At 42.8% G+C, this 64,886-nt stretch overlaps 3 protein-coding genes across 4 annotated transcripts in view; 2 read left to right on the top strand and 1 right to left on the bottom strand.

Annotated features, from left to right (window-relative positions):
* The window catches only part of LOC143291409 (D(2) dopamine receptor-like), a 55,946-nt gene extending 51,057 nt beyond the window's left edge, over positions 1–4,889 (top strand). The window contains exon 5 of the mRNA XM_076601249.1: positions 3,423–4,889. Coding sequence (XP_076457364.1) covers positions 3,423–3,664 — 242 coding nt within the window. The 3' untranslated portion in view covers positions 3,665–4,889. The remainder of the gene's footprint in view (positions 1–3,422) is intronic.
* A 22,066-nt stretch (positions 4,890–26,955) lies between these two features.
* On the bottom strand, positions 26,956–45,207 carry LOC143291489 (uncharacterized). Of its 2 annotated transcripts, none has more exons than XM_076601370.1 (9): positions 45,085–45,207; positions 42,076–42,768; positions 40,223–40,317; positions 38,590–39,229; positions 35,462–36,243; positions 32,987–33,038; positions 30,613–30,696; positions 28,828–29,535; positions 26,956–27,498 (listed from the first exon to the last, which is right to left on the bottom strand). In XM_076601370.1, the coding sequence occupies exons 2-9, from the start codon at positions 42,239–42,241 to the stop codon at positions 27,455–27,457; spliced, it is 2,571 nt and encodes an 856-aa protein (XP_076457485.1). In that variant the 5' UTR covers positions 42,242–42,768; positions 45,085–45,207; the 3' UTR covers positions 26,956–27,454. The 2 variants fall into 2 exon arrangements, with proteins under 2 accessions (XP_076457485.1, XP_076457484.1); XM_076601369.1 differs by having other exon boundaries at positions 40,223–40,320.
* Positions 45,208–45,471: 264 nt separating this feature from the next.
* On the top strand, positions 45,472–55,352 carry LOC143291410 (TLC domain-containing protein 5-like). Its single transcript, XM_076601250.1, has 4 exons — positions 45,472–45,524; positions 51,305–51,534; positions 52,237–52,332; positions 54,580–55,352. Exons 2-4 carry the CDS (start codon positions 51,318–51,320, stop codon positions 55,350–55,352), a joined length of 1,086 nt encoding a protein of 361 aa, XP_076457365.1. The 5' UTR covers positions 45,472–45,524; positions 51,305–51,317.
* Positions 55,353–64,886: the final 9,534 nt, after the last annotated feature.

Here is a 64,886-nt window from a genome sequence, read left to right on the forward strand (position 1 = left end):
TTACGATCCAATCTGTCCTCATCTATGGTCAGTGGTGGTAGTGTTTGGTGTAGGTGTTGGGTATCATGTTCCACGTCCACGCAGTTCAACTGGCTACGCGTTATAATAATCATAATTATAATCATGATTGTTGTGTCGTTATCAGAAGTAGTAGGAGCAGCAGCAGCAGCAGCAGCAGAATAATGCTTGCAGAGACAAGTCAAAGCACTTTTATTCCGGCCATTCACACACATATATCACAGACAATTTAAATATAATTATGCTGTCAATGCGCTGTCCAGCATTTCTGATGTGGCATTTAACTACTCAGAGTGGACAATGTACAGCTCGCTGACTAGATATATGGGTGAGAAGTTATGTAGGTTGTTATGCAGATTGGAGGCAGATAGATAGACAGATAGATAGATAAGTTGGTCGCTAGGTAGGTAAGAAGTTTGGAAGGCAAATGGATGGATGGATTGACAGATTAAAAAGATAGAAACGGTAACTGAACTATGGATGTATAGATATAAAGACAGGTAGGTAGGCAGGTAGATAGGTATATAAGCAGATATGTATGTACACAGATAGATTGGTCGGTTTACTGGCGTAAGCTGACTGATCGGTTTTCTTGTTTCAGTCACAAAGGACCGTACTGACGGGGTTTTGCCCACACATAAGTTAACGCAACGTGCATATGTCAATGCGCTCATTTCTGTCCTGTCACGAAAAAAGAAAGTTTTGAAATGTCGATATTCGTGGGTTTTCTGCATGCTGTCAGATATATATATATATATATAGAGAGAGAGAGAGAGAGAGAGAGAGAGAGAGAGAGAGAGAGAGAGAGAGAGAGACGTACTTTGGTCAGCAAAAACATCGCCTGTAACAAAAGAATGCATAAACATTTACAGACTGACATCCGGTGGTTGTTGTTGTTTTTTGTGATGCTGCTGTTTTAAGTTGGCTGTTATTTTTCCCACTGGACGTGTTCAGTTGACGTCATTAGACAGACGCACTGCAGACGATCTGGTGTCTTTGGCAGCAAGCAGCGTCCACGACACGATGGAGGAAGCCTTCAGTTCCTGTTATGGAACATTTTCTGTTCTTGTTGATCGACATGCGGCTGTAAATAAACTTGTCAGCCCCAACGTCACCGCCGGAACACGTCGATGTCTCGCTGTGTTTGTCTCTCCAACTTCAGATTTTTTTTTTCCCCTTCTTTGTGTCTTTCTTTCTTTTTTGGTTTTAGGTTACGCTCCCACGCGCTCTCATAAACAGAATTAAAAAAATATTCAAAAGAAATAAATTTCAAAAACCCGTCGCTGCTCACGACAGACTACGTACATTGTTTTCACCTGTCGTCTGCGATCACACAGACTCTTAGCACATTCAGTCTACCACTCTAAAACGCTCCCACGCGCTCTCATAAACAGAATAAAAAATATTCAAAAGAAATGAATTTCAAAAACCCGTCGCTGCTCACGACAGACTGCGTACATTGTTTTCACCTGTCGTCTGCGATCACACAGACTCTTAGCACATTCAGTCTACCACTCTAAAACGCTCACACGCGCTCTCATAAACAGAATAAAAAATATTCAAAAGAAATAAATTTCAAAAACCCGTCGCTGCTCTCGACAGACTACGTACATTGTTTTCACCTGTCGTCTGCGATAACACAGACTCTTAGCACATTCAGTCTACCACTCTAAAACGCTCCCACGCGCTCTCATAAACAGAATAAAAAATATTCAAAAGAAATAAATTTCAAAAACCCGTCGCTGCTCACGACAGACTACGTACATTGTTTTCACCTGTCGTCTGCGATCACACAGACTCTTAGCACATTCAGTCTACCACTCTAAAACGCTCCCACGCGCTCTCATAAACAGAATAAAAAATATTCAAAAGAAATAAATTTCAAAAACCCGTCGCTGTTCACGACAGACTGCGTACATTGTTTTCACCTGTCGTCTGCGATCACACAGACTCTTAGCACATTCAGTCTACCACTCTAAAACGCTCACACGCGCTCTCATAAACAGAATAAAAAATATTCAAAAGAAATAAATTTCAAAAACCCGTCGCTGCTCTCGACAGACTACGTACATTGTTTTCACCTGTCGTCTGCGATAACACAGACTCTTAGCACATTTAGTCTACCACTCTAAAACGCTCACACGCGCTCTCATAAACAGAATAAAAAATATTCAAAAGAAATAAATTTCAAAAACCCGTCGCTGCTCACGACAGACTGCGTACATTGTTTTCACCTGTCATCTGCTATCACACAGACTCTTAGCACATTCAGTCTACCACTCCAAACCAGGGCATTAATAAGCTTATATGAATCGAGAAAACAAGATATCCAACAGAAAGGGATCTTGGGACATTGCGACATACCAACAGATGCTTTTAACCGTCATGCCATAAACATGGTCTCCATTGATGATGAAGCGCTTTCATTCCCCGATATTCTCTCTTAACACACAAATATACTATTCAGTGTCCGTGACTTTAAACAGATTGTATAACAATACATCTGTGTAATCCCGCCATTTAAAATGAGTTCTTTTCACGTGCTGTGATTACACACATTTCAGGGATTTTAGAATATGAGTACACCCCGATTATATTATCATTTTAAACTCAGATCTAAGTGGTAAATTTTTCATTTCAAACTAAGACGTAGTTGGTAAATATATATTTTGTAAACAATTTTGAAATCCGCAATGTAAGTAATCTTGATGTCAATGTGATCATTCAATGAGATTGAATGCTTTGCCTCATGCGTCCACTTTGCAAGTTCTCATGTTTAAGTTCGTATGGCCTTTTCTGACGTGTATGTATCGCCATTTTACCAGTATCTTACATTTGAAAAATATGTGTTCAGGGTAAAAGTATAACGATGTTGAAGACAGACCAATAACAACGATGCGGCCCCGTCAGCTCAGTTTGTTTTGTCATTTGTTGCTGAAAAAGTTTTTTTTCTAAAGTGATTTGGTTGCAGACAATGGCCATTGACTATATAACTGCATATTGACAAGCACTGTGTTTATCTGTCTGTTTCTTTTATTGTTCTCTTTGATATGAATAGAAGTCTTTTAAGGACAGTTTCCGATGTTCGTTTTTTTGTTTTGTTTTTCTTTTCTTTCTTTTTTTTTAATTTTGGTTTTGAGATGTGTATGTGTGAGTGTTTTTGTTGTTTTTAGTGTGTGTGTCTTTGTGTGTGTGGTTTATTTTTCTTATCTATACTCTTATATGTATGCAAAAAGTGAATTAAAACGTTCATTTTCACACACACACACACACACACACACACACACACACACACACACACACACACACACACACACACACACACACACACACACACACACAGATAATGATGAGGATGCTGTTGGTAATTGTTGTTGGCCGTCTGGTGGTGACGATGATTGCAGGCGCCTTCCTGCTGTGCTGGGTGCCTTTCTTCACCATCAACATGATCACCGCCATCTGCATCCGCTACGAGATCAAAGACAGCCCGGCCTGCAACCTGGACAAGATGTTCTTCTCCTTCTCCGTCTGGCTGGGCTACATCAACTCCTTCCTCAACCCCGTCATCTACACCATCTTCAACCCAGAGTTCCGCAAAGCCTTCAAGAAGATCCTCACCGACCCCTGCACCAACAACCGCAGATGAGAGAGTTTCCTTCCTTCCCACCATTCTAACCCAGCCAGAGAGACGCACGTGTGTGTGTATGAGGGGGCGTGGGGGTGTGTGTAGGGAGGATGGGAGGAGGTGTGGTGTGCCTCATAACAACCCCAGGGGTCCCATCCAGACCCCCAAACACCACCATCCTCACCCCTATCCCCCAACCAGCCACAGACATCCACACTCTTCCAGGACCGCACTCCGCGCGGGCTGTGTATGCAGATAGACAAACGTCACAGCTACCTGCCGTGGAGATTTTTGTTTTCCTGAAAGCCGGGGAGCAGACAAGAGGAGTAAGAATAACTGCGTGCGGGCAGAAGAATTAAGGCTAACTACTGCGTTCAGACAGGAGAATAAATGAGAACTGTGTACAGAGAGATTAGCTGCGTGCAGACAGGATAAAAAGTTAACTGCGCGCAGACAGGTCATCTGCGTGCAGACAGATCTCCTGTGTGCAGACAGAATAAAGATAACTGCACGCAGACAGGATAATAAGGCAACAGCCTGCTACGTTGTTTCCTGACGCGATTTCCTTGAGTGTTAAAGATGTGTGGGATTTGGGAGAAAAGGGGGTTGTGATCGAGATGGTGTATATACTGTGTGCGTCCCACGACTCGCGTGAGATCAGTGGAAGGAGGGAAGGTGGTGAAAACGAGCAGTGTAGTGATGTGTTCTTCACCCCAGGAAAAAAAAAATGATGGATTGGTAATGACAAAAGTCAGCGCCACACTCCTTGCTTCAGGCGTTTCTCCAAGCGTCACTCTTGTGTGTGACAAGACAAAGGGCCCGTGGAGTGGACCATCCATCCACTGAGACATTGTCTCCTAGAGAATGGAAAAAATCAAGAACCTTGAGAAGGAAAGAGCAGTGCTACTGTGGAGGGGGTGGGGGGATAACTACCCTGTCGGCCTCAGCCCCAGACCCAGGTTACAGTTGAGAGGCAGCCATCAACAACAATAACAAAACAACAAGAGATTTTCAAGGGAGTTATGCGGAAGTCACGCCCATACCTGGTCCTACGAACAGTCCAACTCACTGCTGTTTTGCCCATGACGGAAAAAAAAAAAAAAACAGGGAAGAGAGAATTCCTGACGTGTAAACACACCAGCTTTTGTGGTGTCCACAGAAACAGAATGGAAGAGAATCTCATTGGTGTAAACATACCAGCTGCTGTGGCGTCTACAGACAGACAAAGTGAGTGAATCCGTCACGAGTAAACAACCCAGCTACCGTGTGGTGTCCAGACAGAGAGAATGGGAGAGAATCCCTTACGAGTAAACACACCAGCTGGTGTGTTGTCCACAGAGAGAGAGAGAGAATCCTTTACGAGTAAACACACCAGCTGGTGTGTTGTCCACAGAGAGAGAGAGAATCCTTTACGAGTAAACACATCAGCTGGTGTGTTGTCCACAGAGAGAGAGAGAATCCTTTACGAGTAAACACACCAGCTGGTGTGTTGTCCACAGAGAGAGAGAGAATCCTTTACGAGTAAACACATCAGCTGGTGTGTTGTCCACAAAGAGAGAGAATCCTTTACGAGTAAACACACCAGCTGGCGTGTTGTCCACAGAGAGAGAATCCTTTACGAGTAAACACACCAGCTTGTGTGTTGTCCACAGAGAGAGAGAGAATCCCTTACGAGTAAACACACCAGCTGGTGTGTTGTCCACAGAGAGAGAGAGAATCCTTTACGAGTAAACACACCAGCTGGTGTGTTGTCCACAGAGAGAGAGAGAATCCTTTACGAGTAAACACACCAGCTGGCGTGTTGTCCACAGAGAGAGAGAGAATCCTTTACGAGTAAACACACCAGCTGGTGTGTTGTCCACAAAGAGAGAGAGAGAATCTCTAACGAGTAAACACACCAGCTTTCCGTTTGGTGTCCAGTGCCAGGCCTGTGTGGTTGTGAAGGCTGTGCGACGTGGTGGTGGTGGTGGAGGTGGTGGTGGTGGCGGGTAATGTCCCCCTTAACACACAGGATGTCACAGCCGCCTGCACCATTCACCGGGCCCTGTGAAAACCACCGTGAGAACGTTAGCCTGGTCAAAAGGGCTGGCCTGGCTGATGGCGTGCTGTTCCCCCCAGTCTCACGTGCCCGTGTCACCACCACGGGTAAAGCTGGATGGCTGGTTGGCTGGTTTGCACATCAAAGGAGTTCACGGATGGTTGCCCCGCTGATCACGCAGCGCCCTCCGTGAAAAACCACAGGGACAGCAGCTTGTCGGAAACTAAGCTCCACAACCACCTCCACCCTCTGCCCTACCCACCCACCTATCCTCCCCCACCTCCTCTTTCTGCATCTCCTTGTCAAAGAGCTCCGCCTCTCAATCCCCCACCCCCACCCCCGTCCCGCCCCCCCACCCCCGGAATTCCCCACCCCCCATCAACCATCCCCGTGAAATTAGTCTTGACTTCAAAGTGACAGCATTGAGGCTTTTTTTTTCTTTCTCTCCAAGACACAATCAGACTCGGAGTTGTTGGCTGTCTGATCAACATTCTCTCATTTCAAGTCAGAGGAATGATGTTTTCTGTTGTTACGACTGCAAAACACTGTCATTACGTAGGTTTTTGTAAGCTACTGTAAGAAAGTGAATATTGATATAAAAAAAATTAAAAATTAAAAAATTAAAAAAAACCCGTGGGTGCTGATTAAGATCAATGTTGTCAATATTTGATCAACAATAAATAGAATAATGATCACTGTTCACCAATAATTATTTTCGCAAGACGTGTGTGGATGAATAAATCGTTTGAAATTTTCGCACGTGGCCGAGCCACTGTTCTGGGAAAAGAAACCAGCCCCCCAGACTGACAGTGAGGCAGCGCTGACATGACTGTTCCCTTCCACAGGAACTGTACCCATCAACGTGTTCTGCTTCCCTTTCGTCTCACAGCCTAGTCAACACTCAGCACGGGCAACCACAGGCTCACATTATCATCCTAACACACAGGTCACCCACCTACCGCGTATTGAAAACTTAAGACTTAAAACTGAAACATCTCATCCGGAGGACAACGCTTCGGTCAACTTCAAAGATCCTAATTGAAGATCGGCACCATTCTCTGTCCTTAAGGTGTGGGGTTTTTTTCTGGTCAGCGTTCAGCATGGTATTACTGCGCATGAAGCAGGATTGTATAGATAACAAAACTTGATCTGTCGATCTGTATGGTTTGCGAATGTCTTCAGAACGTGTAAAAGGTTGAGAAAATAATTGTAATACAAATATCCCTTTGCATGCTGATGAAATCATTATTTTGTGTTCTTCATTACCAATTAATTTATGAAACAGAAGCAGATCCAGGCCTGGCATTAAGTTTTTTTTAAAGGGCAATAATTCGACACCAGCGTTTTGTGCTTTGATGTGACAGCAGTTCTCATTAGAAGCACAGAATAACTGCCAGCCAGTCACAAAAACTTCCAATATCAGGCATAGTCCTTAGCTACGATGTGCTGCTTTCAATCTTGGGGGGGGGGGGGGAAGCTTGGCAAGAGGAAAAAATAATTACTTCTCTTGCGCAGGTCTGAAAGTCTAGTTTACTTGTGAATATCAAAGTTACCCTGTCCTGACGTAGAACCCCAGTCCTAACCCTAAAAGCAGTTATTGCTCCACACCGACGAAGAAAGCAAGAGGTAGAAAAAATACATTAATGATTTTACAGGAACACGTCGTATTAACTTTACTGACCTTGGTGAATGAAGGTGTACTTTTTGTTCTTTATGTTTTAACAATTTAGTGCTCTGTTTTTTGTTCTCCTTTAAGCTTTAATCTTTCTTTTCGCAAAACAACAACTGCACTAGAAATTGCGCACGTCACACTTCCTATGTTTAAACGTGTTCACAGATTTTTTTATATACTTGTCTATGTATGATAGCATGATTTGTGATAAGTATCAGTGGTTTAGTATATTATTCCATCGTTACCCACTCCTGGTTTTTAGAGGCATTGATTATCCCCGAAGAACTGTCTCCCTCAGGGGTATGAGAAGACGGGTCTTTCATGATCTGATGATGCCAAAGTGAATACCCTGGCTTCTACATTGCGTGTGAACATGTCCGTTTTCAAAATAACCATGTACGTACAGACAGATGAAATACGTATTTTAAATTCCCCCTTTTTTCTCTTTTTTTTAACACACAAAAAATGAATAAAATGAAGTAAATAAATAAAATACTGCACAGGAAAGGCGTCAAGACATATAGTGTTTAAGATACTGCAAAAGCAGCCTTCTCTGTCAGTGTCCAGGACTACTGCACGTCAGTTTCAGCAGACCAACTTCCATACGTTCCCTTCGTGTGTGTGTTTTTTTGTTGTTGTTTTTGTTTTGCTTTTTTGTTTGTTTGTTTTGTTTTGTTTTTGTTTTTTGTTTTGTTTTGTTTTTGTTTGTTTGTTGTTGTTGTTGTTGTTTTTTTGGGGGGTTGTTGTTTTCAATGTGTTCTGTACAATTCCTTTACAGTTCTAACACCCTATCACTTAACTGTTTTCCATAGACAAAAATGATTATTAATTGGGTGATGTTTTTTTGTTTGTTTGTTTCTTTGTTTTGTTTTGTTTTGTGTTTTTTTTTTGTTTGTGTTTTTTCAATGACTCGTTCCTGAGCCTCACTGAGTTCCTCAAAGCTGGCGATCGTCGATGGAGAAGTCTGTGTGGTGGAGAAGAGGACCTCAAAGTCTGCTCCAAGTAGGACAGTGAGCCACAGCTGCCAGGAGAGGCAGGTTCGGATCTGACTGTGAGAGTCTCCAGGGAGCACAGTGAGGGAGGAGGGGGAGGGAGAAATCTAAAAACCGTAGTGTTGGTGGACATTCTGGAAAATACCCCATGGTTGAAATGTATAGGGGTGGAAATTGTGGACACGTCAGGCATCTTTCTTACAATGCACCGCTTGACATACAGCGAATTATACGACTAAAATGTGCAGGCCACGTATTAATATCAGAACTCACTCAGCCACATTTTTTTTAATATTAACCCCTCGATACACTGTGGACTGACCTGACAAAGCTTTCTGTCGTTGTTCACAATGGCAACGTGTGACGTGAGAACAAGCAGGGTAGGTAGGTGTCATCTCCGCAACTTGCACCTACCTACCTACCTGCCTTCACCTCCAGACTATGTAGACGCTCCTGTGCTCCGAGTCCAAAACACAGCTGTTTCAAAGTGGCAGATTCTCCGGGACAGGGTGCACCGTCCTTGTGTATTCTAAACACATACCCGGGATGGTTGGGGAAAATGAATTTTCTGAATGAATGGAACGTTGTATTTTGGACTTTTCAGGGTCTGACAATCAGAACTGAACAAAGCACAGCTGTGAAGTACGTTTCTTGTTTCAATGAGCATCACTGTTGAGAGCGCTTTAGCTCACGTGTTGTTCCTGTTGTTTGTGGACGACTGAAATCACTGCACTGGACAGTTGGACAGCAGTGTTTCTGGGCTCTACCCGGAAAACTTGCTAGCTGGAACTTCAGACTGGGTCTGGTGGAGTGTGTGACATTGTTGGAGGAGATAACTGTGATGGGTGACTGGGCCGCAAGGAGCGTTGTCAATGCACTGGACTGGGAGAGAGGGAAGTGTTCAAAAACGTTCCCGTTAGATGCGAGTCCTCTGGAGACTAAGTATACGAGCTGAAAGATGACAAGTTGTACACATGGAAACAAGGCTGCAGCTTAGGGTTATTTACAGAGGCACGTGGATACTCAGAGCCTTTGAACTACGGAAATAACAATGTTAAACGTTTAGTTTTCCTTACTTGATGATAACGATTTGTTGTTTAATTACCATTGCTTAGAGTGACTGGCTCCCGTGTATTTCAACGCTAGGTATACATCACATTCAGGTAGCGGGGCACAAACTCTTTCGAAGCCTAGTATTTGGAGGTGGCCAATGCTCGTCATCAGCAGGACCACGAACTTTATTGAGATCAGTGAGCAGAACGACAACCCTCACTGCAACACAGAAACATGGTCATTATATAGTGTCTTGTGTGCAACCAGAACGACAACCTAGCATTAGTATCTTTTGTGGACAATGTACACAGACAGGACCAATATAAAAGTTTAGTGGGGGTGTTGTTTGTTTGTTTGTTGTTGTTGGTTTGTTGTTGTTGTTTTCTGTCAGACTCTTAACAATTTGTTATCAGGACAATATTCAACTTGACACGGGACGCGTGTGTGCGTGCTCGCCGTGCGTGAGCTTATACGTGTGTGTGTGTGTGTGTGTGTGTGTGTGTGTGTGTGTGTGTGTGTGTGCCCACTCTAACCACCAAACAGAAATACAATGGAGATGTCAACAAAAACGTATATATTTGAACTCAGGGGATATTAGCTGCACCATAGTAAATTAGCAAAAGTTACGCGTAACTTTATCGTACATTACTGTTTTGGCAAGTATATTCTTCATTTCCTGTTGAGCGATATATCCGAGATTCCTTCGTTTTTTGTTGTTGTTGTTGTTTTTGTTGTTGTTGTTTTTTCTCCTCTGATTTAGTTTTGTTGAAACTTTTGTTTCCGTAAGGTTCGCTTTTTTAATGGGGAGAGGAAGGGTGCTGGTGCAGGGGGAGCGGGGGGGGGGGGGGGGGGGGGGGCGTTGGGGGGCGGTACAGTCCATTTCTTGCTGCTGTTGTTGAAATCTGAAGGACTTCAGCAGGAGTGTTCGCAATGAGTAATTCCCCTTCTCTAGACCACTCCAAGAACACTTCTCCAAGTTCGTCATAGAGGAGGTTGTCTACATACATATATAAATTACTGAACTGGGCTCGGGAGAGATTGCCCAAAGCAGCTGTTTTCATTTAGTCCACGGGGGGGAGATCGTGTACGTTGGCCAGTTATCGCCGTTAATTCAGTCTTGCCGGAGAGATCGCCCTAAGTAATTGTCTGGGATCTAGTCCCAGGGTGACCGAGAATTGCATCAGCCTAGAAAGACTAGATCAGATTTATCCCACGCGGGGTTGACTCGAGTAGGTTCTGTGCAAGAAGCACTCCACGAAGGATTGCCCCCCCCCCCCCTCCCATCCCCCCCTAGTTACCAAGTGCCACAAATTCATTCTGCCCAGTAGTTACCAAGTGCCACAAATTCATTCTGCCTGGGAATTGCCTTAATAGTTATGGTGTCCATTTTCACGCCAAGAGATCAACCCTGTCCATTGTAAGTCCCGAGTGCAGTAAGTAAATTCACACTGAGAGATGACAGCCCTGTAACTTGAGGGAAGATCACTCAAAAGTAGCCCCGGTCCCAGATTCGTGGGAAAGAAAGCGTTTGGCCTAAGGTAACGAACGCACTCCAGACTGATAGAGAGCTATCAAACTCAGAGGACGATCTGGACGTGCCGTATATATATATATATATATATATATATATATGGGGGGGGGGGAGGTCATAGTGGTATGTGGGAGAGGCAAGGATGCTGTTGCCAGGGCTGCTGGCCTAGGGTCTCCGGTAGCTCTGGTGGGGAAGGAGGGAGGGAGGGAAGGAGTGGGTGACTGGGGGCAACACGAAAGCGAGCCTTTAATAAATCATCAGCAACAGCAATAACCGTGTGTGTTATCACATATATTTATATATATGTTATGTATGACGGTACGACATGATGATTAAATATTACAATGAAAGATGCAACGTACATTACAGATGCTGGTTGTGTTCACCAAAATCGATAACATTAGCAAAGATGTTTAATAAGTCCTGGGATACATCAACACAACAGCGAGTTTACACATCCCCCCCACCCTCCCCCCACCACCCTCCCCCAAAAGATCTCATGCACATTTTTTCTGTACAAAGAATGGCGCGTATTTAAACAGAATGGCTAATTTTGGTGGATTTTTGGTACTCGTTGGCTTCGAACGTGCTGAAAAGTGTGTGATAAATTATGTCATGTGCAATAGTTTTCAAAACATATTGTTGACACCCAGGATCCTCGCGAGGGGACGTGATGGACTACAAAGCGGTATGCTGTGAAAATGCGACAGCGTTGGGCAAAGGTGCGTACACGTAATGTTGACGACATGAAAACCACGGGGAGTTCTACCACATTTTTACAAAGGACTACACTTGCGCTGAAGTCTGAACTTTTGTTTACGATGTTTTCGGGGTCTTACACATTTTACACGGGGACTGAATTTCATTTTGAAACTGAAACCACAGAAAGAGTGTTGACAAGACAGCCATTAACCTTGGTGCGGGCTGCAAATCCCACGAATCGCCCGCAAGACCTCCATCGAGCTGACTACATGAGACTGGCTGGTGGCTACTGGTCTGCCTGTTGTGTTGATACGTTGACAACATTGTGATAGTGAAGGCTACGTTAGTTATACACACACGTTTGTGATACTAAGCGATGCGTTTGTGAAGTATACTGTGCGTGGAAACGGTGAAAATCGCGATGACGTATTGTTTTGTGAAACAAGTGTGGCAGGGAGGGTTTTCCGGCCACCACTATAATTATATTAGCCTAGTGTGTTTGGTGAGCGGACCAGACATCACCAACGTTCTGTTCTAGGGAGCTGAATGGGCAATAATCATTATGAACCAATGCATAGCTGCATGTGTGTGTAGAGACAAGTGGGTGAAATTATCGTCGTGTTGTGTTGTTTGGAGAAAAATCGCCATACAACATCAGCGTTGAGAATTTCTTACACAAAATCCTTATTAATCTGTGTTGATTCCTGGTGTGTGTATTCGGGTTGCCATTTTTTGTCTGTGAACTATTTGAGCTCTGATGTAGATTTCCAGGACTCCCCGCAGTTTGATACACGATTGTATGATAGCAACCAATTATTGCGCGCGCGCGCGGGTGTGTGTGTGTGTGTAAGAGATATATCTGTGTATACTAAATGATCTCCACAAAGATGTGGAACAGTGCTTTGCGTACTAACATGACTTGACGATGTGCTGAAAATGCAATATGTTGATGTTCCATGATGCTGTGGAATGATCCATCCATTTTCCCCATTGCACGTCGTTCATTTGTTCTTAAAGTGACCGAAACAAAATACTGTTATCGTGCATGACAGGCAAAACACAGTTTGTTGTTGTTGTTCAGAAGTTCGCCAATGATACTTTACAAGACGACGACGTGCTTTCATTTGAATGTCGACTTCTAGATGTTGGTATTCAGAATGATGTGAAATAATGTACATAAGGGTACGGACTTTGGTAACTCGTAACACAAATAAAATCAGTAATGGATGAAAAATAATGCACGAAAGGTAACGATACAGGTTTCTTGTCCGAATAAAATCATTGATGGTCTGTAATAATGCACGATGAAGCGCATAATTATTAAACTGCGTGACGGAAATCTGCAAATGTATTTAGTTACGAAAGAAAAACAAAAAAACGTAACGCACGTAATTAATTGTATATGCGTCTTGATTTCACAGAAAGGCTCACAGACATCAATTTTGCATTTTCTGGGATCACCACCCAACTCTACTGCTTCCTGACCGAATCCAAACGACCATACGTGTTGTTTATTTTCTATTATTACCTAATAAGTGGAACTTCCGATGTCTTATTCATAAGCAGCGACATAAACCAGACAAAGTCGGCAAATGAGAGCTCCAATGATAATGATGACCGTCATGAAAAATCCCTATCCCAGAATAACTGTTGAAATGTTACTGGTTATATAGGTCGTTGCGCTTATCACGCGGAAAGAAAACTCGGTCTTGCTGTGAGAATTCTGTGGGGTGAAGCCCCAGGGTCTAAGCTTCTGGTTTGTACGCACCTCGGTTCCAGTGTCCGGCACTGCTTCGCGAACAAGAACTGTTTGGCAATGATGGGAGTGGCCGCGCTCAGAAGGGGGTTAATTTCATGTCATCACAGAATGGGTTCAGTTACCGGTATTTCCAGCTTTGTTTTCAAAAGAAGCGTTTCGTTTGTTTTCTTTGTACGTGTGAAATACATTTCTGATCAGACTGCCATTGAAATGGTAATCCCTTGCTTGAGCGTACTCACAGAAACATACGTAGTCTCTGTGTGTGTGTGTGTGTGTGTCCGTCCGTAAGAGAGAGAGAGAGAGAGAGAGAGAGATCAATGATGTTGATATTCAATAGAGTATTCAATGTCAAACGGGCAGTGTACGAATTAGCTTCGATTTAACCGTATTCCAAGTGTCCTGGGGGAGCTGAACAGTCTTGAACACAAGTCATTTCTGGCCATGCCATAGTAATGAACAGTCGGTGGTGGCTCATGATGTCTATCCTCTACCATGAACCTTTTTTTGCCCCAATTCAAAACGCTGTATGATCAGTTCTGCCAATGCCTCTGCCGGCATTTTTTTCCCCCTTGTGGATGACTTCCTCTAGTACGTTGTTGAAAATGCAACAAGAGAAGCAGCCTTTTGTCCTTTTGTTGCAAACACGTTAGCTTGCCATGACCATGTTTATGTTTGCAATCGTCATCAATCATCAATGTTGCCATTATTATCACGTTAAACCCGTGTCCATTCCGGGGACATTCGTTTGTGTAGACCCCGTTGGTGGACATCATGAAAACTTGATTGTGACTCACGCGACCAGTCCCCTATCTGCAAGGAGACAAAACCGATGAATTGTGTTGATAGATTGCTGATAGTATACATGGATAGAGTGAGCCAAGATCGCCCCGCGTTTCGTTTCTGGACTTCAACTGTCTGTTCATGAGAATCTTGACTGGTGCTTGTCCTAGCTGTGATGATAACGGTAATCGTCCTTGGTCGTGATGTTTTTAGTTCTGGCTCATCCTTTCGGACCCCCAGCTTTTCCCTCTCCCCTTTTGTCCACAGACCTGTTGCAATTCATGTTATGTATGACGGCCATGTTCACTGGTTACTGCATGTAGTCCTGTCCACCGTATTCATGGCTTTGTTGTTGTTGTCGTTTCTGTTGTTGACCATGCTGTTGAACTAATATAAACTTCAGATCTCAGGTACTGACTGTGACAGGAACAACAGACTGCACCGGCAAACCTGATCAACTGAACGTACGCTGTCTTTTGTGATGCCACCACCGTTCTTGACTGTGGCGCCGTTGTGCTCACAACTACTACTTACATGGAGCAGAGTGAGACGACTGGGGCGTGCTTGTGTCGCCATTGATAACCACAGTGACATTCATTTGTGTATTTATTTGATTGTAAACTTGTCTGAGCAGTCTGTTAAAGTTCTACATGATCTGTAGCGTTCGTTTCCGACTCCATCCCTACCCCCATCCCCCTACCTCTCGCACTGGAAGACGAAAACGGGCAGAATTTCAGACTGGGCGACAGTAGGGGGTGGTACTGTTGCCGATGTGGACACGACTGGTTGACATGATTGACAGATGGGTTGGTGGTGGAGTGAGGGGTTTGGGGGGACGGGGCGGGGAGGGATTCATGCTGATGTAGACACTGGCAAAATTGATGGACGGAAGACGAAGTGTGGGAAGTGGAGGGGGGTGGGCGTAAGGGGGGCACTTTTCCAACACAAATGTACAACTGCAAATTACTGAAGCCTCGGTATCCGGTCTGCGAGTCTTTCAGTGACAGGAAGCATTTTTATGATTGACCGATACATCCTACCTGAACGCTTGCGCTGTCGAGAGGGCCAGGCCTTTTTAAAGAGATGCACAATGTATTTCTCGCCACAGCTCTTGTCATTGTCGCATTCCGCTGCTGTGCCTCGTCTTTTGTAACAAATAATTTCCTATTACGAGATTTTTTGTGCAAGGTGGTAAGAGAAGTGGCTTGGGGGTGCAGGGAGTTAACCCATTCTGGACAGCAATGATCATCACAGCATTCGCCTCGTACACAGAACAGAGGCCTGACCTCAGCGACGAGGGGGTAATGATGACTGTTGACTACATGGCAGAACGTAATACAGAACACGAAAAGCACGCGGCTTTGAGACCTAATGTACGTTATACCCTATCCCGCTCCCTTGAATGGTGGTGTGCGTTCTTTATGTTTTCAAAGACAGGTGACTAGTGCCATAGGGCCGCGATGTCCTGAGCAATGCAACCTTCATGACACACTGGGGCAACCCCATACAGGATTAACTATATCTTGAAAATCAGGTTACACACCGGTTTTGTATTGGATCTCGCGTGTCCGACTTGCGCGGATTTTTGTCCTCGCCCTGTTTGAAAGACGTTCATTTTTTATTCGTTTACGAGATAACCAGATGAATTCCTATCATGTCCCCTTTTTTTCACTGATTTATTATGAAGTGAAACTCGCGTGCAAACTGTTTATCACAAAGCGAATCTGATGAGCCCAGCGAGTCTCTGGTTTACAGTATGGATTTCGTCAGCCAGTCATGCCCCTTGTTCACACAATGTATGTCAGCCAATTATCTCAAGACAGTCTGTGTAAGGTAAATCCTTCACAAGTTACAGTTTCTTCCCAAGTAGCCATGGGCTGCACTTGTTTTCTGTGTCTGCATTCACCTCCCGAGACGTTCTCACTGACATTTGATTCATTCGCGTCTGACCCAAGTTTAATCTGTGGAGTATGAATAACGAAATATAACGAAACTGCGACTGTTGATGAGCCACAAACGAAAAGCAATGTTTGTTTTTGGTCAGGAGGCTACCAAAATTCGCCACGTATGAACGTAATACGGCGGGTTACCAGCATATAACGAAACGCAGGACAACGTAGTAACAATACTTAATACAAATTTTTAAAATATTAAATTAAAAAAGGTTATAAAAAAAAAACCCGCCGTACTTTGTTTATATATGGGTAAAAGAAAAGAATGACGTCTTGAAGTAGTCTCGACCATTTTCAGCGTGGCTTTCAAAAACAAATTTAGGGAACATCTCAGGACACTATGAAATCCCACTGACGGCTACGCTCAATGTCATTTTTTTCTTCTTTTTTCGTGTGTGTGCTGTTGGTGTTTTTCACTCTGGTAGTATTTGGTGGTGGTCTATTCGTTAGTTCATTTTATCTATTTAGCAAATAGTATATCCAGCTGGAATGGACTTGTTTACAGCATCGTGGGCTTTATTTTATATGTGCTGGGTGGGAAAGTAAGGGGGGCATTGCTCATCTTGGGGACGCACTATCTGTTCTGACGTAACGTTTATCCGATACACCCGTGGTGTTTTATGGGTGGGCATGGCATAACAATATTCATGGCAAGTTTTCTTTTAAAAATCTCAGCAGCAAGCAACAGTGCACGTGTTTGAAACACAGCGTAGTGATTCGACTAAGCATCGGTAAAAATTTACAATGGGCGTTTTCAGTTAATTTGAATATATTGTTATTGAATGAGAAAGGTGTTTTTTGGTTTTGTTTTTAAATATATACATTTTCGCTTATTATGCTTTTTGTTCAAAAACAAAACCTCAATGTTGTTGGAAGCTCATTCGTTTCTTTTTTGTAGCGCGATTTTGTTTAACAATTCCAAATAAGGGTGTGTGTGTTTTTTTCTTTTGATGCAAATACTTGAAATATTTTCAGCTTTATTTGCCTCGATCACAGGACAGCCCCCATGTACAGAATAAATATATAAAACTATAGAGTCCCAGAACGTTTCTCGTCTACCAGCGTTTCCTTCATTACAGCGATCAGTGCCATGATGTCGCTCGCTTCGAACACAATATCTGGGTTGATTTTCACCATGTGTCCAACAAATATATGCGTTTCAGAAACTGTAAACACAGAGTAGTAATATGAAATGCACAGCCGTAGTTTTCGTTTTATAACGTGTAAAGCTATGTTCAGCAAAACAGCGTGCGTCTGTGCAAAGTGCGTTGACACGTTTGTGTGTGTGGTGTGTGTGTGTGTTCTTACGCACCCACCAAAGCAACGACTTCTTGATTCTTTTGGAAATGTAGGGTAGGGGAGTGTCCACCATCTCCTCTTCCTTGCCTAAACTAGAGATACCTGAAAGGTTGGTTTTTGTTTGTTTTTTTCGTGTATTAATTCTTTCACTCCTCGTCTTTATGAAATGCCTGTGAGAGAGAAAAAAATCTGCCCGCGTTGACTCTGTGATGTCTGATACCGGAGTCAACAAAACAGTGTGTGTGACACAGCGGTCCAGATGCTGATATGATGTCGCTATAATTAACGCCACACTGTAGCGTGCTGCGCGGGGGGGCAGGGCCCACTGCAGCACCGTGCCACATTCGGTCGCAAAAGTTCAAACCTGCTGTCTTACAGTCAAACCCAACTCTTTAAGGCAATCAATGTTCCTTGGGGTAGTAAACATGAGATGGGCATGGGTCGGGGGTAACTGGTGGGTGTTCCAAAACGGGGAAAGTCACGCAGTGAGTCTGCATCCATGTACATAACGAAACGAGCCTCTCGATCTCTTCACTGGGAAGCGGGGTGGGGCAGGGGGGGGGGGGGGGGGTTGCGGACTGGTGTACGGTTCGTAAACGGACAATAACTACATAGGTGCATGAAACCAGTGTATAAAGAGCTATACCCGTGCTTAGCTTGCGGTGGTTTGTCCTCGATGTGGTCGTCGTGTGGAGTTTTTTGTTTTGTTCTTTTTCTTTTCTATGTTGTTTCCGAAAACGCTTCATTTTACTTTTTTTTTTTTTTTTTTTGTCGTTGTTGTTTTTTCTCTGATAACTGTCTTCATCGTGTGTGCATTGAGAGTAATTTAAATCATGTTATTTTGTCTGAGAAAAAAAAAAAAAAAACACCAGCACGAGTCAGAAGGATTTCTCCTCCGCTACCTTTGTCATGTTCGTTTATTTATTTATTTATTTATTTAAATTCTCATGGACATCAGGTCCTGATCTGCTTTCTGCTTATGAATGAATTGGGACTGTGAAAACTGTATTTCCTCTCCACCCCACCCTAGTGCTGTCCAGAGTTGCAGGTCATCCTGGATGCTCTGATCACGATTCCAGCTGATTTCTCTCACGTTTTCTTCTCTGTGTGTTTTAAGGCACATACATAATGATAATAAAATGTGAACTTTTTTTAAAAACTAATATTTGAGTAATATGTGAAACAGCTATGAATATCATGCAACACCTACCCACTCCCCAGCCCCCCCAAGAAAAAAAAAACCACAATAAAACGTTCTATCACCACTGTGCTGTTGATTAAGATTTTTTTTTTTCAAGGCCTGACTAAGCGCGTTGGGTTACGCTGCTGGTCAGGCATCTGCTTGGCAGATGTGGTGTAGCGTATATGGATTTGTCCGAACGCAGTGACGCCTCCTTGAGCTACTGATACCGATACTGATAAGATCAAAAGTATGAGACGCTGGAAATATACACATTGCGATATATGGTGCGCCACTGCACCCTCCAAGAGACTGATTGATTATAATTATACTCTGTGTGTGTGTGTGTGTGTGTGTGTGTGTGTGTCTTCGTCTTTACTTTCCAGAGAACGTCTTTCGTAAAAATCCAACAATCGTCTTTACTTATTTTAAAAATAAACACATTTCTTTTATTCTTTTTTTTACGTTATATATACCCTTTCCATATAAAGATCACACACACAAGCACACACACTAATCTCATTCAGAGTGGCATACTATGTAAACAAGCCTTTAAAAAAAATATAAGAAAATCAAAGATAGTCAAGAGCTGAATTAAAAGTATAGCTTCCCTCTTTCATACATCTCTGTATAAATGTTACGCTGGTGCATCTCGTGCAGTTGTGTTCTTCCTGCGCTCTATAAATTATATGCTATTGTTCACATAGCTGCTTCGTGTTGTCTTTAATGCATGTCAATTCATGTATCATGCCGAGTGTCAAGAAAAAAAAAACGATCATTGAAAAAAAAAAAGTCTGGCAGTAAACAAACATTAAGTCTTAAGTTTGCCTTTTTTTTTTTTTTTTCCTCTTTAAATTCTGGTGGTTGCTTAGTAAGTGGCATGCTAATAACGCACGCTCAACTTCTGTCTCAAAATCATGACAGTTAAGTTTTTATTTGTGTGAACGCACCGTCAAGGTGTCCTGTCTTTTTTTTTTTCTTTTTTTTTTTCGGTGCAAACGACACAAGTAGCTACCAGTTCTTGTCCAAGCGGGGCCTAGGCCTTACAACGGTGTGTAGCAGTTTGGTGTATTTATTTTCAATCATGGACACTTGGGTGGGGACAAACCCCCCACAAGTCTGTTTTGGAGTAATACGGGTCAGTAGGAAACTTTTCGGTTTTTTTTTCAAAGTCTAGCCAACCTCGATTTTTTCCAGTCATCCTGTAGATTGCTTGTTGGTGTTGTAACGGTGTGTAGAAGTCATTCTTTAATTAACACGTGTGTAGCAATGACAAGAAATTCTGTGCATATCAAACGTGCAGGGGTAGTTTTGTCTGTGTCTGTGGTAAGGGGAAGGGGAGGGGGTCGGGGTGGGTGTCTTCTTGTACCACTACCACCAATCTACTGTTTGTGAATTTGACGATTTAAAGAAGAGAACTAGGGAGTAGACGGACATGCTGTGTGGCTGACAAGTCACCTATCCTCGGGTCGGTCTGTAAGGAATATTACTACAGTAATTTATGATAAAATTTATTAACAATAAAAAATAAAATGTAAAAACCAGAGAGAAAAATCCCCCTATAATGTAGACCGACCTTTGTCATAGACAATAACTATCATGGACTGTTCTGATTTTAAAAAAAAAAAAAAAGGGGGGGGCAAAAAGAACTCCCACCAAACTAGACTGACTTGATCACGCAAAATAATGGACTCTTCAAGTGAAAAAGACAGAGGGAAAATCACCCCCATTAATTTTTGACCAACCTGACCGGTCACACACAGTGATGAACTCTTCAAGTGAAGAAGGCAGACGGAGGGAAAATCCCCCCCCCCCCCCCTCCTCTCAATGAAGTAGACTGACCTGGCCAGGCAGTGATGGGCTCTTCCAGTAGAGAAGGCAGAGTAAAAATCCTCCCCCCTCTATGAAGTAGTCTAACCCTGGTCACACGCAGTGATGGACTCTTCCAGTGAAGAAGGCAGAAAGAACCCCAATCACCCCCCATTCCATAAAGTAGGCTGACCAAGTCACACACGGCGATGGACTTCTTTTCCAGTGAAGGTGGCACGGACATGGAATTCTTCCGATTTCTGTGCAGATGCCTGCGAAAATCACAGAACATTAGTTCAGTATGAAAAGAATCAGTCGATTCTTACACAAAAATAAAAATCCTCTCACCATTACACAATTAACATTGAAAACTGATGAACCATTTACTATCTCAACAGCGGAAAGAGCTTACTTTCTGGTCATCTTCACCAGCAATTACAGCAGAAAAAATGCTGTAACTGCCACACACACAAATTCCACGAGCACATGACCAACTGAAGATCGAAGGCTGGGTTCTGATAACCACAGGATTTCAGTATTGTACCTTAACGTTTCTTGGCGAACCCCGACATCCAAACCATCTGACGTCTCATAGAATGGAGTGGTGGTGGCCCCATGGTTAAGCGTCTTGACCAGGAAGCGTGAGAGTCCGCGGGTTCAATCATATACAAACTTTTGTTTGTTTTTTTCTTCTTCCCCCCTCCACTAGACTTTGAGTGGTGGTCTGGGTACTAGTCATTCAGATGAGACGACAAACCTAGATCCAGTGTGCAGCATACACGAAACAAACGTGAAAGGACCCTTGTCAAAATTCTGTTGAAAATTCCACGTTGATAATTAAACGAATACACTTGCAGGCTGAACAAAAAGGGTGGCGCCACACTGTGGCAACGCGTTGTCCCAGAGGAGAACGACCCGAATTCCACACAGAAATATGTTGTGGCACAAAAACAATACAATACAATGCGCAAAGGCATACCAGACACATACGAACCTCAAGAGATTTTTTTTCTTCAAAACGTCCTCTCCAGGGGCAGATCTGCCACCATGTTTTTTGGGGTTTTTTTTACCAGCTATGTCCGAGTCCAGAGTTCTTAACACCTCTGTATTATTTTCTAAATATATATGTATGCTGTTCTTGACATAAGACGATGTGATTTTTTTTTAATGCAGTGAACATACAGGAAGTTTTGCTGCAATTCAATATATTCACTTGCTTTTACGCAGCTAGCTATCTGTTACAACTTATGGAACCGAGACAAAATTGCTGTTGCTTGAATGTAAACGATGTACTATAATACCTGAGAAATAAAGTATGCAAAGCAGTGTTTCTTAAAATGAACTGATACATTTGAATGACTAGAATGAAAATGTATCTTCGGAATAGAGACTTGTTGGGGCGTGACCATGTGTACTTTAAGCTGCGAAGTCGTACTGCCTGAAGCGGATGTGTCCGAGAAATCACCACCTAGAGTGCTAACATTCAGCGAGTCAATAAAACATCAATAAAGTGTGTGTTCGGATTGCTTTTCCGAGTGCAACGGTGTTAACAGTTAACCCCACCGTGGGAAGTCCAAACTATGCTATTTTATCAATCGTCTACCAATGCGTCTGAGAGAGACAGCGTGCATATAGGCCCTTCCCTTTTCAGTCTGACAAACTGCACGGAGTCAACCAGAACCTTACTGGCTGCCCCCTCAAGCTGTGGGTTCCAAAAGGAAAGCGTGGCCATGTTCATACCCCTCCACCCCCTCTGCCCCCCCCCATACACACACCCCTTTCACGCTCCACCTCCATCAACAATGACCTGTGGGCAGTCAAGCGACAAAACCCTTATCGAGTCCTGCCCGCCTCTCACCCCCTCTTCGCCAACCTCATGACATCATGTCACTTCACACAGGGGGTTTCCCACACAGGCGGGGCACCTGACAATGGGAAGGAGGAGGGTATGGGGGTGGGGGGTTGGGAGGGATCGTTACTCCTGTCCCTGACAGTGCTATGCCCACCCCCAACCCCACGCCCCCAAAGCCGATACTGCTGTCCTCCAACAACCCCGCTCCCTCTTTCCCTTCCTCCTGACATAGTGCCACTGTGGGCTGGTCGGGCTCCCTCGCCGCTCCATCGATTCCCCTTCAGTCAGGAAACTCTTCAGTCACATACTGTTAAAAGCTTATCGACAGGGCGGATCCGAAGTAACATACGTTTAAAGGCTTATTGATAAACAGCAGTGGGTTGGCAAAACTTAGCGGTTTTATTTGTGTGTGTGTGTGTGTGTGTGTGTGTGTGTGTGTGTGTGTGTGTTGCTTGTACAACGTGTCGACTTGTCTGTACAAGAGCCGTGTTGTGCTTGTGTGTGCTTTTGCCATGCATGTTCAGTCTGTGCACTCCGCTGCTGTGAATTAGTTTGCTTTTTTCGGTACTTACACTGACACTTTTAATGTGAACTGTAATAAAACAATAATGATAATTATACGCCTCAGACTTACGTCATAATTATGAAGATACTTTTTTTTTTCTTTTCTTCTTTTTTTTTTTTTTAATTTTGTTGTTGCTGTAATTATATTCTTTGCTCATTCGAACACTACAATCGGCTGGTAACGTTTTCAGCATGGATATCTATACAAGCGCACTTGAGAGAACTAAGGGGAAAATTCTGCTACGTGGCTGACGGTCCTTTCTAGGGTCACACTATAGCAAAATGGTTCCCAGGTTTACCCAACAAAACTTCACCTATAAACACCATGAGCCAAGTATATCCAGAAGAAAATGTATCGTTTGTGTAGGTGTCTGGTATTGTTTGATTTTGTCCTTTGGTGATGGTATGTAGGTAGATGAGTAGATAGCGGTGGGTCTATTCTTAAGCAGAAAAAAACGTCGTTTGACACCACCAATGATGTTTTCTCACTTTTGTAAACACTTCTGTTTGTTGCCATACATTTTTTGCTGTTGCTGTATGTATACATGTATGTACGTACGGATGGCCTGTACACTAAACGAATTTTTTGCCGGGTGTCCATCTGGGACGCTTTCAAGTCTTGCGTTAATGAATGTTTGGGAATCCAACCTGGGATGTCTTAAGCATTGTTGGAATACTATGCGGGAATCCATCCACCTTGTGGAAATGTGACTGTCAGGAGACTGAATGTTTAAAAGCTGTCAGAATCGTCATGCCATGTCAAATGTTGAAAACGAATGTTTGTCTGAAGTTGTTTTCAAACCTTTGAAAGGGGTCATCATCCCTCCCGCCTCATCCATAGCATGCAGTGGAATTGAAACCTTTCCAGTACAAAGTGTTCCCATCCACGGTATTGGGCGGTACTGTACATGTTCCACATAACACATCCTCCATCAGTGGTTAGCTCCCACGTATGTGTACAGGACCTGGACCAACATCTCTCTATCTTACCTGTGTTATCATCAATTAATATGCACGTTTGTGGTCAGTGACGAGCCAGCCGTCAAAAGTGTAGTGTTTTCTTCGAGGTGTCCTGGCGCGACAGCAGTGACATCACTGAAACAAAAAACAAAAACAAACAAAAAAAAAAAAAACCGACGTCACCTGGCCCCTGCCCCTGGTTGCAGGGACAGAGGGACTGGTTCCGCCCCGTGGTGGTGTTCCACCCGGCCACAACAGAGTGGACTCCCTTCTTGCCCCCCACCCCCACCCCCCTTCCCTCCTAACCCCTGCCCCCCACCCCCCACCCCCACCCACCCTGCTGCAGGAGGCTCCGGTCCCGCCACAGTGGTCGTCAACAAAAGTGGAATAATATATCTATCTGTGGTATGGTCTCACGTTTGTCAATAAACGCTCACTGTACAAGTGCTCTTCTTGTTCGTGTGTGTGTGTGGGGGGGGGGGAGTGCCAGTCTTTGAGTGTGTGCGTATGTCAGTGTGTGTGTGTGTGTGTGTGTGTGTGTGTGTGTTCATCCGTCTCTGTGTGTATGTTAAATATCTCTTCGGAACTGAATATTAAATTGGCATCTCTAAGTCTCTGGAAATATATTATTATATGAGGTACAAAATCAAACGGCCTCCTCATCATTCTTTAAAACAAAGAATCCCGCCTCCCACCCCACCACCTTTCACCCTGTTTCACACTGCACGCAAACTTAAATAAGATAAATATAAAATACGTAAATCACACACACACACACACACACACACACACACACACTTTCATGTTTCAAACGACAAAATAACCAAACGACCAAAATCTTCACATACCTTCAGTACTGAAGCAGTCTTGCCTTGAATGATTCCAGTCTGGCCAAGCGATCCAACTTTTTTTTTTCCCCGGCTGTGTCAGCTTCGCCACACATGTATCCAGTCCATCAAGCCTTACTTCTGCCACCTACCGACTGTTCTCATTCTCCAAAAATCCTATGTTTCACCCTTCAATGTAATCCATATCCTGTCAACCACACTAAACACTGTAGTCGAGTTTTGCTGGTCTGCAAAAATGTGCCCTGAACAAACATTTCGTTGACCAATACTCTCATCACAGTATGATGATGAAATCATTGTTGCTTATTGTCCAGTTGACCATACACGGCTATTTTATGAGAGCTAACAACACCGTCAGTATCAATCCAAAAAAAACCTAAAAAGATAGACCTGGAAGATAGTCGTGCACAGAAACCTACATCATGCCTCCGGTGCCATTTCTTTGGTCTTTCGCCTTGAGGAACTCGGACACAAAAATATCATATATAAATGACAATACACAAAATCATGAATAAAACCAGGCATGACAAACAAATATCACTAAAGGGCAACTTCACGGTGTCAAAATCACGCAATAAAAATATGAAGTTATGCGCAGAAAACGAAAAAATCCTGGAAAAGTACACAAGGCAGAAAATAAGAAAGACAGACGAAAAGAAATGGGAAAAAAGGTACCAAAACAGAAAAATTTTCTGGCACTGATTTTTTTTTTTAAAGAACCCCTGGCATCCTCACAGAAGGTGAAGGGACGGGGGAGGGAGGGTGTGCGGAGGGCGGGGCGAGGGTAAGGGGCGGGGGGGGGGGGGGGGGGGTCGATAACAATTCATCATATTGTCAGATCGGCACAATAGCAAAATCGTTTGAGCAACTTGCTATCAGCCTAGAAGATCTAGGTTTTACAGCCCCTAGTAGTGAAGGGTGGACTGGAGATTGTTCCAATTTCCAACATCGACAAACGTGCAGGCCTCCTGTAGTTCCCCGATCCCCATCCCGATGATGCATTGTATATGAGCGATCAAACTGCAAGTTGACCGGCCACATACATTGAATTAATTATCGTACAACACATGTCTGAGTTCAGAGGGTTATGACACGTTGAAACAGATTACCCAGCACCCATCACGAGATAGTCACGGACATCAGCAAAGTGATGGAATTGATGTCAGACGGGTTCAACGAAGAGGATGACGTTGTATTGATTAACTGTATCCACCACTGGAAAAAAAAAAACATATCTTTGTCTGGCAAGGGAGGAGGAGTCCGTTGGAGGCGGAGGGGGGGAAGTGGTGGGGGAAACTAGGAAGGGAAGCAGACGTCCACCATAACGGCGAGGAGACGGGGGGGAGGGGGGGAGGTGGTGAATGCTCTTCGCAATGACCGAGCGGTGGTGGTGTGCAGGTGAGAACAGGGCCACTGTGTCACTGTCGACTCTATGTCAGTTTTCAGAATCAGTTTCAATTTCAAGAAAGTGTCAGTGCATGCGGGCAGATCTACATATCCGTTACACCACATCTGCTGGAAAGAAAAAAAAAAAAAAGAGGTGCAGATGCCTGATCTTGACATAACCCAAAGAGTTGATCATGTCTTTAGAAAATAATTATAAATAAACAAATCAATTAAGAATAACACTAATGTAAATACGTTAAAATATAGTACATGGAAAGATAAGTAGAAGGCGAAAGGTGTCAGTATCGTGGCGCTGCCTTACCACTGTGACGGTTGTCACTTCAAGTTTCTCCGACGGGGGGTGTAAGCCCAAGATTTCCCGCAATCCCACTATTTCTCTCACTTTGATTTGCATTGGGAAAAGACAAGAACCCAACTCCGCTGACAAAGAAAACCTTTTTGATTAAAATAAGGGGGACTTCCCATGATTTCTCACACATTGTGAGAAATCGTGGGGGGCGCCCCCCACAATCTCTCGCAAGTGAGAGAAAACATGGAAGGGAAACAACCACGATTTCTCGCAATCCCACGATTTCTCTCAAAGTGAAGTGAGAGAAATCGTGGGATTGCGAGAAATCGTGAGCTTAAAGGGGGTGTCTCGTTTCCTTTCAACTGGCTTTCCACATGCACACCTTTCCTTCTCTTTTTACCATGTGCACCATCAGTTGACTAACATGTGGATGCTCATGTCTCTGTCAACAGGCCACTGCACAGCTGCATTAGATCTGTGGCAGCACAGCTGTTGTTTTTGTTGTTTGTTTGTGTTTTTGTTTTATGGTTGTTTTTGTTTTGTTTGTTGTTGTTTTTTTTAATAATAGATGTCCATTTACTGCTCATGACATAAGAAACACATTCTGATTCACCAAGTGTTGCATTATTTCTATTTTTATTACTGATATCATCATTACTAGTTTTATTATTAATATTATTATGATTATAGTCATAATTATTATTGTTACGGCAGTTATTGTTATTATGAAAGCTGTTATCGACCCAAGTGAAGTGTATGCCCTATTTTAAAGCTACAAAGACAATTTATAAACGCATGCCACTACCTGCTCTGTTTGTGTGCGGTACTGCACACTGAAACAGACCGCCATCAGTATGATTTAACCAGTGAGATATCTATGGAGAAACGAAACGGGCACAATTTCCTTGAATAATCCTTAAAAAGCATTCTGATTCCACTTTTTGCCCCAACTCTTCATCTTTCCCTTCACCTTTTCGTGTGGCGGTAACAGCCAAAACTAATGTCACATCACAGGTCATTGGCTGAACTGATTGCAGACTGTGATTTACTACATTGCTCTGATTTTATGGCAATAATCCACCGTGAAGAAGTGGTCTTGATAGACAAGAGATCGGAAGTTTAGGTCAGTAGTCACGGAGGATTGCCAGAGATCGGCACACGGGCAAATCTGAAACAAAACAGACAGCACCGAAACGGTTCACACATACGTCAGGGCCCTTACCAAACTTTCTTCACACAAGCAAGAAAGCAGAAAATACGCAAGCGAGCACACACACACACGCACATACATACAAACACATACGCATGCATATGCATACACACACACACATTCTCTCTCTCTCTCTCTCTCTCTCTCTTTGTGCATGATTTGCCATCTGTTTTTCATCAGCCCCAACCTCCTTACACCTGAAGTAAAATTCAGGTCTTTCCCAATCTGACAAGCTATATTTCTTTTCTCACTCAAAGTCTGCCCTGTCCGAGATACATCATGGTCATTTGGTGGCCATGAACAATATCAAAACGCCATCTTGTGGGAAAGAACCAAGCAGATTCCCATCTCCAAGGAGACCAAAAGTAGGAAATGAGCGGGATTAGCCCACACCCCGCACAAATCTAAAAAAAACAACAAAAAAAACATAGGACAGACAAAGAAGGCTGGTGGAGGACGAGATGAAGGCAGCTGGATGGACATGGGCCCAACTGATGAGGACAAGTCTGAACTCAGTTTACTGGAAGAGTGCTGCTGTGGTGCGATGCTCCCCAAGGAACGTACATGAGTAAGACCATAAAGTCAGGTCAACCTGCTCACACAGATCGAGGTGGGGGAAAAAAATTGTAGTTTTCCATCTTGCTGATGCAAGTTTTGAAAAAAAAAGGCGTCCATCTTATGCAAATACACTGTGTCTAACTAAGTCTTTGACACTGCAAGTTTCAAACTGAACAGGACTGCAAAAACAAACATGATCAGAACATTTGGAGTGTTGGCTTACAGTCAATGTGTCCACCTTTAGAAGCAGAGAATCCAAGTGCGCTGGTTCAGTTACCATACTCAGTATTTTCTCCCCGTGCACTAGACCTTAACGGTGGTCTGGATGCTAGTCATTCAGATGAGATGATACACATGAGGTCCTGTGTGCAGCATGCACTTTGAGCACATAAATTCTGTAGAAAAATCCACTTTGATAGGAAAACAAATACACTTGCTGGCAGGAAAAAAAGGGTGGTGCTCTCATTGTAGTGGTTCACCTTCATTGGGGACAGCAGCTCAAATTTCATGCTGAGAAATCTAAGTGACAAAAGAGTAACGCAGTACAATACAACATATTAAGCCAAATGAAAGCTGCTTCCGTCTTTACACAAGACAATAAACCACAAGAACAACGCTGGTAGGCCACTTGAAATCGCCAATTCATATAACAAAGTTAAATTAAAGAAAAAGGAAGGAGAAGAAGCAACGACGGACACACAAACCGACACCTCACCATATCCAACCTACCTTCATCACTGCAGTCCTCCCTGGCCACCCCTGACCCAGTTGTCCACGCCACAATGCGGGTCACCCCTTCCTGCTCTGGCGCTGCTTGCTCTGGCCTGGACTGCCCCACTGCCCCCACTGACGTCCCTCCTGCCCTACCCCCGCCCGCCGTCTGTGTCTGGGCCGCCTGTCGGCGAGTGCTGGCCGACCTCTGGTCCCCGCTGCCCTGTCCGCTGCAGGTGCAGGGGAAGGGTTGGCGCTGCGAGCCGCGATGTTGAGCCACCATCTGCGACAGCTTGTCCACCTCCACCAGCTTCTCCACGCCGCACACCATCTCCGACGTCTGCAGGTCCAGCCACTGCTGGTGCAGCTGCCTCACCTGCTTCAGGTACTTCATCAGGTGCTGCTTCACGTCGCTCACAGCTTCCTCCATGTTGAACGTAGACTGGACATGGACATTGACGTCCACCACCGTAGGGGCAGAGGAGGGCTGAGGGGTGGGGCTGACACTGCGGGCACGGATATCATCCCGGAGTTGTGGTGACTTCACGGTGGTGTCGGTGGTGGTGGTAGTGTTGGTAGTCGGCTCCTCTTCCCCTCTGGACTTGGGTCCCTCATTGCCGCGATACCGACGTTCGGATTCATTCTCCACAAACTGACAGACTTTTTCAGATTTCTGCTCTCTTTTGGCAGCTTCCTCACCCTCCCTTACACCACGACAATTATAACCTGAAACGTCAACCAATGGCACCCAAACAAGCCGTTACTTACTGTCATGGTGAACTCAAAAACTACTACATCATTTGCAGATTGATGCAATATTTTTTCACATACAACATTCACAGCACTGTGTGTGTCGGGGGGTGGGGAGGAGGGCTTTTCCACAATTCGATGTATGTATGGAAGTGACGGAGGAGGGAGAATAACTGAAAGCACAAGGCTATGGGATGGGGGGGGGGGGAGGAGGAACTGCCAGATTTAGGTATCTTAAAAGAGAGAAAGGGTACAGAAAGAAAAAAGAACTCTCAGCAACATCTGTTGCAAAAGTTCTGGCACAAAGATGACTATTCATAATACCTTTCTAGTGTACTTCTGTAGCAATGTGGTTAAGGTGTCTGTGGACTGGATCTATAGATTAACCAGTTAACTAACTTTGCACACTGCTATATTCTAACTAATCATCCAACTATGTGCATCAATACATACAATGATTGATTCGGGCTTCTGGCTGATCATGGGATAAAAAAAAAAGATCAAGAAAAAGAGAGGAATGGGAGGGATGAGAGACAGAGAAAGAGAATAGGGGAGAGAGACAGACAGACAGACAGACAGACAGATAGACAGACAGACAAGACAGAAAACGAAACAAAGATAATATGGGGGTGGCTTTTTCAAATCCAAGCATCACATAAGTGTTTTGGCACCCTGAATCTTTCAATGCACTGATTGACTGAAGCACCTAACCAACACCTGTATCTGTAAAAGCACAAGTTGCCTTGAAACACATTTCATTCTTTCCTTTAGTCATTCATTCGTTTCTTTATCTATTTTATTTATTCATTTATTGATTTATTTTGTTCATTTATTTATTTTGTTCATTTATTGATTTATTTTGTTCATTTATTGATTTATTCATCTATTTATTTACCATGTATTATTTGATTCATCTTTGTTGCTAGCAGACCAACCGATCACAAAGGGTCACATCAGGGCAGAAAAACTTCAAATATCAATCTCTTTTCAGCTGCACAAACTACAAAATTACAAAACTGCTCACCATCATCACCAAACCCATCATAGTCCTACCTGCAGTGACGACATTTATCGTCTGGTCCATGGACAAGCCGGCACCACTGATGCAGGCGTTACACATTCTGCACACATCCTTATCTGAGACACACACACACACACACACACACACACACACACACACACACACAAAACACAAGGCTATGAATGGCGGACAGATAGGAAAGCCACTGAGCAGGCACAGCTGATGAGGTATGCCCCCATCTCTGCTTATAGCCCAGTTGACCAAATAGGTCCATATCAGAGCTGAAAACACAGACAATATATAATTATCCTATACAACCTATAACAACAACAAAAAACTTAGAAAAAAAAAGAAAAAAAGTCATATCCATGCACATAAACCTGGAACATGCCTCTGGCATTGAGAATTATGTCACTGTTTCACTTGAGGATTATAAAAAAAAAGTAACATGAACATAGTTATATATCCATGAACAATACACAACATTATGTATTGAATTGTGCATTCAAAACAAAAAACATGTCAGCAGACAACTCACATGTCCTGTATACAACAAAGAATACAGCATGTAAAGAATGTCCAGTTATCAAATCCACAAAAAGACTAAAAATATCCAAACCTTTCTAGAAAAAAAAACCAACAGCAACAAAACAGCTGAAAGGACCAGCAAAGCAGAATATGAGGCACATCTGGTCATGGGCACATTGGTATGCTCCTAAAACATAGGGTCCGAATAAATGACCTGTCCAAGAAAATAACAACTCCAAAGCTTCCTACCCTGCTTAGGCTCCAGACCTCCCCCAACGTTGACCTTCAATCAATACTCCTCTGTCGACCCAACAGCTAAAAACCTTCAACCATGGCAGCCCAGACAATCAGTGACCACTCTGTCCGTCAAACTGGTCTGGGTGGGGACAGAGATGTGAAAATAAAAGGCTCTCCCCTCCTTTGTCATTCCTTCAGACTGAACCCCTCTCCCCTCCTTAAAACTTATCCCAAAATGCTTATCCCAAAAGCATCACTGCTGTCATCACCAACCCCAAATAACCCAATCTTTTTTTCTCTCTTTTTTTTTTTTTTTTTTTTTTTTTTTTTTAATAAAGACAGCATTATTTATATGCTCAGGTTTCACACAGACACTCACCGCAGACATCCCAGAAACCAAGGACAAAAACTCCTTTCTCTATCACTACAAAGCTACCACCTCTGAAAGTGGAAGAAAGTCTGTCGCTAAAGCACTTGAGCAAGACAGGTGTGTCTGGAAAGAAAACGAAAAGTGGAAACCTGATCTTCGAGAAAAGTCAACTGACTTCTGCCGAGCAGTTCTAGTGTGTACATCTGCGCGCACATATGTGTGTGTGTGTGTGTGTGTGTTTGTGTGTGTGTGCGTGCGTGTGTGTCGTGCGTGCGTGCGTATGTGTGTATGTGTGTGTGTGTGTGTGAGAGAGAGAGACATGTGAATTTAAAAAAAACACAGCAATTTAGTAATTTACCATTTTCCCCATTTTCGCAATGTTCTCCCATGCAGCCGCCACAAGATCTCTGTCGGCATGTCTTTTGTCACTCCTGCTGTAAATAAATGTTCTGAGCCTCACAGCACTGATCAACTTCTCTTCGTCCATGTTTGCAAGGGAGATAAGTCGTTGAAAAATTAGGAACGGAGTTCTTCCCCTTTCCCTTTTCCTTTCCGTCGACCCGGCAAACGGACGTTTTGCACGAAAGTCGAAACGACGGGTTGAAAATGCCGGGCCGGGCCTGCTCCACTATGGCCACCCACATCCGTCATCGGTGACGCCACAGAGCAATTAAACCAGGCAGGTTCTTTTACCCGGGCCGGCAAAAAAGACGGCGGTAAAAAACCGGGTTTACTATGGCCGCAGCCTAAATCACAGTGAATCTAATCATCTTCATGCCTCAACCAATCAGAATGTAATGTAGATTATGTAACAAACTGGCGTGGTGCTTGTGGATACTGAATGGAAGAAAATCTCAACCATGGTAAAAACTTTGGCATTAAGTATGCATTCAACTCAGAATGGGCTCACCACCACCACCACCCATCCACCCCCAGACCCCCAATACCACCCTTCCATCCCCACACAAACACACAAAATCAATTACAGTACCTGCCTCTGCCCCGAAAGGCAAATATACGTTATGTTCAGTGTAATTCAATGTAGACTCAAAAGAATGATTGAAGTTAGAGGTAAGACACTCAGGGTACACACACATACACACACAAAAAGGGAAGGAAGGAGGGGGAATGGCCAAAAGAAAGACACTGTGATTGTGCTTAAAGCAGACAAATGACACCAAAGACAGACACACATCACACACACAGAGACACACATCACACACTTACAGACACAAAATCACACACTCTCTCTCTCTCTCTCTCTCTCTCACCTGTGACAGCCTGTCTGCAGGGATATGTCACTGGACCTGTGGTGTTGGTTTTCTGTACACCCAGTAAGCACAGTGCACTTAGCATAGTCAGCAATCCACAACACTGTCTTCATTCTATTGGTTTATTGCATCGTCAGCTGTCTACAACATTTGTATTCATTCAGTATTGTATTGTACTGCACTGTACTGTACTGTACTGTACTGTACTGTACTGTACTGTACTGTACTGTGTTACTCTTTGTCATTACAGATTTCTTTATGTGAAAGTTTGGCTGCTCTCACACAGTGCAGCACCACCTTTTTCCAGCCTGCAAGTGTATCTTTTATGTGGTTTTTTATGTGTACTAAGTGCATGCAAAACAAAGGACCTCAGTTTATCATCTTATTCAGATGACTAGCGTCCAGACTACCACTCAAGGTGTAGCGGAGGAGCAGACTATATTGCTGAGTGTGGAATTTGATCCCAAGCACTCAGATTCTCTGCCTAGATGGATGCAGGACCACTGGGCCATCACTTCATACCTGTCATAATTCTGTTGGTACATAGAATCATCAGCTGTCCACAACACTATCTACATACCTGTCATAATTCTGTTTGTTTATAGGACTGTCAGCTGTCCACAACACTGTCTACATACCTGTCACAATTCTGTTGGTTCATGGAACTGTTAGCTGTCCACAACACTGTCTACATACCTGTCATAATTCTGTTGGCTCACAGCATCATCAGCTGTCAAAATCAGTCTTCATAACTGTCATAATTCTGTTGGTTCATACCATTATCTGCTGTCTAAAACAGTCTTCATACCTGTCATAATTCTTTTGGCTCATAGCACCATCAGCTGTCCACAACACTGTCTTCCTACCTGTCATAATTCTGTTGGTTCATAGCATCATCAGCTGTCCACAACACAGTCTCTATACCTGTCATAATTCTGTTGGTTCATAGCATCATCAGCTGTCCACAACACAGTCTCTATACCTGTCATAATTCTGTTGGTTCATAGCATCATCAGCTGTCCACAACACAGTCTCTATACCTGTCATAATTCTGTTGGTTCATAGCATCATCAGTTGTCTACAACACTGTCTTCATTCCTGTCAATTTTCTGTTTGTTCACAGAATCATCAGCTGTCAAAAACAGTCTTCATACTTGTCACAATTCTGTTGGTTCATACCATTGTCTGCTGTCTAAAACAGTCTTCATACTTGTCATAATTATTTTGGCTCAGTCATAGCATCATCAGCTGTCTAATACAGTCTTCATACTTGTCATAATTATTTTGGCTCAGAGTCATAGCATCATCAGCTGTCTAATACAGTCTTCACACCTGTCATAATTCTGTTGGTTAATACCATCATCAGCTGTCTAAAACAGTCTTCATACTTATAATTCTGTTGGTTCATAGCAATAACAGTCTTCATACCTGTCAAAATTATGTAAGTTCATAGCATATCAGCAGTCTAAAACAGTCTTCATACCTGCCATAATTCTGTTGGTTAATACCATCATCAGAGGTCTAAAACAGTCTTCATACCTGTCACAACTATGTTGGTTCATATCATCGTCAGCTGTCCAGAACATTATTGTAAGCTGTCAACAACATTTTCTTCTGTCATAATAAGTTCATATCATACTCATAGTCATCTCAAGTTTGTTTCTTCATAGTCATAGCGTAGGTAGCTGCAAACATGTCCACATACTTATCATAATTCTGTTTCCCCATAGCATCATCAGCTGTCTACAAAATGTCTACATACCTGTTGAAATTCTGTTCTCTAATAACATGTCAGCTATGCACTGGTCTTCATACTGGTCACGATTCTGTGTGCTTTGTTGAAATGGTATGGATAACTGTATTTTTATCAATTTTAGATATGTGGTAAGAAATTCTGATTGCTCTACCCCACACTGCCAACCCCTCCCCACCAGCCCAAGGACGGTGTGTCAAACTGTTGCTCTATGCCCCTTCTCCCTCCCTCTCTCCCCAGTTCCTGTTCTTAAGTACATCAACAAGATTATAACAGGGTCTGTAATGGTCTGCCTGAGAAAGATTTACTATACTGAATTACAGGAAGCAAAGTTTCAAAATTCTACTGAATAATTGCTTTGAGTTTGACATTTAACTTTGTGAACAACAAATGAAAGTGACAGTGACCATTTAATTTTGACCTTTTCTTTTTGATTTTGCTGTAACTGTAATTTACATACAGCACACCAACTAAATACTTCCATTGTGATCAATCACAACAAATTCTGTGTATCCCACATGCAGTACTCTTTCTTTTGATAAACAGATTGATAAATCTGGATACCCAACACACACACACACAAAGTGACAGCAGTGTCACACACACACACACACACACACACACACACACACACAGTGACAGCAGTGTCACACACACACACACACACACACACACACACACACACACACACACAGACAGCAGTGTCAGCAACGTCTACTCACAGCTCTTTCCCCACTGTCAGCCTCAACAAAAGCACCCTGTTCACAGTTGATGACTGACCCATCCTGCACTAGCATGGACCAGTCAGGTTCTTGGCTGTTGTCAACGCATTGTGGAGCTTCCAACTTACCCCACTGGGTGGTGGCATCTGCCACATCTGCCACCTGGTCCCTTCCACCAACAGCACAGCTGACGGTGGTAGGGGGGTGACAAGTGGGATAGGACATCAGGACCTCCCTTGCCTCCTGCCTATTACCCGGGGTGGTGCCTTTAGCCCCAGAGGTCTTGCTTACGGGGTCAGGCTGAATGGGCAACTGTCTGTAGTCAAAGGGGGCAGTGGGAGTGGCCGCGCCTCTGTATCTCTGCCTCTCCAGTGCCTGCCCCTGTTCCGACAGCCTCTGCAGGAAGTAGGTCAGACACTCGCAGGTTGGGGGCGTGGCGTAGCAAGCAGGGTGCCTTTGGGCCATGCAGTACGGACAGCCAGGATGACAAACACCGAGGGTCGAGCCAGGATGACGGATCACTGCTGGGAGCAGGTCTCTCTGTTGCGGCTGTGTGCCAGGGGGCGTCCTGTCTGACCATATCCAACTGTGGCTGGTGGATTCCAGATAAGGGGGTGGGTTCTGGGGAAAGAAGCCGCTGGGTGACCCGATGCCAGTCTGTAGGAACTTCTCTTCCTGAGCCACAGCAGAGGGCCTGCTGCTCACATCCCAACCACCACACCCCCCTTCGTCTCTGGCTGTCAGCACCACCTCAATCACACCCTCCTGGTAACTGGGCTCCACTGCAAAAGAATGCTGGGGTGTGAAACAATTCAAGATTCTTTTCACTCCTCTTTACACCACACAGGAGTACAGACAAAATGAACAAAAGAACATAATAAACATGAAAAACAACTGTAAAAAAGAACTGTCAAAAACATTCATGTATCAAATACAACATATAATGCATGGTCTGTTATTAATAATGTGACCAACTCATTGCTCAAAATGCAAACACACAATCATATTCACAGCATTCAATGCCATTTCACTGGGGTAACACTTACGTCCATGTTTCACATCATAAATTGTGATCTTAAGTTACAGTGAAAGTAAATCAATATGAGTACTGCAGTAACATTACCAATACAATATGTACAATAACAGCTGCATCTTCTTTCTCAGCCTCTTTCCCTTCTTTGTTATGGTGCAGAAAATGTTTCCTCAAGTTGTTTTTCCATAAAAAAAATTAAATTCTCTTTCTTTGTTAATTCCTTTCTCTTTCTTTCCTCTTAATAATAATAATAATGATAATAATAATACATAGTTTTTCTATGGCGCGATATCCAGCACCAATGCTGCTCAAAGCGCCTTACATCATAGTCAACTATAAACATGCCTTAAAAAACATATCAACCGCTATCTGACAATGGAAAACATCCAGTGTGTTCATATGAATGCAAAAGTACACTAAAGATTATAAAAGCTATGAAGTAAATATGGCTTAGATTAAAACAAAATGCATTTCATAGAACCCCCCCCCCCCCTCAACCCTCCCCCCCACACACACATATATATAAATGTCCCTCCCTTACAGACACACACACACTGACATTAAATATCAACTACACTAAAAACAAAATTGCATAAGCATTAAAATATTTCTTATTTTCTAACATAGAATTCTGTTTGGACATACTAACATGCCTACACACTCACACGGATACCAGAGCACTGTAACCTCAGAAACACATGCACGTACTTACACACACACGCACACACACATCCACACATGCCCATTAAAAATAACCAGATAGAAAAAATGACATCACATCTAGGACTGAAACTACATAAAATACACAATGCTTTAAAACAGGACTACAAAAATACTAGCACAAAGATACTTGCCAACAAGCATACCTTGGTTTAACCATTCCGCCCAGAACAAAAATGCTTAGGAAATTGTAAGTTTTCAGATCTGACTTAAAGAAATGTAGATCAGAGGAATTTCTAAGAGATGAAGGTAGAGAGTTCCACACTTGGGGAACCTGAGCTCTGAAAGACCTATTTCCAGCACATTTCAGATTAGTCCTTGGAACTTTAAGCAGCTTTTCACATTTTGAATCGTTTTTTTTTTTTTTTTTAACTCACGTCTACTTTACCAGTACAATTCTTTACAATTTTCAGTTTCATTGATTGTTTCCTGAAATTTTCATCAGCAAGAGAGAGAGAGAGAGAGAGAGAGAGAGAGAGAGAGAACATATCTGCTTACTTACTTATTTCTCTCATACTGCTCAAAGTAACGTCTGGTTATGAGTGATGATGACTGGTGCTAATAAAATTTCTGGTGTACAGTGATGCCTTGTGCTCAGTGATTCCTGATGCTGATTAAATGCTTGGTGCTGAGTAAATGTCTGGTGATTAGTGAATGCTTGATGCTAAGTGATGTCTAGTGCTCAATGATCATTTTGATGTCTGGTGCTCAGTGATGCCTGGTGGTGCTCAGTGATGTCTGGTGCTCAATGATGTCTGGTACTCAATGTCTGGAGCTCAGTGATGCCTGGTGGTGCTCAGTGATGTCTGGTGGTGTACAATGTCTGGTACTCAGTGGTGTCTGGTGGTGCTCAGTGATGCCTGGTGGTGCTCAGTGATGCCTGTCTGGTGGTGCTCAGTGATGTCTGGTGGTGCTCAGCGATGCCTGGTGGTGCTCAGTGATCCCTGGTGGTGCTCAGTGACGCCTGTCTGGTGGTGCTCAGTGATGCCTGGTGGTGCTCAGTGATGTCTGGTGGTGCTCAGTGATGCCTGGTGGTGCTCAGTGATGTCTGGTGGTGCTGTGGTGCTCGGTGATGTCTGCTTCAGTGATGTCTGGTGGTGCTCAGTGATGTCTGGTGGTGCTCAGTGATGCCTGGTGCTCAGTAATGTCTGGTGCTCAGTAATGCCTGATGCCTGTGCACTCCTCCCTTTGGTAAGAGACAGTCTGATCAGGCAGATCCCATCATGATGGGCACACAACACTGGCTTCTGACTGCATGCCAGATTCTCTCTTGTGTGTGCACTCTTATGCAATGCAAAAGTCAAACACACACACACACACACACACACACACACACACACACACAAACACACACACAGAGCAAGCAGTCCCATACCTGTGCTCCCAGGTCCATACATCGCACCCTGACAGCCCCCCATCTGCGAGGAGGCACCACAACCTGCCACGCCACCTTCTGCCCGAGGGCCCTGAACCGAGCGAAGCTCAATGAAGTAAGGACACACATGGCGCCGAGGGCGAACAGGCTGCCCAGGCTGCCCATGCTGCCCAGGCTGCCCAGGTATGGGGCTCTGGAACTGGCAACCCAACGGCTCCAAGACCATGGGCTGCACGCTGGAGAACAAGGGGCGCGCTCCTGGCAAGAAAGGCTGCTCTACAAACACTCCTGCCAGGCTGGGTTGGGCGTTCCAGTTCTGGTGCTGCTGACGCAGCCACTCCAGCGATGTCTGTTGTTCGGGACAGCACTGCAGATCAGAGGGCACCGTGCTGGTCCCTCGCTGGACTCGGCTGCCTGGTGTTGCTCCGCTCCGATCCTGGTGGGATGGGCCACTGCTTATCCTTTCTGCTGCTGGCTGGGTCCCCTCACAGCTGAGTTTAGCGTCCGACTGCCGCTGACCCTCTCCATCGGTGTGACAGTTGCCGTTCCTGTCCAGCAGTCCTTCTCCACACAGGTATGCTCCAGCTCCAAGAGACTGCTGTGGCCACTCTTCCCCATCACTTACTGTCAAGCACAGAGACTGCAAAGACAATAAGTGAAAATATGTTTTAAATTAGCAGTTAATTCTTCAGGAAAACACTGAATTCAATAAAAGTTTACACTGTTTACGACCCAGCCCACTGTAGAGGACACATCAATTTGATCAAGATAAAATGTACTTTAAAAAAAAAAAAAAAGCCATCCCAAAACCAAATGTCAAGTTCCAGACCACATATCACTATAACACGTTAATATTCAATTCACAAAGACTGTCTGCTACAGAATAAAACTTAACACCAATACTGCAGACCGTGCAACATTTTCTGAGAGAAAAGAAACATTCTTGCATTCGTGAAACAAATTTAAAAACAAAAGCAAAGACATTATCAGTAATCATGGGAGGGGGGAAGGGGGGGGGGGAGCAAAAAAAAAGAAGGAAAAAAAAAGCAAGTTTCTCCAGTTCCGATGGAAGGGAGGCAATCTATGCAATCCCCCTCACACAAAATATTTCCGATTACTTCCCTTCTCTGACACTGGTTCCCCCCTTTAGCATTCTTCTTTGAGGAGGGGATAAGGTGGGTGGGGAGTCTTTTGTGGTTTTGCTTGAGTTTCCCAATGACTGCATGACTTCTCCTCATCAAATCTAAACACTGATTAAAAAAAAGAAACAGCACACACACACACACACACACACACACACACACACACACACACACACACACACACACCACCAACTGCTCAAAACACAGACACAAAACATACACACTGTATGTGACCATCACAAGCTGTCCAGAACAAGAGCACGGACATACAGACAGACAGACACACAGACACACACACACACACACACACATGCGCTCACAAACACTCACACACACTCCCCTGAGTCCCCATCACCACAAGCTGTTCAACACACACACACACACACACACGGACACAGACACAGTGTCCACCACAGTACACAAACCAGCACAACTAAGTACCTGGCTGTGGCAGTGCTGCCCTACTACCTGCGACACCAACCCCCACCTACCTCAGTGTGGGCCAGGTCATCAGTGCCGGGACAGGAGTCTGGAACTGGGGGTGGTGGGGCTGTCTCAAAACCTCTGGTCCATGCTCCACCCTCTGCTGCTGAACAGTATGTACAAGGTGCCCTTGTTAATATCACCATCATCACCATCATCATCATTCATCACTATCATCATTATGATCATTGCTAATAGTAGTGGTAGCAGCAGCAGCAGCAGTAACTTCATCACTTTTGTAAATCCAAATGTACTCTCCAAGGCAAAAATCTATAGAGAAGAAAAAAAAACAACTTTGATCAAGAAACTAATGTGGACAGGAAGATGAGAAGAAGAAGAAGAAGAAAAAAGACAGTGCTGATTAAAGACAACAAATCACCTGTGAGTTTGATTGGCAACTGAACAAAGAAAGTGGACATGAAAATGTTTCTCAAGTGGTCCACTTGACACATTATATGCATGCCTCATAACAACTAATCATAAAACTTTTCACTACTGATGATGAAAAGCAAGCACAAAATTCTGAAAACTCAGTATTTTAACAAATAAAAAAAACAGTCTTGTTTTTGATTAACTGGCTTTAGAATTATAAAACAGTTCCATTTTCCACCAAAGGATCCCCTAGAATATTCCCATCCACCTAAACTTTATAATACTATTCATCATGATAATAATTATAGATATGCTAAGAGAGAAACTGAGAAAAGTAATATTGATAGTAACAATTATGCACATTTATTTATATATCACTTACACCACAGCTGTAAGCACATTTAATAACACATGGTCTATGAATGAGGTTCAGGAATATAAGAAAAAATGTGTTTCATAATAGTAATACAAACTTGTTTTAAAACAACACAACTGTGAAAACAATAAGTAATAACATCACTAAATTTATATTTCTCCAACCTCACATCACACCCCACAAACACTGACATACCCACAAGGACAGTCTGAGGGACTGAAGAAATATCTAATCATCTTTAGAAAGTATAGTTTCACTTTATTTTCTTTTTCTTTTCTCTCTCTCTCTTAACAGGTCCAATTAACTGAATTTACCTCCTTGTTACATTTAAACACTGCACAACCAATGGCTGACAAAAACTGCCCAGATGTTAAGGTTTCATTTTCACAAAACCTCTTCATAATCCTACAGGAAGGTTGTTTATGTCCATCCTAAAAGTCTTCTGTCATCTCTATCATGCTAAAACATTTCCAGCTTCTAAGCAATTTGATTTTTTTCTTCTTCTTTTTTTATTCTTTTTTTCTTGTTTGGTGTGTAGGGGCAGGGGGAGGGGGTGGAGGGGGTAGGGGCGTAAACGGGGAGAAGAGGGGAAAAGATAAAGATGACAGAAGGTTCAGCTGATGGAAAATATATGTGAGAATAAAAGTGTGTGTGTCTGAGTCTGTGTCTGTGTTCCTTTCTCACCTGTCATGGAAACAAGCATTCTAGAGGGAGTTCATCTGATACAATAAAAGCTAAATGTCTTACAAAGTTGTTTCCCTTTAGTATAAGCAGCCTGCACAGAGGGAGGGAGACAGAAAGAGAGAGAGAGAATATGTGAGAGACAGACAGACAGACATACAGAGACAGAGACAGAGATAAAGACACACAGAGAGAGACACAGAGACACAGAGTGCATGTGCGCATAAAGGAAAGGAAGTTAAACGTTAGAGAACAACTAAAGTGTTCATCCATTTAATAACTGAAATAATTCAGTCACATGCTATATTAATTCTTCAAAAAAATTAAAATAAAAAATACTAGGGTAATAAAATAAAATAAAATTTTAAAAAATCAAACTTATTATAAAAAAAAAAGAAGAAAAAAAAAGAAGAAAACAACACAAACACCCACCATTGTTCCTGACCGAAGGTTTCGCCAAACCAACAGCATCACAGCAAGGGGGAATAACCGGCCCTACAGTCAGCATCCTCCCAGCTGGTGGTCCCAGGTAATTATGTTGCAAGTCAGGCCACGCCTCTTCCCTCCTGCAGCTTGTGTATACCCAGTCCATGCCCATGAAGAACACAAGCTTCTGCAGAAAAGGTGATCCTGTTGTTGCCGGTTCCACAGTCTTCACTTTAGCTCGTAAGGAAATTGGAGAATGAGGGGAAAAAACAGATGATGATTCAGGGGGAAAAAAACAGATGACGAGTCAGGGGGAAAACAGAAGGAGAATCAGGGGAGAGAAAGGGAATCAGGGGTGGAAATATGTGGGAGTTCTGGGGGAAAACAGGTGGGTAATCAGGTGGAAAACATACTGGGAATTCGGAGAGGGGGCTGGGGGCTTTGGGGGAGGGGGGTGGGGTATGGATGGGGAATAAGTGGGAAAACAGATGGGGAATCAGAGGGGAAAAACAGAGGGGGGAGTACTGGAGAAAGGGCTGATGGGTGCCAGATGGGATGGGATGGATGGTGATGGTGGTGGGCAGGAAAACATCCCAGTAGCTTATTTTTCAAGGAAGTGGAGGATCATCGGTTTCTCGGTTTCTGCCAAAACCATTACTGAGGAGGTGTTGATTGCTGTGATGATTGCTGTGACACTGTCTGTGGAAAAGAGAAAAAGTGACACAGATGACAATGTTGTGCTGGGTTACTTACAAAAGAAACAATGAAATAATATGCATTAAAAACTGAGTATCGAACAAGAATACCATCAGTTTCAGTCTCTACAAGGGCACATGACAGGGTGCTGATGCCACACACGACATAACATATTTTGAGTCAGCAGGAACTGGCCAGCTATCCATGATGCTATTCAACATGAGGCCAACATACACAAGAGAAAAATAACACAAAAACGTCAGATAAAATAAAACAAATGTTGTTTCTAAACCTAGAGACATGGCAAAGTGATTGGCATCACTCACATTCACAGTCAATTGTGTGGGTTTGAACCACACAGAAGACATATCATTCAGTCTCAGCTGGTTTCTTCACAGACTCAAGCGCAATACACTTTAGACTTACAGACTCAAAAATGAAACATGGGTCCACACAAATGAAGGTCTTTCTTCAAAAACACATCTTTGACAACATTACTCAAGTTACGTGATAGCCAATGCACATGTAAAAAAAAAAAAAAAAGTGTTAGGTAAAAAAAGCAAAAAAAACCAAAACATATCTCTTACTGACTGATGCCAGAAAGTATGACCATAGCAGCCTTCCACCCAGGAGGAACTCTCTCAGCCTTGCTCCACAACTAACTGACCACTGTTGTCAGTAGGGGATGTAGTACATATGTGATCAACAGCAAATTTTGAATCAGACTAGGCACCAAGCTGAACACCACTGAAACAACTCAACATTTTAATGCTGTTTAAATAAAACCTTTAACATTTTTGTGTGTGTGTGTTGTTGTTTTTTAAGCCCTGAAATGTCCCTTTTGCAGTTGGCACAGCTATAGAATAAGCAACATGATTTGATTTGATTTGATTTGAAGTGACTCAGCAGCAGTGGAGGGTCTTCTCTGTAGCCTCATGGTGACCTGACAAAGATATAGCTCTCCCTGTGGATTGCTGGTACTGGGGCTGCAGAAGATGAACCTGAATATCTTACAGTTGTGTATGGGGGACTCAGGATAAGCAGTAAGCATCTGGGGTGAATCACTGAATGCCACTGAAACAGCATGGATTCACAACAACAAAATTCTCCAAAGGTCAAGCTGGTAGCAGACAGGTTTGTCATGAACAGTCTCCAGCAAGCTGTCAGCTCCAAAGGTCATTGACTCTTCAGAAACACTGCCATACAAAACTTGGCGTGTTTTACAAGACCCACAAGCCAAAATGGATCAACTGGCATGTGGAAGATATTTTGACCTAAGGATTCATAACCAACTGAAGTCTAAGTTATCATATGTATATAAATATATATATATATATATATATATATATGTGTGTGTGTGTGTGTGTGTGTGTGTGTGTGTGTGTGTGTGAATCAACTTTTTCCAAACCTGAACACACACACACACACACACACACACACACACACATATATATATATATATATATATATATATATATATACATATATACATAAGTATATGCATTCTCAGCAGTACCAGCATTCATCACGTCAGAATATCAAAGCAGTTCCTTCTTTCCCTCCCCTCCTGAGTTCTTCAGGCACATGCTCTCAGCAACAACTTTTTTTTCTTGTTGTTTGCTTTGTTTTGTTTTTTGTTTAGAAATATCTATTGTTAAACTTGCTGTGCAACTTATGTCAAAAACTGTCAATGATTGACAGAGCAACTTATGTCAAAAACTGTCAATGATTGACAGACATAAGTTGGTTAAGATATTTTTCACTAAAACATACAGTAAAACATAGAAATCCCACAATTAAGGCAATGATATACAAAATCTAAACAAACAAAAATACTACATAAACATTAAAATACACATTTTATACAATTCTAATTAAATAAATGCAATAATCCTTCCAGTGTTTATCTATTAAATTCTTCAAACTGTTAAGTGTTCCTGCTGTGACAATGTTACTGGGCAGATTATTCCAGAAGTTAATAACACTCTGTAAAAAAAAAAAATATGTGAAAAAAGGTTTGATTTGGTGAATGTCTTCATTAGTTTTAGTGGGTGTCCCCTGGTATGATTACTGTATTCTGTATTACAAGGGCAATTAAGAAGCAAACTCCAAAGAAACTTTATTACGTTGACATATCAGCGTGTTTCGTGTGTGTGTTTTATAAATCGCCTTACAAAATTATAACATTATCTTGTTTTTCTTTAAGTTTGACCGGGTGAAGACTGGTATACAGATGTAAATAAACAATTTTATGGGTGAAAAAAGTATACAATTGTTCATGCAATATTTCGTAAACTTTTTCCAAACCTGAATACTGACTTTTTCATTCATGTTTGTGTAACAGAACGCCTTCTTATTTGCACATGTTGCTTTTTTTTCTGCAAGATGTTGCTCTCAATGCCACAGCGCGGCACCCATCAGCCCTGACGACACGGTTGCACTGACGTCAAAAACCTTTCGCACACATGTAGAATGTGTCTGCAGTCATCAATAAACACATGATTTTTATACATCGTAGAACGAAAGAAAGTCATTTGATAAAGATATCACTGTGTTTAAATTTTCGTATTGCTACATGTCGTCTTCGACATTATCTTTCTTTTCTTTTTTTTTAATTTGATTTCTTTCTCTCTTTTTTTTTTTTTAATCCAACCAGCTACTGCAAAAGTTTGACTCCGCATATCTAATATGGCGACCATGTGTTGACCAAAACTTTGTTACCAGTATAAACAAGAAACAGTCAGCCGCATCAAAAGAAGGTAAAATGAAACTTGTTTCTGGGATTTTTACGTTAGGATTGACGATTGCGAACGCGGGCTTAACGTATGCGCCTTATTTAGTTATAATTTGGTTGGTAGTGTGATAGGTTAGACCACCCAGTAACAGTGGTACGATATTCGATCTTTGATGGCATTGGTTTTATCTTTGATGGCACAGTGTTGGATAAGTATGTACCGATACTGTGGCTGTTACTTAGAGTGGTTGGATCCAATGTGTGTAGAGAAGTTACTGGTTCTACATTCTAGTCTTTAGTCACAAGGTCTACCTCTCGTGCTTCTTCATAGTGCTTTAAATCAATAAGTTTAATATGATTGTACTGTATTGTGTTGTAATATAGTCTTTTCACCGTTTTTTCTACACTTTGTATTCGTCCTTCAAAGGAGAGAGCTTCTCAGGAGGCACATCCTGTGGTGATGACTGTACACTCCACTTGGTTGTTGTTGTCTGCAGTTGGGTTTGAAAAAAAAAAGGGCAGGCAGGTTTTACTTTTTGAGGATTAAACAAGGTCTACACACAATGCATTATGATTCTCATAAAGGCCTGAGATTGCAGCAAAGGCCTTTTGCCACTGTCTGGAATTATTCTGCAGAGTTGGGGTGTTTGCAGGGTAGGGCTGATATGGTGGGGTGATGGTGCCAGTGTCATGGTCCTGGGGAAGAAAAATTGATGCACTTGTAAAGAACCCATGGGAACATTAGTGTTGTCTTCTGGCAAAATTCTGTAGAAGAAAACCAGTCTGATAGGCACATGAATATACTATGCATGCACTCAGGGCCTGACTAGTGCGTTGGCTTATGCTGCTGGTCAAGCATCTGCCTAGCAGGTGTGGTGTAGCATATATATATGTGTGTGTGTGTGTGTGTATTCGTCTCAACACAGTGTTGCCTCCTTGAGAAACTGAAACTGTGAAATATGGGTGGCACTTCCTGGGCAGAGAATGCCAGTGCAATGCAGCACCACCACCTTTTTTTCTTTCCCTGTGTACATGTATGTTTGTCTATTATCTTCAGGTGCCATGCTGCAGTTTTGAAGCATGGAAGAATTTAATTGAGGAGAGTGTTTTACTTTTTTTTTAAATAGTATGAGCAAAGAGAGTTAGACTCTAAAGAAATAGTATGAGCAAAGAGAGTTGGACTCTAAAGAAATAGTAGGAGCAAAGTGAGTTGGACTCTAAAAATTAGTATGAGCAAAGAGATAGTTAGACTAGAAGTAGTATCAGCAAAATTTACTGATTCAGTGAAGCAGTACATTAGTGGAGCATAGGTAGTTAAGAGTATGTATGGACAATGGGTGGGAATAAAAATGAACAAATTTCAGTCATACTTCTTCGTGATTGTAGTAGGTTTATAAGGGACTGAGGAAGGTTGCTGCAGAGCTCCCGAAAGGGCAATGATTGTTTCCTTTACGGAATTCCATACACGTGTTTTCTGTGTGCAGGCCATTGTAGAGGCTGTTGTGGCACTTTTTTTTTTATATAGAATTCATTGATTTATTTCATTTCACTGTAGTGTAATGTTTTCTGCACCTGTAGCACACTCTCAAGTCATGACCAGTGTGTTGGATCTGTATAGAGGTCAGGCATTTGCTCACCTTCCCCATTATCTCCCACCCCCACCCCCACCCCTTTTTTCTTTCTTTTTTAAGTAGGTAGATGTGGGCAGTTATCAATCTGTCCACATGCTTTGAGGCCTTGAAACTAACAAGGGAGAGATTAATTTAAATAGTGGCTTCTGGTGTGTCTGTGGCGATATTTTGTTTTTCTACTTTTTTTATTTTCTCTCTCTCTCTCTCTCTCTCTCTCTCTCTCTCTCTCGCTCGCTCGCTCTCTCTCTCTCTCTCTCTCTCTCTCTCTCTCTGCTCTCTTTCTCTCTCTCTCCCTCTCTCTCTCTTTCTCTGTGCCTTCATATTGTTATTAAAACTTTTTTTTTACTCTCTCTCTCTCTCTCTCTCTCTCTCTCTCTCTGTGAATGACATCATTTTCCAACAGTGACAAACTGTATGCTGCCAGTTGTTGCTGTCAGTGTCACTGAGTGTGTGTGTGCATGTCACTGTTAGAGTGGTGGTTTTGTGTCAGATAGCTAGGCCCGGGGTGAAAGTCCATGTTTTTTGCTACTCACTAACTCAGTCTCAGCATTGGTGAACTGGACCTGCAGTGTAATCTGACACAGGTGGTCTTTGCTCCTGTTAGTCCACCCACTGCCCTGATTATCAGCTGACACCATTTGCAGATTGTTTGCCCTTGTGATTTGTTTACAGTGGGGAAGAGTGATGAAATGGATGAACAGTTTCCTTTTGTTTCACTCATCACTAAGAATATGAGGGAAAACCAAAAAAAAAAAAAAAAATTCAGTCAGGGTTTGTGCTTTGAAACTGTTGTAGAAAAGAACAGAAGAAGAAGAAGAAGAAGGAAAATGAATGAATGAAGAAGAAGAAGAAGAATGAAGGAAAGAAGAAGGAGGAGGAGGAGAATGAAAGAAGAAGAAGTAGAAGAAGAAGAAGAAGGTGATGACGAAGAAGAAGAGGAAGAATGAGGAGAAGAAGAAGAAGAAGAAAAGTGAGATGAAACACAAAATGAAGATGAAGTAATCACAGGGGAGTTGTATGGAAAACAAATTATTAGTACTACCAGTGTACTAGTAAACAGTATCTAGATCTCTCTGTCTCTGTCTCTCTCTCACACTTTCTCTGTCTCTGTCTCTCTCTGTCTCTCTCTCTCTCTGTCTCTCTCTCTCTCTCTCTCTCTCTCTCTCTCTCTCTCTCTCTCTCTCTCTCTCTCTCTCTCTCTCTCTCTCTCTCTCTCTCTCTCTCTCTCTCTCTCTCTCTCTCTCTCTCTCTCTCTCTCTCTCCCTCCCAGATAATGCAAATGATACAAAATGTATTATAAATGTTCACAAGGTCAGTGGTACTTTTTTTTTTTTTTTTTTTAGCAGTATCAGATCTCATAAAGGTCAGATGAATTGAAAAGTTCAGGTGTGACAAAGGTCGGGTGTGTTACTGTCAGGAGTCCCCTGACCACAGATAGAGAGATTGTGCTGTACAGTGATGCAATTCAGCTTGTAACTTGTAAGGGTCAGTCAGTATTGCTCAGTGACACCGTCAGTGAAGAACAGTAAGAATTGGAAATACATATTTTCTCTACAACACAACTCTGTTCAGGTGAGGTGGGTGTTCTTTTGATTAAACTTTCTTTTTTTTTTTAAATTCTTAATTGAAAAAATGATCAGTGTCAGAGTCATGTCCAAGGTTTTATGCATATGAACTATGAATATGGCTCTCCTTGTGCTTAAATCTTTTCACTGTTGTTTTGTTTTGTTTTGTGTTTTGTTTTGTTTTTTGGGGGGGATTTGGGGGGGGGGGTTCACTCCACATGCTGGAATTGATACAGACAGCGTTTTCAGCACTGTTATATAGCCCTGTGTTGTCAACTTGACTGTAAGCAACAAAGACAGAGATGAAATGAATTGATGTCGTACAATGCACCATATCTTTACAACCCTACAAGCTACAGCAGGTAGTGATATACTGTGCTGGCCAAAGTTTCAGTTTCGGTTTCAAGGAGGCGTTAAAGTGTGCGGACTGACCCATTTATTACACCTTAATCATCATGTGACCATAACTGCTTAAAAAAAAAAAAATCTTTTAATTAAAAAAAAAAAAAGAAGAAAGAAGCAGCAGCAGCAGCAAATGCCAGACCTGTGCATTGATGGAATGTGCTGGTCCGGGCTTGAGAGCCTACCAGATTCTATGTTTAGGAAATAACATGTTGTTTTTTTAATAGAAATAGTTATAGTGTATGATTTCCATTATATAATAATTGTTATTACTGTCAATGTTTTGTTCTTGTAGGTAGTAGTACTAGGAGTGTTTTATTGTTATCATTGTTATAATTTGTATTAGTAGTAGTAGTATCATCATTAATACTACTCCTACTGCCATCTGCTACTATTATGACTATGATATGGATACTTATATAGAGCCTGTCCTTGGTCAGAGTCTAAGCGCTTTGCAAAGCTGGGATCATTTGCACAAAAGGCTGCCTACCTGGGTAGAGGCAGGATGGTTAAGACACTCATCTGCCCGTACAAAGAGTCTGCGAGAGTCTGGGTTCGAATCCTGCCTTTGCCCTTTCTTCCAAGTTTGACTGGGAAATTGAACTGAGCAGCTAGTCATTTGGATGAGATGATGAACCGAGGTCCTGTGTGCAGCAGCACACACTTGGCACACTGAAAAAGAACCCTTGGCAACAAGAGTGTTGCACGTTGTCCTCTGGCAAATTTCTGCAGCAGAGAAATCCACTGATTGGTAAACAAATAGATAGATAGATATACATATATAAACAAATCAATATATATATATATATATATATATGTGTGTGTGTGTGTGTGTGTGTGTGTGTGTGTGTGTGTGAATTTTATGATATACTAGATAGATAGAATCATAGATCTAGATACATGCATGCACTCAAGGATACTGATGCTAGTGATAGGTTATATATATATATATATATATGCACTCAAGGCCTGACTATGCAAGTTGGGTTATGCTGCTGGTCAAGCATCTGCCTAGCAAGATGTGGTGTGGCGTTTATGGACTGTGTCCGAACGCAGTGTCGCCCTCCTTAAGAAATTGACACTGACACTGAAGCTTGGTGCCGGGTGACAGGATGTTGAGAAACTGACACCGACACTGAGTTTCAGTTTCACTTTCAGTTTCAGTTTCTCATGGAGGCGTCACTGCATTCGGACAAATCCATATATACGCTACACCACATCTGCTAGGCAACGCAGATGTCTGACAGCAGCACAGCCCAACGCGCTTGTCAGGCCTTGAGTGCATGCTTATATATTTGTGTACCTATCAGAGTGGATTTCTTTTTTACATAGTTTTGCAAGAGGTCAACAATCTCATTGCCATGGGTTCTTTTTCAGTGTGCCAAGTGCATGCTGCCACACGGACCTCAGTTTATCATCTCATCCGAAAGACTAGACGCTCAGTTTGATTTTCCAGTCAAACTTGGGAGAAAGGGCGAGAGCGGGATTTGAACTCACACCCTCATGGACTCTCTGTATTGGCAGCTGAGCGTCTTAAACCATTCTGCTACCTTCACTTCCTGACACTGACATTGACACTTGTTGCCAGGTGACAGACAAGTATGTTGAGAAACTGACGCTTGTTGTTGCCAGGTGACAGACAAGGATGTTGAGAAACTAATGCTTGTTGTTGCCAGGTGACAGACAAGGATGTTGAGAAACTGACGCTTGTTGTTGCCAGGTGACAGACAAGGATGTTGAGAAACTAATGCTTGTTGTTGCCAGGTGACAGACAAGGATGTTGAGAAACTAATGCTTGTTGTTGCCAGGTGACAGACAAGGATGTTGAGAAACTAATGCTTGTTGTTGCCAGGTGACAGACAAGGATGTTGAGAAACTAATGCTTGTTGTTGCCAGGTGACAGACAAGGATGTTGAGAAACTGACGCTTGTTGTTGCCAGGTGACAGACAAGGATGTTGAGAAACTAATGCTTGTTGTTGCCAGGTGACAGACAAGGATGTTGAGAAACTGATGCTTGTTGTTGCCAGGTGACAGACAAAGATGTTAAGAAACAGACACATGCCACTGAAGACGCTTATTGTTGCCAGGTGACAGACAAGGATTTTGAGGAACTGACACTGACACTTGACACTGACGTTTGCTGCTGCCAGGTGACAGACAAGGATGTTGAGAAACTGACACTGACATTGAAGCTTGTTGTTGCCAGGTGACAGACAAAGATGTTGACCGTGGAGGGGGCGTCATCCTTCCACCTGCCAACGGTTTGCCTGTCGCTGGTCTCCTGGAGCGGGCTGTACCTCGGCCTGCGACGCCTGGACCCACAGCGCAAGGCCGAGTGGCACTGCCGCACCGTCACCGCCCTCCACGCCACCCTCATCACCATGGTGACGGGCTGGGCCTGCTTTGTCCAGGGGCCCTGGCCCTTCACAGACAGCGGTTGGTGAAATTGAGGGGGTCCCGGGCAAGGGGGGGGTTGTGTTTGGGGTGGCGGTGGGAGAGGTGTGTGTGTGTGTGTGAGTGTATGTGTGTGTATGTGTTAGGAGGAGGTCGGAGATGAGAGAGTCGGTCAGGTGGGGTGCATACAGGGTTTAAAAGTCATCGTTTTTTAAGGACTTATAATGAAAAGTAGCATGCCTTTTTTTTTTCTTTTTTTTTGGGGGGGTGCCTGCGGGAGGTTGTAAAGGTTTTCCTAAGGTGTGTTTGTGTGCATGTGTGTGTTGTGTGTGTGTGTCTACCTGCGTGTGTCTCGACACACAGAACTGTCTCGTGAACATGTTTCATGCAGGTGATATGTATGTGTGTGTTTGTGTGTCTACCTGCATGTGTCTCAACACACAGAACTGTCTTGTGAACCCGTGTCATGTGCATGTGTTTTTGTGTGTGTGTGTGAGTGTGTGTACCTGCATGTGTCTCAACACATAGAACTATCCTGTGAACATGTTTCATGCAGGTGATGTGTGTTTGCGTGTGTGTGTGTGTGTGTGTGTGAGATCTACATGCCTGTCGGTGAACACAAAGATCTGTGGTGTGTACCTGTGTATACCTATGTACTGTGCAGGTGATGTGTGTGTGCGTGTGTGATCTACCTGCCTGTCCGTCAACACAAAGAACAGTGGTGTGTACCTGTGTGTTGTGCAGGTGGAGTGAACACCCCCCTCCAGGGAACGGCCACCGCCATATGCCTGGGCTACTTCCTCTTTGACTTCGCCTGGTGCCTCTACTTCCAGACAGAGGGTAAGGGGACCTCTGTACAAAACTTGTGCTGGAGCTCTAGGGTTTTTTGCTGGTTTTTTTTTTGTTGGTTTTTTGGGTTTTTTTTAAGCAGCATGGATGTGTATAGTCTGCAGGAATTGAAGATAGCTGTCGGAAAAGAGGGCAGCTGCATAGGTGCACTGAAGAGAGGGGGTGGGGGGGGGGGTAGATATACTAAGGGAGGTCACTGGCTGCAGCTACTTTTAGGTTTGGACTGCACGTGAGTTGGGTAGTTCTTTGCACAGGACAAGAGTCTCTGCACAGGTGGGTCATGGTTAGTATGTTTGATTAAATGTAATGTCAGCAAAATAATTTGTCCTTTTTGACTCACTTGTGTAAACAAAGTGAGTCTATGTTTTAACCCGGTGTTCAGTTGTCTGCATGTGTGTGTGTGTGTCCGTGTGTCTGTGTGTCCGTGGTAAACTTTAACATTGACATTTTCTCTGCAAATACTTTGTCAGTTGACACCAAATTTGGTACAAAAATAGGAAAAATTCAGTTCTTTCCAGTCATCTTGTTTAAAACAATATTGCACCGCTGGGATGGGCACAAAAATTTTTTAAAAAAGAAGCCTAATTATATGCAAACTGCATTTACTGTTATATTTATATTTTGTGTATTCTCTAAACTTGGCACTTTGATCTGGTATTCTGACACAACAACAAGAGGAGTCATTATTATCATTTTTTGTTCAAACAGGAACTTCTTTTACTAAGCATGGAATTTTTATTTATTTTGCAAACGTTTTGGTGCAGATAGTAAAAAAGGGAAATTACTCTGTAATTAATACTAGGGGACTTAATTTATCACAAGTGAGTCTTGAAGGCCTTGCCTCTCTTGTTTGTTGTTGTTGTTTTTTCTTTGTGCATCAGAATTTGAGACATTTTGTTTGCAATGTTTCGATGATAATTAGGATGCCGACATGGAGGTCCATTTAGGCTTTGGATTATTTGGCAAGACTGTGCCTCATAGTAATTATTATATCTCAGCATCATTTTAAGTTTCTCAACGAGGCCTGTCTGCATTCAGAGCAAATCAATTATTCATTTATCATGAAACTCGTTTTTTTCTGTCGGTCCACCTGTGAGCTTTACTTCTAACGCTGTGGTGCTGTTCTCAGAGATGCCAACTGTTGTGATTTCGCTGTATTTTGTTACGCTTCATCACAGTTTCTTCTGATGTCATGCCAACGTCAAAATTTTTCTGACAAATTAATTTTCGACTAGACAGCATGGTCACACGCTTTCCTGTCGTAACATAACCCCGACGCTCTAGACCTATCAGTCACGAGGCCAGGGCAGTCACTGCTAATCATGTGTGTGTATTTACATTGAATCAGCGTTGGGTGGGACAGTCAGCTTAACCGTAGCAGTTACACCATGTTGCAAGTAGGCCCAAGTGTGTTTACACCATGTTGCAGGTAGGCCCAAGTGTGTTTACACCATGTTGCATGTAGGCCCAAGTGTGTTTACACCATGTTGCAGGTAGGCCCAAGTGTGTTTACACCATGTTGCAGGTAGGCCCAAGTGTGTTTACACCATGTTGCAAGTAGGCCTAAGTGTGTTTACACCATGTTGCAGGTAGGCTTAAGTATGTTTACACCATGTTGCAGGTAGGCCCAAGTGTGTTTACACCATGTTGCAAGTAGGCCTAAGTGTGTTTACACCATGTTGCAGGTAGGCTTAAGTATGTTTACACCATGTTGCAGGTAGGCTTAAGTGTGTTTACACCATGTTGCAGGTAGGCTTAAGTGTTTGTTTGCCTTGCAGATAAAATGTACATTTGCTGATGTGGCTCAGAGTCCGAGTGTTCCTACCAAATTCAAAAGCGAGAGAATCTGAGCGCACTGGTTCGAATCATGGCACAGTTGCCAGTATTTTCTCCCCCACCACTAGACCTTGAGTGGTGGTCTTGATGCTAGTCATTCGGATGAGATGATAAACCGAGGTCCCGTTTGCGGCATGCACTCAGCGCACGTAAAAGAACTCATGGCAACAAAAGGTTGTCCCTGGCAAAATTCTGTAGAAAAATCCACTTCGATAGGAAAATACAAAAAAATGGGTGGTGCTCTCAATGTAGTGGCGCGCTCTCCCTTGGGAGAGCAGCCCAAATTTCACACAGAGAGATCTGTTGTGACAAAAAATTAGTAATGCAACACAATGTTCCTTCCAAATTCCTGATTGTTCCAACAAACACATGACAGGGGTTGGTATCTCATGTGTGCTGCAGGTGTTCCAATGCTGCTGCACCACTCGCTGAGCATTCTGGGCTGCGTGTGGACGCTGTGCGCCGGCCGGTACGGCACGGAGCTGGCGGCCACCATCTGCGGGTCAGAGGTCACCAACCCCTTACTGCAGCTGCGCTACTTCCTGAAGGAGACTGGGCGCTACCACACGGTGCTGGGCGAGGTGGTGGACGCCGTCTTCATGCTGTCCTTCTTCGCCGTGCGCCTGGGGGTCGGGACCCTGCTGCTCTACTGCTACTTCCTGCAGCCCACCGATTTCATGGGGCGGGTTGGGGCCATGGCTATCTACCTCATCAGCTGGATGTTTTGGGTCAGCATCTTCCGCTACGCTGTGCGCAAGTACTCCAAGAAGTATCGCGCCTGGTGTCGGAGCCAGGGGTCTGAACGTCAGGGTGACGAGCGGCCGTCGTCAATAACGAAGGAATGTTTATCCACGGATAGTTCAGATCATATCGGATCTGAATGTCAAGGTGACGAGCGGCCGTCATCGATAACAAAGGAAGGTTTATCAGCGGTTGGTTCAGATCGTGACGATGCTTCCTCCTCCTCTTCTTCCCCCTCCTCCTTCTTCTCCTCCAATCAGAACAGCAGCTGTGAAGTTGTCGGGCAAGGTGCCTGTGCCAGCAGCATCTCTCAAAAAGGGTCATCGGTACGTCACCGAGGGGTGCTGCGGGTGGGCGAGTGCAGCGAGGAATTGAGTGTGAGCGGTGCAACGCCAGACAAGAGCCTTGCCAAAGGGGTGCTGGTGAACGGATAGAGAATTGGCGACGGACTTTACAGTGTGGATGGTGCCACAATGGCTGTGAAAAAAAACCAACCTGACTTAAACCGGTTACGGCGTGTTGTGAAAAATCTTCCTGATTTTGTTCTTCCCAGCCAACCAATTCCAGTTCCAGCTAACCTTAGTTCCTTTATTTATGTGTGTTTGTGTGTGTGTGTGTTGCTTGGGGAAGGGCAGAAACTGGCTGAACTATTCTGATTTGCTTTCTTTTTTTCTTTTTTTTTTATTCACATTGTATAATTTGATTTTGTTTGTTACTTATACACTCATTGTTTTATGTGTTCCTGCTGTTCCATGTCCTGACAGGGAGATCTATCCTATCCTCCCAGTGGTTGGGTGAGCCTACAGACCAAATGCTTATTAGTATTCTGCTGACAGTTGAGGAAATTGCGTTATGATAGCATATATATATATTCCCTGTCCCTCACCTTAGAAAACTGGTTCCTTCGACGAGCTCCGTCTTAACGATTTTTTTTTCAGTCAGATCATCAATGACAATGAATACAACCCTCCCACCCCGCCCCCCTTCTTCTTCTTCTTCTTCTTCTGCGTTCACTCGTATGCACACGAGTGGGCTTTTACGTGTATGACCGTTTTTACCCCGCCATGTAGGTAGCCATACTCTGTTTTCGGGGGTGTGCATGCTGGGTATGTTCTTGTTTCCATAACCTACCGAACGCTGACATGGATTTCAGGATCTTTAACGTGCGTATTTGATCTTCTGCTTGCATATACACACGAAGGGGGTTCAGGCACTAGCAGGTCTGCACATATGTTGACCTGGGAGATCGTAAAAATCTCCACCCTTTACCCACCAGGCGCCGTCACCGTGATTCGAACCTGAGACCCTCAGATTGACAGTCCAACGCTTTAACCACTCGGCTATTGCGCCTGTCCCTCCTGCCCCCCAGTTGTTGTTGTTTTTTTCATGAGAAGCTCTGTGATTGGTGGACTGGAATTGCAGTCTGTGATTTGGCTCAGAGAGCTGTAAGGGGCAGAGGTATTTTCCAGATGTTGACCTGACCATCAGGGGGAGTAGCCACTACAGTTCTGAAATGGATGAAGGGGGAGTGGGGGTGGAAATGTCATACACTGTTGTATTTGCCTTCTTTGTGTTTCTTTTTTGTTTTTTGTTGTTGTTTTTTTGTTGTTGTTTTTTTTTCTGTTGTTGTTTTATCAGGGTGGGGGTGGATGGGTGTAGGGGTCTACATGTGGAAGGGGAGAAAGGGACAATGTTAGGTGGGGGGTTTTTTTCAGAGAACTTCCCCTCACCCACCCCACCCCACCCCCAGGGTTTCTATCAATGTGTGCGAAGTTTGATCAGTTCACTCAGTTGCTTACAATCTCCTCATCAGCGTATGAAAAGTTCAAGCCCTGCTGCTGTGTTTGGTTCAAATACCATGCATGACTGGTTTAGGGTATTTTGTGGCGTTTTGCTTTTTGTTGTTGTTTTTTAATGGGGTAGTATCATATCTAGTTGAGTCATTATAACTAGATAATTCATGCGGTCTTGTTCATCAACATAATTTTTTTTTTTTTTTAATTTTTTTTTTTTTATGCTAAACCATGTGTGTATGCTCAGCGTAGCTGAGTTAGATTATTTATCTTCTATAAACATCCTCATGATTATGAAATCTGTGATTTGCAAAACTGGCAACAAGTATTAACAACCTGATGCACTCCACTTCTTGTCATAGCAAAGCCTGCAGGACATGTCATAACAGTCATAACAATGCCATAGATGGTGTGCACTTTGCGTCAGCGTATGGTCATGTGTGTGTGTCTGTGTGTGTGTGTGTGTGTCTGATGCATGTGTGGTGTATGTATGTGATGCTGGCATTTGGGTGTGTGTGTGTGTGTGTGATACGTGTGTGTGTGTGTGTTTGTGTGCACACAATTACTACAAGTGCGTATGCATCACGGAGGGGCATGGGTCAGAAATTACTTTTCGGGCGTGCGCTTAGTGTTTGAAACACATGTATTCATTTATCATGTATGATGGTCAGTTGTGTCCGACTAAGACCATCAGAACAGCATAGTCCAAAGCACCTGCAGCCCTGACTATTTGGGCTTGAATTGGATTACAGTGGAGGAGTGCCTTGCTCAGGTTACATCCCCTCTCTCTCTCTCTCTCTGGGCCAAGAGGGCTTTTGTTAATAAGTGCGTTTACTTGTAGACAGAAGCATGGCAATGAGACAAGAGAGAGGGTGGGGGTGGGGAGTGGGGATTTGAAAAAGGGGAGTGTCAGTGCAGTAGTACACATACACTGGCACAATGACCTGAAGCAAGCTGGTCTGTCAGTGTCACTTGTCCTTGTGAGAGGCCTTATTTATTTGTGTATTTATATTATCATCATCATCATCACTACTGTTATTATTATTATTATTATCATCCTTGTTATTATTATTGTCATTATTATCATTACTGTTATAACTAGTACCATTTGTTTGTTACTGTTGTAACCGCTGTTATTTGTTTGTTTTATTCTGTTTTATTGTATTTTAATTCATTTATCTGGTTTTTTGGGGTTTTTTTTTTTTATTATTATCTTTTTTTTTCCCTTATGGCCTGAATAAGCGCCTTGGGTCACACTGCTGGTCAGGCATCTGCTTAGCAGATATGGTGTAGCAATACTAGTAGTAGCATATATATAGATATATAGATAGATATAGATATGTAGATATATATATATATATATATATAAATATATATATATATGAACACAGTGATACCTCCTCAAGAAACTAAACTGAACTGAACTGAACTTGTATGAGGAGAGATGTGAACACTGCAGTGTGTTGTTTTGGGGGTTTTTTGTTTGTTTTTTTGTTTTTTGGGTGTGTGGGTTTTTTGTTTTTTTGTTTGTTTGTTTTTTGCTGCTGCTGTTTTCTTGGAATTATCATCTTGATTCAGACTTGAACATCAAAAAGTTATGTGTATAGGATTGAAGGAAAGAGACAGGCACATGAAATGAAAACACATCAGGTTTTCATGAAACCACCGTCTTCCTGACATGTTAAGGAGGTGAGGGGGCACATGAAATTCAGTTGCATCCATTTTAAAACTATGATATTTTGTCAGCTTACACCAGTATACCAAAGTACACAAACTTGATATAAGTGCTCTTTAAACCATTTGATACTTTTTGCTTCCTTACTAATAGAAGTGTGTTGTGTTTGTACACAATGTGTGTTTGCACATGTATTTCTATGCATATGTGAACTGACAGTGAAGAAGGTGAAGAGATTTTGAACAAATTCTGAACGCCGGAAGAAATTGGCTGGAGGAGTCTAACCCATTCTATGGGCATGGTGAAATGTTTTCAGCCAAAACTGAAACTGAAACGAAATGAAGAGTGCTCTGGTTTGGAAGAAACGTAAACTGCCCACAAAACTTACGTAGCATGCGAGGAGTGTTTTGACAGGCTGGTGGTGAACACAAACATGACATGATCAGAAACACAGTAAAAAGAGATTAAAACCAGTCAAATAGAAAATCCACCAAAGCTGTTGATGTACTAAAACAAGGCGTGCGCACACACTCACACACTCACACACACACACACACACACACACACACACACACACACATGCACACGCGCGCACACACACACACACACACACACACAGAGTTAAGACAAAATTTTGCAGATCACTAATCACAAATGAAAACAACCCGCAAATAAATGGTGGAATCGGAAGGTATAGTGTAACATGATTTCTTGCTGTGAACTCAAAACTTGCAACAACAACAACAACAACAATGAAAGATAGTTCCTTGGAAATTCTTGAACTGCACCCAGACTTGGTCGGTGAGTTGCCCGGGAGTTTATCTAGTCGTGTCCCTTCCTTAGCTGTTCATCACTTTTTTTTTTTTTTTTTTTTTTTTTTTGCTGCCCCATCATCTGCACCGTTTCAGTGGCATTACTCCCACACTGCTCATTCAGATTTCTCCATACATGGCCACACCCGGGTTTGTCCGTCGCATTTCCAGCGTCGGCAGTCCACAGGGAGCTATCGATGTTAGGTCGCCAGGAGGCCACACACCAGAGGAGACCCTGCACTGCTGCTGAGTCACTTCGGTGGTGTTCAGTGTTCAGTGGTGCCTGTTCTGATTACTTAGGACACCACCTACTAAGCCCCCAACTAACGACAATAATGGCTTAGTCGCGGAGCCAGACTGAGTGAGCATCCCTCCAGCTGGTCATCACTTAGTTCATTAGTCGAAAAACTAGTCTGGTGAATCGAGCAGAATGACTTTAATATGATCTGTACATATTATGTATCGATTGTGGATACTTCTTTACTCAGGGCGTTTAGATCACTAGTCTCTCTCTCTCTCTCTCTCTCCTTTTTTTTTTTTTTTTTTTTTTTCAAAATAATTGATTGTGCCATGCTATTGCTGTGCCCTTCAAGTTGCTCAAAAATTCAGCAGCTATGCAGATACCTAGCAGATGCTTGTGGTTGAATTGTAATATCATGCGGGAAATATTTGTTGTTGTTTTTTTGCGTATTAACTGCTGTCATGGATTTCACTGATCATTTAGTATGTGGAGGAGGGGGGGGGGGGGGGGGAATAATGTTGAATAAATTTGCTGATGAGGGGTTGATAATGTATAATTATTTTATAGATATATAGCTGCAACATATTACTTTCATGATGTTGCTATAACAGGCAAAAAAAAAACCCACGTCAACATTTCCTGCATGTGTGTGTGAGCTTGAGATTTTGATCATGATTATATTTTCCTGTGTATGTTGAATCATTTATACTATGATGTCTGTTTCGAGAAAAAGCATGTATATGTGTGTGTGTGTGCGTGCGTGCATGCATGTGTGTGTGTGTGTATGCATTCTGATCATGTGGATCACTTGTCCAGTTATGCTTATTGCGCACTGTTCAGGGAAACATGGAATGATAGATAACTGTCAGTACTAATAATTTCTGTATTTGTCAGTAACATGCAGATCACTTGTTGACGTGCACCCTGCCATGGTTATTTTTCAATTATTGCAATGTCCCAGTACTGTGGTGCTCAGAATTCTGCAAGAGAAATGCTAAGGGCAAACTTTTTTCCCTTACCATCTTCCGATCAAACTGATGGAATTATATACTCCAGTAAAAGTCTAAAGAGGAGAGCAGAGTTGTTGTTGAAACACGGTGCATCCCCGAAAATGGAGTATGGCTGCCTACATGGTGGGGTAAAAACGGTCATGCACATAAAAGCCCACTTGTGTACATACGAGCGAACATGGGAGTTGCAACCCACGAACAAAGAAGAAGAAGAAACGTGGTGCTTAGAGCAGTTTTGGCTTTCTACACCTGCATTGAATTGCATCTGCATGCATTTACACACACACACACACACACACACACACAGAGTATATTAGTTATTATATATATTTAGTTGTTTTTCTTCTTCATTTACTGGTAGTTTGATGAATGATTTATATTCTTCTTCAGAAGAGAGCAGAGTTGATGTTGAAAATAGTGCTTACAGTAGTTTTTGGCTTTCTGCAACTACATTAAAATGCATCTGCATGCTTTTACACAAACACACCTACCTACACACACTCACACATACACATTTTCTTCTTCATTCACTGTTAGTTCTAAAAATGATTTCTATTCTACTTCAATTGTTTTATATAAATTTGAGAAAATGATTATGTCTGAGAAGAAATGTCTTGGTTTGTTGTTTTTTGTTTTTTTTTGGGGGGGGTCTTTTTCAATTTGTTCTTGAAACTTAAAAAAAAAAAAAATCCATGGTTCCTTGCTTGTTTGGGGTTTTTTGTTTGTTTGGGTTTTTTGTTTTTGTTGGGTTTTTTTTTTTTGTTTTTGTTTTGTTTTTTGGTGGGGGGGGGGGGTGCTTTTCTTTTTTTGCTTTCTAAGAAAATCATGTTTCTAGAAATGTTAAACAGAGCATTTTGAAGTATTAAATCAATAATTGCGTGAATAAGAATGTAGATTGCCTGTGTGTGTGTGTGTGTTGGTGTGGACAAGAACGTGTCTTTCAGTAAGAATAAGACTGAACATTGTTCCCTGGTGGTGATTATTGATTATTTCCCAAAAGGCCTTTGAAGAGCAAACTGGACTGTGATGAACTGGTTTTGATTTGCACTTGAACGCTGCTTACTTATGCTGCCTGATAAAGAATTGATCAATTAATTATGTGTTTTCCACGGACAGGTCACCAAGGAGACGAACTACATAGTACCCAGTGACACAAAAAGATGTTCATGTCATGTTATACACGTTTTGTTTTTTGTGATCATCAGAAAATATATATTGTTAATTGTTACTCTGTGTGTGTGTGTGTCTGCAACTGTGTGTGTGTAATTGTGTACATGTGCAAATATGTATAAATCTTATAGCTTATGATTTGATTAATTTTTGCATGTTCATTTTGCTAATTTGTTAAAAAAAAAAATATATATATATATATAATGTTTGTGCATATATATGTATCTGAACAAATATATTGCCGTGGATAATTTGGTGTTTCTAATCTGATAAGTTGTCTTGGAGGAATATTATGATAGATTTTTTTTTTTTTCTTCTTTTTTTTTTTTTTCATTTTGGTGAAACACTTTAATGTGAGAAGACGGCTAAAAGTACAAATAACATGTAAAGAAAAGCCAATTATAATTAATGTGCTGCCCCCCTCTCCCCCCCAAAAAAGTTGTGCTTTATCCCAATAACTGAAATTGAGAATATATATTTCCATATATTTTTTTTTATATTTATGTGTGCACCTGCTGATTTCCCCCTTGAAGGAATAATTATTTTCAGGACATGTTGAATGACAAGCCCTAAGAAGTTATCCCCCTTTGACTGCTGTTGCACGAAGGACTGCATGTCCAGGCAGGGTCTGTGCTCAGTCATTTAGTTTGCTTTGTTTTTGTTTTTTCGGATAATTTCACTTTCACAAGGAGGCATCACTGAGTTCAGACAAATCCTTATATGCAACATCACCACATCCATGGAGTAGAGTTATGGTCTGGAGGTAACGCGTCCGCCTAGGAAGCGAGAGAGTCTGAGCGCGCTGGTTCGAATCACGGCTCAGCCGCCGATCAGTGTTTTCTCCCCCTCCACTAGAACTTGAGTGGTGGTGGTCTGGACGCTAGTCATTCGGATGAGACGATAAACCGAGGTCCCGTGTGCAGCATGCACTTGGCGCACGTAAAAGAACCCACAGGTGAAGTCTGACGCTGGTGTGTTTGTCTGGCTTTGGGCCTTTCTCCTCAAGTTTCTAAGGAGAAAGGTGGCGGAATGGTCAAGGTGCTTATCTGCCAATAATACAGTGTCCGGTCCGTGAGAGTCTGGGTTCAAACCTGGTCTGGCCCTTTCTCCCAAGTTTGATTAGAAAAAAAAAAAAAAAAAAAAAAAAACCGGAGCGTTAACTCATGAGACAGCATAACTGAGATCCTGGGTTCAGCATGCAGTTGACACTCTTAAAAAAAAAAAAAATCAAAAAAAATCATGGCAACATGAATGTTGTCCTTTGGTAAAATGTCTCGTTCGTCATTTATCAGATGGATTCCCCCCGTGTCCTTGACGAAGGCGGCTTTGGTAAAATTATGTGGAAGAAATCCATTCTGATGGGTAGACAAATGTATGTATGCACTCAAGGCCTGACTAAGTGTGTTGTGATGTGCTGCATATCAGGCAGATACCTGCCTTTCAGATCAGGTGTGGTGAATATGGGATTCTCTTCTTCTTCTTCTTCTTCTTCTTCTGCGTTCGTGGGCTGCAACTCCCACGTTCACTCGTATGTACACGAGTGGGCTTTTACATGTATGACCGTTTTTACCCCGCCATGTAGGCAGCCATACTCCGCTTTCGGGGGCGTGCATGCTGGGTATGTTCTTGTTTCCATAACCCACCGAACGCTGACATGGATTACAGGATCTTTAACATGCGTATTTGATCTTCTGCTTGCGTATGCACACGAAGGGGGTTCAGGCACTAGCAGGTCTGCACATATGTTGACCTGGGAGATCGTAAAAATCTCCACCCTTTACCCACCAGGCGCCGTTACCGACATTCGAACCCGGGACCCTCAGATTGAAAGTCCAACGCTTTAACCACTCGGCTATTGCGCCTGTCTGGGATTCTCTGAATGCAATGATCTCTCCTTGACAAACTGAAAACTGGAACTTCTTAGGTTTCTTTGCCTTATGCTTTGCTTTCCTAAGTGAATGAGAATAGCATTGTGTCATTGACTCAGAAAAAAAAATGTTAGTTTTGCTAAGATCGCTTACAGAACCCATTCAAGAAGTGTGTGTTTACAACTGTGGTGCCATTTTAAGGGTCAGTATTTTCTGAAACTCTCGTTTACCACCACGTTTGACCACATGCTAACATTCAGCACTGTACATGAATATGAATTCATACACAAGTTTGTTCCTTCAGTATTTTGAAAATGACCATGTATGTCATAGTTTCAATCTACACAGTATGTTTGACTTGATTACCCTGATAGTATGAATGTGTTCACTTTCTTTCTTTCTTTCTTTTTTTTTTCCATGTATTGCAGTGTGTGTGTGTGTGTGTGTGTGTGGTGGTGGTGGTCATCTTTATAAGTGATTCACAGTGAGTATGTATTCTCGATAATTGAATTAGAGGCCACTACAGGCCAATGTGTGAGTGTGATTATGATGTGTGTTTATTTTTCTTCAGTGAATAAAAAAGCAACAACATTATTTGATTCAAGTTTCTCTTGTGTTCTCTTGTTTGCTGTGTTGCCAGAATGAATGGCTCAGCAAAACAAATGATGTGTCTGGTGTAAGTGTGAAAGTCCAGCTCATTTTTAATATACAGACGTAACAGAAGTTATGGAGCACTTTGATTCTGCGAAACAATTGATCTGTCTAGTGAAAGTGTTAAAGTGCAGCTCGCAGGTTTAACCAAAAGGTTAATCCATCTTACAGACTTAACCTTTGGTTAAGTCCATCACAGACTTAAACGGAAGTCAAATCCAGCTCACAGACTTAAACGAAAGTCAAATCCAGCTCACAGACTTAAACGAAAGTCAAATCCAGCTCACAGACTTAACCAAAAGTTAAATCCAGCTTACAGACTTAACCTTTGGTTAAGTCCAGCTCACAGACTTAACCAAAAGTTAAATCCAGCTTACAGACTTAACCAAAAGTTAAATCCAGCTCACAGACTTAACCTTTGGTTAAGTCCAGCTCACAGACTTCAACGAAAGTCAAATCCAACTCACAGACTTTACCAAATGTGCAGTCCAGCTCACAGACTTAACCAAAGTTAAATCCAGCTCACAGACTTCACCAAAAGTTAAAATCCAGCTCACAGACTTCACCGAAAGTTAAATCCAGCTCACAGACTTCACCAAAAGTTAAATCCAGCTCACAGACTTCACCAAAAGTTAAATCCAGCCCAGAGACTTCACCAAAAGTTAAATCCAGCTCACAGACTTCACCAAAAGTTAAATCCAGCTCACAGACTTCACCAAAGGTTAAATCCAGCTCACAGACTTAAGAA

Source organism: Babylonia areolata, chromosome 17, assembly GCF_041734735.1.
Source record: "Babylonia areolata isolate BAREFJ2019XMU chromosome 17, ASM4173473v1, whole genome shotgun sequence".
Taxonomy (NCBI): Eukaryota; Metazoa; Mollusca; class Gastropoda; order Neogastropoda; family Buccinidae; genus Babylonia; species Babylonia areolata.

Coding starts and splice junctions, on each gene's coding strand:
- LOC143291489 (XM_076601369.1), bottom strand. CDS start 42,241: ATGGGCATGGACTGGGTATACACAAGCTGCAGGAGGGAAGAGGCGTGG. Junction 40,321..42,075: donor ACCTTCGGTCAGGAACAATG/GTGGGTGTTTGT, acceptor CATACTGTTCAG/CAGCAGAGGGTGGAGCATGG. Junction 36,244..38,589: donor GTATGGACCTGGGAGCACAG/GTATGGGACTGC, acceptor ATTCTTTTGCAG/TGGAGCCCAGTTACCAGGAG.
- LOC143291410 (XM_076601250.1), top strand. CDS start 51,318: ATGTTGACCGTGGAGGGGGCGTCATCCTTCCACCTGCCAACGGTTTGC. Junction 51,535..52,236: donor CTGGCCCTTCACAGACAGCG/GTTGGTGAAATT, acceptor TGTGTTGTGCAG/GTGGAGTGAACACCCCCCTC. Junction 52,333..54,579: donor CCTCTACTTCCAGACAGAGG/GTAAGGGGACCT, acceptor TGTGTGCTGCAG/GTGTTCCAATGCTGCTGCAC.